Source organism: Cibotium barometz, chromosome 49 (assembly GCF_041138505.1).
Source record: "Cibotium barometz isolate CiBa-2024 chromosome 49, ASM4113850v1, whole genome shotgun sequence".
Classification (NCBI taxonomy): domain Eukaryota; kingdom Viridiplantae; phylum Streptophyta; class Polypodiopsida; order Cyatheales; family Cibotiaceae; genus Cibotium; species Cibotium barometz.
In genome coordinates this window covers 23,829,826-23,901,914 of record NC_141094.1, presented here as the reverse complement: position 1 = coordinate 23,901,914, position 72,089 = coordinate 23,829,826, and the positions used below count along the sequence as shown (strand labels likewise).

The 72,089-nt window shown below is 41.5% G+C and overlaps 1 protein-coding gene across 2 annotated transcripts; it reads left to right on the top strand.

The window, feature by feature from the left end:
• Positions 1-14,633: 14,633 nt before the first annotated feature.
• PKL (chromatin remodeling factor CHD3 (PICKLE)) lies at positions 14,634-66,134 on the top strand. 2 transcript variants are annotated; one of them, XR_015264086.1, is made up of 32 exons: positions 14,634-15,215; positions 16,178-16,300; positions 16,416-16,568; positions 16,655-16,792; positions 16,884-17,032; positions 17,178-17,348; positions 33,162-33,403; positions 33,551-33,646; positions 33,762-33,901; positions 33,989-34,210; positions 34,403-34,510; positions 34,606-34,656; positions 34,758-34,857; positions 35,042-35,184; positions 35,320-35,423; positions 35,559-35,697; positions 43,648-43,817; positions 44,032-44,098; positions 44,196-44,321; positions 44,416-44,525; positions 44,660-44,738; positions 53,657-53,845; positions 54,529-54,697; positions 54,821-54,935; positions 60,211-60,285; positions 60,376-60,437; positions 60,537-60,613; positions 60,723-60,853; positions 60,987-61,344; positions 61,647-63,177; positions 63,234-65,180; positions 65,313-66,134. XR_015264086.1 is itself a non-coding variant. In XM_086786523.1 (32 exons), exons 1-32 carry the CDS (start codon positions 15,180-15,182, stop codon positions 65,811-65,813), a joined length of 4,539 nt encoding a protein of 1,512 aa, XP_086642649.1. In that variant the 5' UTR covers positions 14,634-15,179; the 3' UTR covers positions 65,814-66,134. The 2 variants fall into 2 exon arrangements, 1 of the variants encoding a protein (XP_086642649.1); XM_086786523.1 differs by having other exon boundaries at positions 61,647-61,767; positions 65,107-65,180.
• The last annotated feature ends 5,955 nt before the right edge of the window (positions 66,135-72,089 follow it).

Below are 72,089 nucleotides of genomic sequence, written 5' to 3'. Positions count from 1 at the left end.
GTAGGGTATGATCATCTGACTTGGCTTTGGTAGCCAACTGTCTAAAATTTTGCACATAATTATCAAAAGATTGATTTCCCATTCTATTTTTAACAAGCTTGGCAATTATTTTGAATTCGTTCTCAGGTTTGACAAACTCTTTTTTAAAAGCTTCCTCGAAACTTTGCCAACTGGTAGGAATGGAATCTTCTTTAATATCCTTCCACCAAGTTAATGCCTTTCCTTTTAATAACCCTTGCGGCATTTGTAGCTTTTGTGCATCAGTGAATGGATGAAAGGCAAAATGTGTAGTCCACCTATTGAGCCAGGCATCTACACATTCCTGAGTATTCTACTTTTTCTCGCCATCGTACACTTTTGGTGCAAACAATGGAGCAAGTGCTTTGGTAGGAGCCGGAGGTACCGCCAAAAAAGAGCTTTTTGTAAAGTCAAAATATGCATCTTTAGTGCCTCCATCTTGTCATGGCATTTGGAAATATGCATCTTTAGTGCCTCCATCTCGTCTCATGGCATTTGGAAATATGCATCTTTAGTGCCTCCATCTCATCATGGCATTTGGAAATATGCATCTTTAGTGCCTCCATCTCGTCATGGCATTTGGAAATAGTTGCCTCTAGATGCTCTGTCACTTCTAAAAAATCACTCTTTCCAATAGCCTCCTCTTCTTCAACTTGGAATTTTAGATCTTCCCTACTGATCACTCATCTCATCAACATTCTCATTGATTGAGAAGTCAATATAAGCCACGGTAATAAAGCTCTTCCCAAAAATCACGATTCACTCGAATCCAACTTCACTTGCCCACTTTTGACCAAAATGATATAGCAAATCAATTCGCTAGAACTGACTGCACATAAGAAAAAATGCTTTAATTTGGTGGTTAAACAACGGTAAAAAAATCATGAAAACATCGTCTAGAATTAATCCAAATGGAAATAACTACAAATATGAGGCACAGCCGCATTAATTATATGCGAATAACCCGCATCTATCTAATGTCAGTACGTAAAAAATGTACTTCAACACTAAATAACTCTCGAAAATATTCAATTCTCAAGAAAAAAGAATTATCATGATTTTTCCTATTTTTTTAAGACCTCAAAATTTACTAATTTTAAAATCCACCAAATTATATCTTATGGCTCTCTAAATCTAAAATTTTCCAGAAAACTTTAGCAATAAAATTTGCCAAAATATAATTGATATTTCAAAAATACCAATTTTTAAGATTTTTAAAATAATTTCTAGAATTTTTCTAAGTTTGGTAATTATAAAAAAATTTACCCCGAGAATCCTATCGATCATGAAATTTTTCAATTCCATCCAACAATTCTCAAATCCAATCAAAATTTGTAATTTTAATGGATTTACTAGTTTTCTAGGCAAAAAATAGATTCTTAAAAGGAATTTGAATGGTCATGGGCGCCTGAACGGACACACCACATGCCGGTCACCAAACCTGGATATTCCCAAAATTTGAAATAACCTTTGTCTAGTTTTCCACGAATTTTTAAAAAATTTTAATGCACCCCGAACGCATTAGAATACGAATGGTCAAAAAAAATAGAAACCCGAAAGGTCATCCCCCGGAATACGAAAAGTCAAGGGTTGCGGGAAAATGAAGAGACAAAGAAAACTTGGAATTTAGAAGGTCCAAGAATTCCAGAATTTAGAAGGTCCAAGAATTCCAAAATTCAGAAAATGACAGGTCTTAATAGATTTTTTTAAATGTTTATTCTCTTTTTTTTTAACTTTAATCAGAAGGTTAAATTAACATTTTTTTGAAGAAAAAGTGGGTGGGGGGGCGCTGTGCGCCAACAGCTTGCAAAAAAATCCCCCCCCCCCTCCCCCCTTGTGCGCGATTTTGCAAGGGAGAGCAGGGGAGCATGGCTTCCCTTCCTCCTTCCCTTCTCCATCTCCACACCCTCTTTTCTTCCATCATCTTCTTCCAATCTAATCTTCTCTGTTAACAGAGAGATTAATGAATAATCTTGATTATGAGATAATCTTGATTATGTTTTAGCCATTAAATTTTAATTAATCCACCCAAATAAGAGGTGTTCCCACGCAAGAGAGAAAAAATGAAGGGAAATTCAGATTTGAGAGATGGAAAAAATGCCACGCACACGGGAGAGAACCCGAGGCATCAACATGCTATCCCCTACTGAATTTCAGCAGAAAATTGATAGCATCCCCGCGGCAAAAATGCATTAAATACCTTTTTTTACCATAAAATGCTCTTAAAATTTCTTAAACAATTAGAAAAATTTTCCTTAAATTTGTAGAAGTTTAGGGAATCCTTTCTACCAAAAAATACCCACAATAGCATGTGTAATATTTTGGTAAAAAATGTATTAAATGCTTATTTTAACTATAAAAATAGGAAAAAAATAGCATTTTCACTCACGAAATTTTCCCACAACGTTGACACGTCCATCCAAGTCGAGAAGCACTGTGTTCCGACTGCCATATTGACGTTCCCAATGTATAGACCACCAAAACAAACCAAAAATAATATTTTTTGCTTAGTAAATGTTAAATTTTACTTTAAAAATGCTAAAATTTAGAATAATGAGAGAAAAATAAGAGGAGAAAAACATCAAAAATTAACTATAGACCGCTCTAATACCACTGTTAAAACCCTAAAGATCTCTCTAGCTAATAACTATGTATAAACATGCATAAACCAAGCATATACTCATCCACCCAACCACCCCCGAGCCCAAGGGTGCACACATGAATACAATGAAGTACCACATATCTTACCTTAGTGTCCCATACCACCAAGAGATATGAATTCACTCCAGCACCACATAGCTCTAGCATGAAATGGCAAGAGAGTAGACACAATGCTCTACACAAGAGAACCTCCCTTGAGGCTACCCCATGGCCCTATTATATAGGAGGGCCCTCAAGTGACTCTTAACTCTCCATTTCCATGTGTAACCCTTAGTTGCCTGACCCTAACCTCAACCCAAGGTTAGACCTAACCCTTGCCCCATTAGAGCATGTTCCCATATTCACATGCCTAGGGTGGGTTAGCCTCCTAGTATATGCACATATTATGTGCACATAACACTTTCACTATTCCTCCACTCACATTTGTGCTTCACTGGATCATTTCTTCCCTAAGCTCCTTGTTAGCCTTCTTAACTAGGGAGCACTTTGTAAAGTGCTAGTTGTTTATTGGGATTGAAGGATTGGTGGGTTTAAGAAGGTTTAGTTTGATGCGCTACAATTAACTAGATTGTCATTTCTAATAATTAATCTAGATTAGGTTGGTATAAAGGTCCTTGGAGCTTCTAGATCAGCTATTATGAGAATGGTTTCAAGCTTTTTTTTTTGTCTATCTGTTTTTTTTTTTGCTAGGCTTATGTGTCTATGTTCACACTTCTAGACTTACGACTCCACGCTCGTGTCTACAGGCTTGTGTCTATAGGTTCAAGCTCATGTCCCACAGGTCCATGACAGCCTCACATATGCGGGTTCACATCTCTATATCACATCCCTGGGTTCACTTCTCTAGGTTCACATCTCTAGGTTCATGCCTTTAGACAGTTCACGTCTCCAATTCATACCTCTAGACTCACATCTCTAGGCTCACATATGTAGGTTCACATCCCTTAGCTCATGCGTTTGGCTCACAGAACTGGGCTCACTCATATCTCTTGGCTCACAGAACTTGGCTCACTCATATCTCTTGGCTCATGTTTGCATGTTGACTTGCCTAGGTTTACGCATGTTTACGCTCATGCCCATTTTGTATGAACTAGGCTCATATCCTTCTGTGGTGTGAAATTGACCTGTTTGGGGCACAAAAATCTAGGAACTTGGACTATGACAGGGTTGGTCTACTTAATTTCCTTGGAATTTATAGCTTTGGTTTAGATTGTAGATAAAAATATCTTCCAAGAACACGGGTAGGTGTGTCTGTATGGGTTTTTATGGGTGTAATGGGTTTGTACTATATTAGGTATACCTACCACTAGGTTCATGGCTCTCATGTCTACAAGCTCACATCTATAGGCTCATGTGTTTAGGCTCATGGGTCACATCTTTTTACACAGGACTGTGGGCTCATGTCCCTAGTTTGACTTGGTTTTGGGTGGTTTTTTTGTACATTTCTGGACTTGATGGGGTGTGTTTGGTGCTCCTAATCCTAATTAACAGTTACGATGCAACCAATTAAGGTTTTTTGATTGATTTTGGATGATTTTGCATGCGTATACTCTACTAATTCAACAATGTATAAACAATTTATGAAATGCATGAACTTAAATTTAATTGCCAAGATAATCCTTGGATCAAAGCAATAAAATCTAAGACTCTTGGGCTTCAATTTCATGTAAAATCACAAAGAAACTAGGGGTTTGTCTTACTAGAATGTCTAAATGCACAATAAACTTTTTAAAAAAAAATCAAAAGCAACAAAAACAAACATATCCAAGGCTCCAAAAGTGTATGTTTTTTGGAGTGTGACCTCCTAATTAACATTGAGAAATATTGGGTCATTCCAATATTTCGTCCATTCAAATAGCTTGGAATGAATGAAAAAATGAACTAAGCCCTAGGCTAGTCCATTCAAATAGCTTGGAATGAATGAAAAAATGGACTAAGCCCTAGGCTAGTCCTCGAGAATGGCACCAAATATGTTCAAGAGCTTACCATAGCCTCACCGAAGTATTTATCATTAGGTTTTATCTGTATGATTCCTCCCCAGCCTCTCAAGATGTCCAGCATCTTCCCCCCTCTTCAGAAATATAAAAGATCTTGTTTTTACCAGTTTTGGCCTAGAGAGAGAAAATGTTATAGAGAGAGAATATTCAGATTTTAAATATTTTTAGATGAAAAAATTTCTCATCTTAAATAAGTTCCCCTGAAACAGAAGTTCAAAAATATTTTCAGAAGGTGCATTAGAAATTAAGTATAATCTGTTCAAGAGGCATTATCCTGAGGGTCAAGATTTTTTCAAAATTTTAAATTAAGGTTCCTATGGACCAATAAGATTCATCCAAATGTAGGGAGGAGATAAATAGAAGAATAAAAGGAAAATCTCCCAAAAATGAGTAAATACTCACATAAGATGAAGAGTTGACTAAGGACAAGGTTAATAGTTAAAAAAGAGAGATATTTAGATGAAATGATGCATTTTTGACACCTCAGTATGGGGGAATTCCCCTCATGAAGGAGGCACCTATTTCACATGCTTGAATGAGTTTTAAACTCCCAAACAATGATATATTTTTATCTCTCCTCTCTCCTATTTCAACTAGATCCAAAAAGTGGACTAAACTGACCCAAAAAGTGGACTAAACTGACCCAAAAATGGTCAAACAGTGACCAAACTGATCTGAAAAATTCTAGAATCAGTTGGCTTGGTTAGAAGCTCACTTTTTCCTATAAATAGAAGCCTTCCCCTTTGTTGAAACTCAATAGTGTTTTGCACTGTTACCCTGCCTCTCCCAAGTGCCAAAAACTGTGAATTTTACTCTCATGATTCATTAGTTTTTGACCTTCCTTCTTCTAAAAGATTGGTGGCCACTCTTATTTCAAACAAGAGTAGAACCCTCAAACCATTAAGCCAAAGGAAAGCTCTCAAATTATCCATGTAAGTTGGTGATTCTTCTCTTTTCTATTTCTTTTATGGTTTTTTACGATTTTTGTCTTCTCTAAATTGAATGGATGTTATGCCTCATTGAAAAAAAGGCATTCCCCTCTCTTCTTTAGCAAATCCAACCATTCTTTATCCTATATGATTGATTATTGGATAAAATCAAGTTTTTCATAATGTTCTCTTAAATAAGTAGAAAATGTTTACACTAGAATGATTTAAATACTCTTGGTGAATTTCTAATTAATTTTAGTGAGTTAAAAATTGAAAAATGGTCAGCCATACAAAGGAGGTTATGGCGAAATTTTTTGAAAATTTGTGAAATAAATTTTATCTTTTATTAATAAAAAAGAGTAATCCCCATCGTTAGAGTATTCTAAAAGTTTCATTTTCATTCATGCATAGAAAGATGCATATTGATTAATTTTTATAAAACAATGATTTTCAATAGAATTAAATTCTATGAAAGATACTTATTGATATTTTTTATTATTATGAAAGTGTTACTTTCTTCATTATGGATTTTTATGCATAAAATAATGCATAAAAAGATATTTTTTTATTACAAAAGAGTTACTTTCATCATGTTGATTTTTATGCATAAAAGTATGCATAAAAGAATATTTTTTTATTATAAAAGTGTTATTTTTATCATTATTGATTTTTATGCATAAAAGTATGCATAAAAGAATATATTTTTATTATAAAAGTGTTACTTTTATCATTATTGATTTCTATGCATAAAAGTATGCATAAAAGAATATTTTTTAATTATAAAAGTGTTACTTTTATCATTATTGATTTCTATGCATAAAAGAATATTTTTTTAATTATAAAAGTGTTACTTTTATCATTATTGATTTCTATGCATAAAAGAATATTTTTTATTATAAAAGTGTTACTTTTATCATAAATGATTTTTATGCATAAAAGATATTTTTTTAATGTTAAAAGTGTGATTTTCATCATAAATGATTTTATGCATAAACATATGCATAAAAGATATTTTTTTATGTTAAAAGTGTGATTTTCATCATAAATGATTTTTATGCATAAACATATGCATAAAAGATATTTTTTTATGTTAAAAGTGTGATTTTCATCATAAATGATTTTTATACATAAACATATGCATAAAAGATATATTTTTTAATATTAAAAGTGTGATTTTCATCATAAATGATTTTATGCATAAACATATGCATAAAAGATATATTTTTTATATTAAAAGTGTGATTTTCATCATAAATGATTTTTATGCATAAACATATGCATAAAAGATATTTTTTTATATTAAAAGTTTGATTTTCATCATAAATAATTTTTATGCATAAACATATGCATAAAAGAAATTCTTTTATATTAAAAGAGTGATTTTCATCATAAATGATTTATATGCATAAACATATGCATAAAAGAAATTCTTTCATGATAAAAGAGTGATTTTCAACATAAATGATTTTTATGATGATAAAAGTGTGACTTTCATCAAAATTGGATTTTATGCATAATTAGATGCATATAGAATCTTTATAATTAAATAAGGGTTCTCCTTAATCCTCTGTTTAATTTTTGTAAAAATTAAAAAAAATGAATAAGTAGATAATCTGTGAGAAGAAATGCTATCGTTTCATATTTACTAAGATGGTAATGAGAAATTCAATTAAACTATCGAAGTCGGAGATCGAGATAAATGATTATTTTATTCCTCATAAGAAATTCATGTTTTAGAAATTCGTAAGCAAATATTCGTCGAACGAAATTTAGAAAAAGAGAAATTGAAATAGTACCTTTCGAGAAAGATAGTTTAGGAAGAACCTTTCCAGACCCAAACTCTGATTCAGATTATTGACTAAGACCTAATTCCTTCGTCAGTTTCAATCAAGGACGATGTGCCCAGTTCAGGAAAAATGTACTCAAAACACCCACCGAAATCTGAAACTAAGTTAAGACTTTTGATTTTGATCTGATGATCAAGTTAACAGAATTCGAGGAATTTTGTTTGGAATTGAGACCTGGATCTAGAAGTATTGGGATACGGATTTAGGATTTATTCATGGTATTCAAACAAAATCAAACCTGTAGACTTGCATAGAAACCCTGTTTTCTTAAAGGACTGTCTTACGCCAGAATGCTGGAGAGAGCATTTGGCATATATGTTTATTTAAGGGAAGTTCGGTTGCAACAGCTGGCGAGGAGTGTTCGAGGGACAGCTCACGCGGCAAAAAACCTGCCCATGTCTTGACCAGCCTGGGTATGGTGAAAAATGGTGTGCTTCCGGTACGATGGGCGAGGGCCAACGAAGCGGTCCTTGAGTAAAGTACCAGGACACCTAAGGAGGATCCTGGAGGGTTCTGACCAGGCAATGCACGGGCTCGCGGTGCTTAGGACACCCATACGTATGTCGAGGAAGATATATATATTTATGTTGACGAAATGATTAATGTAATCTGTTATTGGATCTCGTTGCTGACCAGCTGGTCCCAACGGAGAGTCCAGAGTGGTACTGGTTTTGTGAAACAGGGGATTGAAAGGAAATTTTGAGTTATGAAATCTGTGATCATATCTGTTTTGTCAATGGATTATTTTTATATTAAAGTTTTAAAGAGGAGTGTGTGCGTATCTGTTTTCTAAAGCTAAAGTTAAGAAAGGCATTTCAATTATGGGTGGGTGAGTACTTGTTTGGATCTACCGATTCCAGTGGCAAGGAACCCATGGGCCGGATGGGGTTAGGCTGGAATCAGTGGAGTTTTAATAATCAAACTAAAAAATCTTAGGATTACGCTAGGATTCGAGTAGCTAGTTAATTCCCTGATAAATTTTTCAAATGAGTGATCAACAGCTGTGCATGATCTTGATTAGGAAAAAAGCGTTGAATTTACTCAGATGATCAAATTATATCAGTGATAGTTTCCTTCTATATGGTTTATTCAGGTGAAGGATAGTTTAGAATTGATCTCGTTAGAAAAATTCGTTAAGAAAATTCAAAAAGGTGGAATCGTCCTCGCTTTCCGGGCATGGGAAATTTTCCCGGTTTCGGTTTTCGGAGTGACCACCAGCCTAGTCTCGTGCCTAGACATTCGTGGGCGAGGCCCCGAGTGAGAAACCCTGCCCGCGCGCATGAGGGAGCTGCTTCCGCTGTCAGCTACCCGGAGTCCACCAGTGCGCGGAGGGGGCAGAGGGATCTCACATTATCATATAGGTATGCTAGCTCATCACTGCACTGTCACATTGGAATCCTTGCCAAAGGAGTGAAGGGAGAGCTCTCAATCCCTAGATGGAGGCAAGAAGAGATGGTCCTTTTTGCGATGGTTCTCTCTCACAAAAATTAAGGGAAGAAGAAGCTAATCGAAGAGAGAAACCTACAATCAAACCTACTTAAGTATGTATCCATCGGGCAAGCATGAATTCAAAAGCTTATAAGCAAGAAAGAAGAGGAAAGAAGGAGAGCTCATAAGTTGCAAGGGAGTGATTGTGTATTGCGTATTGTAAAAAATGACTTATATACAAGTGATTGTGTATTGCTTATTGTAAGGGAAGAAGAAGCTAATCGAAGAGAGAAACCTACAATCAAACCTACTTAAGTATGTATCCATCGGGCAAGCATGAATTCAAAAGCTTATAAGCAAGAAAGAAGAGGAAAGAAGGAGAGCTCATAAGTTGCAAGGGAGTGATTGTGTATTGCTTATTGTAAAAAATGACTTATATACAAAACACTAGTTTTCACACTATGCCAACCAAACCTAAAAATGGTCCAATCTCTATTACTAGTCTTAAGCAACTATGTACACTAAGTCCATAGGCTTTCCCTATTTGACATTAAGTGCATAGTAAGGTCACTTTATATGTTCCAGCATCATCTTTCAAAAGATAAGTGCCCATTTGCGTGGGTAAGATGGCAAAGTGCTTACGCTAGGTTGGGTAGGCAAAACCTAGGTTGGGTAAGCAACTATGTACACTAAGTCCATAGGCTTTCCCTATTTGACATTAAGTGCATAGTAAGGTCACTTTATATGTTCCAGCATCATCTTTCAAAAGATAAGTGCCCGTTTGCGTGGGTAAGATCGCAAAGTGCTTACGCTAGGTTGGGTAGGCAAAACCATGTTAACCTATGGAGTGGTTAACATTTTACCAAGTTAGTAGCTTCTTCCAATAATTTACTCTCTATGTGAGTAGGGTACTCAATCACCTCTCATGGTGTTTTTGGTGGAACTTCTTTTGGCTTAGCCTTGATCATGGCTTGTTTCAACAATGGGTCTTTCTTAAAAGAGAGAGTATAAGTGGTGTTAGTTGCGTCATTATCTAAACTTCCCTCTAGAACAAAACATGGTTCTTGCCTTAACCCACATACTGCACTATTCATCTTATCATAGTGTGAGATGTCTATCCCTTTTGGGTAGCAATAGTTACTCTTAATTGGCTTGCTTACAATAGGGAAAGTGTGCATGCAATCGAGTGAGTTCATGCAAGGGTATGGCAATCATCTTTCCCTGTGTTTGCTGCACACCTAGTACATTGATTCTAATGGCACGATTGAGACTAACTACATTAACCATAGTTAATGTAGTTAGTCAAACTCATTATTACACCTAGTACATTGATTCTAATGGCATGATTGAGTTTTGCTACATTAACCATAGTTAACTATAGTTAGTCCAAACATTATTACAAGTCAAAGTCAAATGTCTCCTACCATACCCACACACAAAAAACACACCATACATGGGATTCAGAGCTTCATGTGTGTGTACACTAACTTGTAACACGTAATCCCTTTTTGAAACCTTGCTGTCTGTGAAGCCTCCTTTTATAGCTCCCAAGGTAATGTTTAGGCAAATCATGTAGTCCCTCTTAAAGACCCTTTGATGACAAGGTAATCATGTATAAGGTGAAAATGACCTCTCATAAGAAAAACTATCCCCTCAAAGCTAAACTTATAGTATACAAATTTATAACTAATTATAATGACTTCAAAAATCCAAAACATTGAAATTCTACCATTCTCCACTAGCAAAAAATCCAAAGCTGATGGATGCAAGTACATCATTTCCAACATCCTTTTGCTAATGAAACGGTGTTCGGAGTTGCTTTTGACCCTAAATCATGATGCTCATCACCATAATTCCATTAAAACTAGTACATCATCCTTTCACATAAGGTCTAGTAGGCATGTTTAAAGAGAATTGCTTTAATGCCCTTTTGAAGGCAAGAGAGTGGTGGGGGAAAGTCATGGTAAGCATCTTAATGGTTGTATTGATGGTGGGGAAAGTCATGGTAAAGCATCTTAATGGTTGTATTGATGATGGAAAAGTTGGACATGTATAATAGATTTTTCATGTAATGTTATTATCCCTATGCTAATAAAAAATTGTGACTCTAGCTTCTTTAGAAAAGTGCATTGTATACAATTATGAACTTTGAACTAAATATAGATCGAATTCTTCTAAACAATCATGAACTTTATCCTAAATATGTGTCAAATGTTTTTTTTAATGAGAAAATATGTTTGAGAATGGTGTTTTTTGATAATTTGTGTTACCAAAAATGTTAATAGTTTATCATTTCTTTGGGGAATGGTGGATTGAGAAATTTAAGAATGAGTACGCATGAAGAAAAAGTGGCCTGCATTTTTTACTTGAAAAATTTATGCATATTCGCTCACTTTTAGGTGTGCATTGCCTTAGTATCTAAGACGGGTATAATATGATGGTTAGTCTCGGGGGAGCTAATAAAGCAAGTGGAGATCTTTGTTGGTATAGTCATAGGACGTTCGTTACTTATGGATAATGACACTCGTTGTTATGGTTATCCTATCCCACACATAGTGTGCACAATACAATGTTGGCATCTACCTTAGCTGAGTACTCGTATAGTTTTGGTTATGGTTATCCTATCCCACACATAGTGTGCACAATACAATGTTGGCATCTACCTTAGCTGAGTACTCGTATAGTTTGGTGGCAAATAGCACAGTACACCAGATGCCTCCAAGGATACAAATGTGCATACCTCGAGCTTCTCCAAGCTTAAGTTCAGGTCCCAAACATTTCAATAATGTTATGCTAAGCTTATTGATGGTGGCTGATAAAAGAGTGATTGATGTTTGCTTGGAAATTGGACTAGGAGGTTTGGTTGCAGTTAGGAGGCATTCATGGCTAAGTCCTTCTCTGTCATGTTATGTTTTAGCTTGCAATTAACAACAAGCTTCCAAAGACTGTAACTTGCACAATCAATTGATCATGTACCTTGGTGCTATAGAATCCCAAAAGAACTTAGTCACTCCTCTTCTCCATTTCACTGCTCTCGTGTGTCACTTACTATGGTTGCTCCGCATCAGTAGACTCACCATGGTTGCTTCGCATCAATAGATGGTTCACTCCTTTAGTGTGTCACTAACTATGGTTGCTCCACATCCACCATAGACAACTCACTCTTTCACTCAAGCTCTTACCTCCATCTCTCACATGCATAAAGCAAGCAAACAAGAGGCATAATGCACAATCTAACTCTCTCTCTCTCTCTCTCTCTCTCTCTCTCTTATCGAATAGTTTTTTGATTATTCATAAGACTGTCCATACAATAGTCACAAATCAACTTATATACTAAGCCCCAAGTTCACACTATGGCCAGTCATAGCTCGAAAAGTTAAGAACAAGGACTAGAGCATTATAACATTAGCTTTACATGGACTTCAAGATTACAACTCTTAGCTATAGGCTTATTTGGCTTTATTGCAATATGTATGTATATACAAGTATGTACTTTAGCCCCAAAAGGGTGTTAATAGTAGTTATGTCATTATTGCAAAGCAAGTTAGCTAAGAGTTTTTTATTTATGCATAAGTGTGTCCAGACACAACAGTCACAAATCGACTTATGTCTCAAGTTAACACTATGGCCAGTCATAGCTTGAAAAGTTAAGGATAAACTCACATAGGCTTAAGATTACAACTATTGGCTCTAAGCTTATTTGGTTCTATTACAAAATGTATGTCTATACAACTATGTACTTTGACCCCAAAAGGGTGTTATAGTGTATTACATCATCTATTATAAATTGTATGTATATATAACTATGTACTTTAACCCCAAGAGGGTGTTGTAGTGTATTACATCATTTTAACCCCAAGAGGGTGTTAAATAGTGTACTATATTTGTTTTAAGAGCTCAGTGAGTTCATTTTTCTTGAGTAGCAGAGGCATCGAACACTCCTTTGGCCAAATTCTCAATCAGCGCTACACTTCATTTGGCTTTTCTCATCCTAGAATGAAACTCATAGCATTGAAATACATTTTTCTTGAGTAGAAAGAGGCATTTAACACTTCTTTGGCCAAATTCTCAAGCAAATAATCACACTTTCCTTCTTTTTCTCCATGCTCTAAATTGTATGTATATACAAGTATGCACTTTAACCCCAAGAGGCTACTATTATTTTTATGAGCTAAGTGAGTTCATTTTGCTCGAGTGTAGCAAGAGGCATTGAACACTCCTTAATTCTCAATGAAAGCTACAATTCACTTGGCTTTTCTCATCCTAGAATAAAACACATAGCATTAAAATACATTTTTCTTGAGTAGAAAGAGGCATTTAACACTCCTTTGGCCAAATTCTCAATTAAATAATCACACTTTCCTTCTTTTCCTCCATGCACTAAATTGTATGTATATATAAGTATGCATTTTAACCCCAAGAGGGTGTAATATAGTGTACTATATTTGTTTTTAAGAGCTAAGTGAGTTCATTTTGCTCGAATGTAGCAAGAGGCATTGAACACTCCTTTGGCCAAATTCTCAATCAAAGCTACACTTCACTTGGCTTTTCTCATCCTAGAATGAAACTCATAGCATTGAAATACATTTTTCTTGAGTAGAAAGAGGCATTTAACACTCCTTTGGACAAATTCTCAATCAAATAATCACACTATCCTTCTTTTCCTCCATGCACTACAGCAGCTCTTCTCATCCATAATGAAACTCACAATAACAAAATGCACCATGTGTGGGTTTGTTCATACCATATTACGCTCACCTCTAAAGCTTATTCACCTTGGTTGCCTTGTGAGACAATCTTCTTTCCCCTTTGTGTAGGTTGTACTCTAGTCTACGGGTCCCATTATCTTCCGTGTGCTATACTCATGATTACTGTGTATCGTCTCCCTAACTACCACAAAAATTCTTTGTGTATTGTATATAAGAGTCGAGTTGCTATTCATGAAGATTAGACCTCTCCTAACGTATGCTTCCCTCGTGAATGTGTTTGCACTTTAGAGTAGTGCATTGCTGAATTTGGTACACAAGCATTATAGAGTGAGATTATTTGCTTTAATCCCTCCCTTGCAAGCTAGCTCTCGTGTTTTAATTATGATAGGTCAGATGGAGTGCTAGGAAGAGTTTACCTTTTTAAATCAATACATACACATATATACATTAGAAATTTTTGGCTTTCTTATTATCAACTCATATCCAGTAGTACTTAACAGATACTACAATTTAATATTGCACATGGTGCTTATAATCATGCCCCAAGTATATGGTAGTAAATTCTCTTAAAAAAAATCTTATAAGTTAATGAAGAAGGGACATTCATTTCTATGAGTTAGCACATTGGTCCATAGCAAGATGTCTCACAGAAATTTTAAAAATATGAGACCTATACCATATGATAACATGAAATTATAGTCTTACTTAACCCAATGTATTACAATGGCTTTTCATATCCTTACTAGCATGGTAAAACACACATTACTAAAACACTCATAGTGTTTTGTATATCGAAATGTTCCAACCAATTTATCATGACAAAAAATGTGTATTTAGGTTACACAAATGTAGAGAGGGTGCTCTTTGTGCAAATACATACTGTGAAACTTTTTACATTAGGAGATTAGGGAGGTAACCCTACAGTTAAATAATTAGATTAACAAAAACTTATTTTTGCTAAGCTACCTAACCATTGCAATTGTAAAACCTAATTGAGGATGTGACACTAGTGGCCTTTATTGCTTTTATTTTCAATTGGGCAAAACCCTAAACTTAGAATTACAAGAGTTTGAAGGGGGGGGGGTAGGTTGTGCAAATAAAGTTAAAATAACAGCAAGTGGTTAAAACGCTTCTCAAGGAGGGAACTTTTATTGTTGTTTGGGTAGTAGTAGAGCAGCAAGCAGCAGAAGCAGAAGAGGCTTTTGATCTCACTGAGGACCCACGTCACAAACTCTCACAGGTGGGCGAATTCCGGCCAAGCACCGTGGTTTTTCAGAGGTTTTTGCCACACTTAAGAGAACCGAGAAGGGTCTCTTGTTTATTTGGATCGAGTCCGGAGCTGATGAAGCGAGCAGAGAGGGCAATTGGGTCCAGTTAGGAAACCCTATTTGAAGTTGGGTATGCCTGCACGTGTAGGAAACCCTTAATTGGAGTCAAAAAGTTTAGAACTTGCTGGGACGGGCGATTCATGTGCATTTGTGGTATGGAGTTAGCGGATCGGCTGTGAATTGGGCCAGGCTTTTCAAATTTTCTGGGCGCCCGCCCATATCCAGCATCTTCAGTTCTTCTGGGCGTAGCCAGCAGAGCTTCATGACAGAATCAAGCCAGTCAGCAGATGGCATGGAGGTAGGAGAAACAGCCCACTTCCTTTCATTCCTTGAAAAAAAAAACCCAGAAAAGGCTGCTGATTTTTTTCATCTCCGACGTGTGATTATTCTCACCTGAGCAGATTTACGCAGCACCATTTGCATTTGATTGTTTTCATGCTCGTCCACTTCTTCTCACTACATTTTTTGTAATTCTGTAATATAGGTGGTGGGGGCACAAAAGGGGGCATTTTTCCTTCTCTAGGGGCATGCCTTACCATGCTGCCACCTTAGCTTAGGCACGGCGAATTATGGCCTTACATGCTGTGCTGAAGGCCCTGGGGGCTTGAAGAAGATTCATGCCCCCCTATAGCCTTTGGATGAAGCTTGAAGAGTTCTAACCTTCAATGCTATCACCCTTGCTAGGGCATGAAGAATACACGAGCAGATAGTGCAATTGAAGGTTGTGAATTGATTGGGAGTGTTTTGAGCTTATAGGAGAGCTGATTGTGCTTGCTATGTAACTTCAAATCGCTTTGTTTTCCCTTAGAAAGGGTGGTTTTTACTTTTATGGAGAGAGAGAGAGAGAGAGGGGCAGGGGAAGGTGTGTGGAAGTCCTAACTGTGGAGGATGGACCGTTTGCGAATTTGATTTGATATTGACAGAATACAGTAATCAGAAATTCAATGCCATGGTCGATGGCATTGGTAACCATTCAAATTTAAGGGATTCAAAGCTTTCTAACCATTGTACTATCATGTTCTAATCAACAGGTCACCACAGCTACTACTGCACAACAATGCTTCTTGAAATTTCTATACGTGTTGAAGTTTGGATCTCAGTCTAAATACGATTTAAATGCTTTGCATCTTGTTTTCTCAATACAATTGGCTTATCTTGAACATTTTTACGCTTCATTACATATTCTCATTACTAATACACCTATCTATCCATGCACTCTGTGACTCTTCAATTCCTGATATGTTCATATTCTTTCCCCAGGTAGCGCCTGGCAATATGGGTGGTGATGCTCAAAGCCCCTTAGAAGGTGGAGTTTTAAGCAATGAAGACATGGACAAAGTTGATGCTGAGGTGGATGAGATAGAAGATGGTTCGCCAATGGAAGTGAGTAGCTTGTGGGCCTCTGGATGATGCAGACAATTGCCTGAAACACAACTGGTACTTGCTATGCAAGTGTGTGTTTACATGCTTTGGTTTTGTCTCTTGTCTTTTTGTACAGGAGCCTGCAGGAAAGCCGGAAAGACTTAGGCAACGGTCCGTGAGGAAACCCTCATATGCTGAAGATGCCGATGAAGATATGGATTGGGAGTCGGACGATGCAAGAGAGAAAGACATCGAACAATCTTCAAGCAAGAAGAAGAAGAAGAAGCAGGTGCTTTTGGGCTGTTCCAAGTAGCACGTATCTTTTTTTACTATATTGAATATTGAGTCTGATGAAGATGTTGTACTTGTCATCAGAAAGCGGATTCGTGCTCTGTCTGTGGTCTAGGGGACAAGCTTATGTCTTGTAGCACTTGTCCAGAAGCATACCATCTTGGGTGTTTAAATCCACCTTTCAAGGTTGCTCCGAGGGGAAAATGGAACTGTCCTCAATGTGTAAGACTTTTACGTCTCTGACAAGCACACCTTTTTATCCTTTGATGAGGCGGGAGCCCAATATTTAGCCTTTTCAGTCTGGTGCATGCAGGTTGACCCGTTATCAGAAATTGAAAAGTTCTTGGATTGTCAAATGAGAGCACCAGAAAGCAGTGATGACACAGTTGATCCATCATCAGAGTCGTTAACAAGACAATATCTGGTGAAATGGAAATCAAGATCACATTTGCATTGTTCATGGTATTGTGACTTCTTGTGCATCCTTTACACGAGGAAAACCTAACTTCTCCATATTTTCCTGCCATTAGACGTGTGCTTGTGTGGGCAGGCACGTGTGTGTGTGTGTAGCCAAAGTAAATTACAACTGGTGCTGAATTCTGTTCAGGGTTCCTGAGGTTGAACTGGAAAGGGCTGTAAAAGCATATTCAGGTTTGAAGATGAAGCTGAACAATTTTCGCCGTCAAATGGATTCGACAAGAAGTCTGAATGCATTGGAGGATGACTGGGCGCCTGTTAGGTCAGAGTGGACAACTGTAGAGAAAGTGCTTGATTCTAGGTAATGACATGTGCTAAGATTCATGTTGAAGATTCACCATAGTCGGTCCTTTTAAAATAAATGCTTATACACACACAGTAATCTATGAATGTCTAAAAACAGACCACAAGGGTCCATGAGCCCAACTTAAACATGTCAAACTAGCTTGTAAAATAAATATACACTGCAAACCAGAAAGGGAAAAAGGGCTAGCTGTAGTGTATGTGTGAGATAGAGATGGCAAAGCTAGTCTAGCCCTCATGGTACCATTGTAGATCCTTTGGTGTATGTTGAACAGAAGGGATACACCCTAAATGTAACCATGGGTGTATTTACAACACAAGTGCGTATTTATTTATACCTATCAACTTTGAGCATGGACACTCTATTTTTGATGGGACACTCTATTTTTAATTGGACATGCTTTTGTAAGGCTGGAAACTCATCAAAAGAGGACGTGAGCTTGCTTTTTGGCAGGTTTTTGTTGTTTTAAGCTGTTTTCAGCCTGTTTTTTAAATCTGTAGCAGCTCAACAACATCTCTGTGCGTGCCCGTACGTGCTATATTCATGTCTATTGTCATGTGCATAGAGTCTATCTAACGTGCAACACCCACACAAGACTAGCTTCGAGGCTTGGGGAAGCTTGGAGCTAGGCAGGCTGATTGGCGATTTGGGGTAGGGATAGACTGACAGGTGGGCGGGCGCCCAAGTGTGGATGCTCGGTGATCGGCGAAGAGCCTATAAAAGGGTGGCCAAGGTTAGTCAGTTGTTCATAGAGTCTCGCGAGTCTTTGTGAGAGCTCTATGGTCAGGAGCTTGGATCTTGTGCAGACGTGCACCTGCTTCATGCAGCCGAGGCTGGCAGCAGTCTTGAGGCCTGCGAGGGTAGCTCCATGGCGGTATGGGACGTCACGGGGTAGAGACTGGTCGGTACGTCTTGCTAGTTAGCTCAGCTTGTGGCTCGGTGGACAGCCAAGGCTTGTGGGTTTTGCCCACGGCTGTCGTGGTTGGGTGGTGAGTCAGGCTTGCACCCCCCACACGTTGTTTTGCTTTGTTTTGCAAGTTTTGAGTCATGTTTTAGGAGCGTTCTACGAGGAGACCCTTGGGGATTTGATAGTGGTATCATAGGATGCCTTGAAGAGCGTGCAAGTCGGTAGGTAGAGAAGAACGAGGTCAAAGGAAGAGGTATGAGTTCGAGATGATTGTTGTTTTTTCGTATATAGTGCTGTTTTTTCAGAATTCAGCATATAGTATTATGTTTGCATTGTTGGAATCCGGGTTGGGTTTTGGTCTTGCAAAGGGTCGATTAGATTGCTTGAGAAGAGCTTTTGTTTTGGCAAGGAGAGAAGCAAGAGTGTAGTCGGCTATGAATCAGCAAGTGAAAGAGAGAAGAAGAGGAGACCCTGCCGGCTGTATGAAACAACGAGAGAAAGAAAGGGAGCGAGTGTTGATGGCTGTGTAGGCACCTCGTATGTTGTCGGATCTTTTGCTACAGCAACAAAGATCCCAGCTATGGTCACGAACAGAGTCAACCTGTGCGAATGAAATTGGCAGGCAAAGACGGTTGGCAAGGAGTGGCGGGTTGGTTGGCGATCACTCGCGCGGCGCTGCTGCTGTTCGAAGCGGTCGGCGTACGATTTCCTGCAGCCTGCAGGTGGCGGGCAGCGGGTAGCCGCTTTTCAATGTTTTTTTTAGTCCTCGTTGCTTTTAGCCTTCGTTTTTTTAAAAAAAGCACACATTGCTTTTCGTTAAAAAAAAAAACCTTGCAGCGTGGGGTTTAACAAAACAAATCAAAGAGCGTTTTTAAAAAATAAAAACATGTGGCTTTTAATAGTTTATAAGTGGCTTTTATGTGTGGCCTATGTGTGTGTGTGTTTTTTAAAAGTGTGGCTTTTACAAGTCTTCTATGTGGCTTTTATAAAAGCCATCTAGCATGTTTTTTTTTAATTTATTAAAAAAAAACACAAAAGCCATACAAAAATCAAAGCGCTTTTAGGGGGACTTATAAAATACCCCTAGAGTGGGCTTCTTGCCACACATCTCCTCGAACTCTCTAGCACTATTCCTTGCTTCCAGCCAAGATTTTCTTTCACTTTCCCTCTTTGAGATGTCGATCCAAGAATCGGAGATGGAACCCGTTCCCGAATGTGAAGACCTGCCTACTACTGAGGCCGCTGATGGCAATCTTTTCGAAGATTTTGTAACTAAATTTGATTTTCAGGAGTTTAAAGTTATTTTCGAGGCTTCTTTCATGGAGCGTTAGGCACATGTTGCCGCGCAAATGCAGGCTTTGCAAAATTCCATCTCTTTATTGACCACTGCCTTGTCTACTCTCTCGGGCATGGATACCTTGGTGTCTGCTTTATGTCCCAACATTACTCCGAAACAGTTTGGGGGCGAGCAAAAGCAGTGTACCAAGGAGATTGTGGACACATGGCTACATAAGTGGCAGGTCCTCTTCCAATTTTATCCATATGGCGATGACAAAAAGATTTAGTTAGCAGCAGGTTTCCTCTCGGGCAAAGCTTTACTCTGGTGGAAAGAACTCAAACCTAAACCAAGAGAAAGTTTGAATCGGGGCTCCATCACATCATCCAACAAAGCTTGGGAGTGTACCCAAATAAGACCATACAAGAGCTTATACACTCAGCCATGATTGCGGAGAACTTGCACATAAAAGCACCCACAAATAAGCCATTTGCAGGTCAAAACAAGAGCAAATTCAGGACTGGTTATGACCAGAAAAAGGGTGGACAGCCACCTAAGAATGCTCCCAAAGATGGCCGAGATGCAAAGGATCACTCCGAAACGAAGCCGGGGGGTAAACGCCACAATTTTGGGCTCTCAAAACAGCAATTGGAAGAGTATAGGAAGGCTGGAAAATGCTTTAAGTGTGGCAGTAAAGATCATATATATCCTAAATGCCCACAGAATCCTAAGAATGCTGAGCCTAATGTGGAAAAGCCTCTTGTGAATGTTGTACCCGATGTGCAGGGTAATACAGGGCATGAGCCCAAGGGTAGAGTCATATGCAAGGCTTGGGGCAAATTGAAGGATCAGCCCGCTTTGTTTCTTTTTGATGATGCTTCCACAGATAACTTTATATCCGTACAGATGGCTGCTGCCATAGGTCTCAATGTGGAAGACATGGGAATACAAATGAATGCAGATGCGGCCTTTGAGGGCAAACAGGTTGATGTAACTCCGGTCATTGGTAAGCTCCGTGTACATATACAGGACTACCTCGACCATGAGAGCTTTTTAGTGGCTCCTCTTACAGGTTGTGATGTTTTGTTGGGGATGCCCTGGCATCACCGTTTAGAGCCTATTAAGGCTTACAAAGAGAAGAAAATTAGCTTTGTACATAGAGGCCGTGAGCACTCTATAGATGCTGGTACTACTGGAAGTACCATACCTCTTGTAAGCCATGTACAAATTAATAAGGCAATAAAGAAATCAGCTTGTTCTTACTTGGTTTTTGTACGTGATACCATTGAACATTCTAGTGTTGATGTTAGTACATTAGATCAAGACAAGCTTAACTTTTTGAATGAGTTCAAAGATTGTTTTGCGAATGCTTTGCCAGCAAGGTTGCCACTAGAGAGGCCGGAAGATCATTGCATAGATCTAATTCCCGGTAGCTCTCCACCTAATAGGCCACCATATAGGGTGAGTGCTAGTCAACAAGAAGAGATTATGGCACAGGTGAATGAACTTTTGGAAAAGGGTTTGATTCGACCTAGTTCCTCGCCATATTGCTCGCCGGTACTTCTTGTTCAAAAGAAGGATGGTACTTACAGGATGTGTGTTGATTACCGTGCCCTCAATAAGATAACCATCAAGAATCGGTTTCCCATTCCGCGCATTGATGACATCTTGGACAAGCTTGAAGGTTCGGCATGTTTCAGCTGAATAGACCTCAAGAGTGGGTATCATCAAGTGAGAGTGGCACCTCAAGATGTACACAAGATTGCATTTAGGACAGCCTTTGGTCTTTATGAGTTTTTGGTGGTGCCTTTTGGCCTTACAAATGCACCCGCTACCTTCAACATGATGATGGACAGGGTGTTCAGAAAGCATAGAAAGTTCACGGGTATATTCTTTGATGACATTATTGTATTCTCAAAGAATGAAGCCCAACATCGTGAGCACCTGGCTATTGTGTTTAAAGAGCTTAAGGAAAATCAGCTCTACATAAATGCAAAAAAGAGTGAATTCTTCCTCCCAGAGATTCACTATCTTGGTCACATTGTATCAAAGGATGGTGTACGCATGGATCCCGCAAAGATACAAGCCATGCAAGAATGGCCAGAGCTGAAATCAGTCCATGAAGTGAGGAGCTTCCTTGGTTCATGTGCTTACTACAGGAGGTTCGTTAAGCATTTTGCTTTCATTGCCGCTCCGTTACATGAGTTAACGAAGAAGAAAGCAATCTTTAAATGGACACAAGAAGAGAAAGATGCCTTTCAAAAGTTGAAGAGTGCAATCATCTCGGGACCGGTACTCATTATTCCGGATTTGCACAAACCTTTTGTGGTGGAATGTGATGCATGTGGGGACTGCATAGGGGCTGTTTTGAACCAAGAAGGACATGCCATTGCCTATGAGAGCAGACGCTTGCAACATGCAGAGCTTCACTTACAGGTTTATGAGAAGGAGTTCTTGGCTGTAATTCATGCCCTTACTATTTGGAAACACTATCTTTTAGGGGCTGATTTTATGGTCAAAACTGATCATCAAAGTTTGAGATACTTTTTGACTCAAAGTAAGCTCTTAGAGAAGCATATGAGATGGGCAAATTTCCTCTCAATGTTTCATTTTCAGATTTTACACACTCCAGGGAAAAAGAATGTGGTGGCAGATGCCTTATCTAGACGACCACAGGTTCATGCTATTACAGTTACATACCATGAGGACTTATCGGATATGCGTAATACTTATCATCTGGATGAGGATTTTGCACATGTATGGGCTGAATTACAAGAGGGTATTGCTGTCCCATCTTATATTATAAGAGATGGATATCTCATGATGCAAAATCGTATGTGTGTGGTAAAGAACCTTCGCCATAAGGTTATGGATGAGTGCCATGCTCCTCCATATGCAGGTCATAGAGGCATTTTGGCCACAGCACAAGCTTTGGAGAGGTATTTCTTTTGGCCAGATATTCGCAAGGATATTGAAGCATATGTACGTGAATGTATGGTATGTCAAAAGGTCAAGTTTGATCGACATAAAACACCTGGATTGCTTCAACCTTTGCCTATACCAAATGAACCATGGGAAAGCATTGCTATGGATTTCATTATGGATTTGCCAAGGACGCCACAGGGAAATGATGCTATTTGGACCATCATTGACAGGTTTAGCAAGCAGGCACATTTCATTCCCGTGCGCAAGACAATAAAGCCAGATCATATGGCTAGGATGTTTTTGGCACAGATATTCAAACACCATGGCATGCCTAAATCTATTGTGGGGGATAGAGATCCTAGAACCACAAGCTTATTTTGGCGCGCATTGTTTGACAATATGGGTACAAAGCTGAACTTCTCATCAGCTTACCATCCACAGACAGATGGGCAAAGTGAAATAGCAAATTCAGCCGTCCTCGACTTGCTGAAATCTTATGTATCCGACCACAAATCGGATTGGGAAAAGTATTTACCACTTGTGGAGTTTGCCTACAACAATACGGTACATACTTCTACGGGCAAGGCGCCCTTTGAGATTATCTATGGCAAGGTGGTACTACCACCCATCCTTCGTACAAAGGATGAGATTTTTGCAGCAGATGAGTATGTCAGAGACTTGGATACTGCATTTGCACAGGTACGGACAGCCATAGAGAGGTCTCAAACCAAGAATAAAAAGGCAGGTGATAAGCATAGAAGGGATGTACAATTCAAACAAGGTGATTGGGTCTTGCTGAAATTTGAAAAGGCACGCCTTCGGAAGAGGCCAGGGAAAGAGAGAAAGTACCCTAAACTTTCCAACAGGTACTATGGACCTTTTCAGATCTTGGAGAAGATCAATGATGTTGCATTTCGGCTTGTACTCCTAGATCATTGGAACATGCATAATGCTTTTCATGTGAGCCTATTGAGGCCTTATGTGGGACCGACACCGTTTGAGCCGGTTTTGGAAGACCCACCCGAGGTGGATGAGCTGGAAGAGATTCTTCAACCTGAACAGATTGTTTTTCACAAGGAACGAAAGCTTGCGGGAGGCAAACTTGTTCGTAGGTACCTTGTGAAGTTCAAGAATTATTCAGCTTTGGATGCGAAATGGATGGATGAGGCCTACTTCGAGGATTACCCAGATCTTTTGAAGGCCTATCTGGAGGCTTTTCAGTTGCGGTCAACTGAAAAGAAGCCGGGGGGATGTCACAAACCCCTATATTCTAGGGACATGCGGATGCGTGTCAGGCCTAGAAACATGCGGATGCATGTATGTATTATACCTGGGCATGTGTATGGATCATATGAGTGGATGCATATGAGTCCAAGGACATGACAGGACATTTGTGGACTTTCGGGCGGTGCCCGTGTGGATTCCGGCCATGCACACATGGTGTGTTATGATGGCAGGCGGAATATTTTCAAGTACAAGAATATTGATAGGTGGTTCTCCAAGTTTACATGTGCACAATGCATAAATGATGCATGCCATAACTTTATTTTACTTTGTGTGACATTGTCTTGTTGCCTGGACAATGCTTGTTATTTTGGCTTGTGAAGTCCGAGGGACCGGGGACGCCCGGGCACCTTGTGGACACGTGTGTGCACTCCTGTTTGGGCCTAAAACTGTGGGTTTATGGGTTTTGCAGGTGGTAAGTGCGTCCACACTCAATTTACAGCTTACTTCATTTACTACTAAGGTTTATTGGTTTGCAGGTCCACACTCATTAATAAGTGGCCGGACAACTTATAATAGTTCGCATTTGGTTGGACCAAAATTAATGAAGTCCGGACAGCTTATGGCCATTTCCCATTTGGTTGGACCTAAACTTATACAAACAGGACAAATGGAGCACTATGGGCTGGACACCTACCTGGACACCTTATGGGGACACATGTCAGCCAGTATGTGTACCCACGAGGCCCCTTAGGTGGCACTGGAAAAAGGCGCCTCCCTCAAGAGGCCCTTTTGGGCTGCTTTATTCATTATTTCAACACATTGGAGAGCTGGTTGGAGCTTTGGGAGTTGCTACAGGGCTGGTTGCTTGCTTCCCGGACTCACACAAGCTTGGACAACGATCCCCACACTCTTCTAAAGGGCTGGTTGGTAAATTTCAGACCTGCAATTTCTGGTTATTGTGAGTTTTGGGCTGGTTACAGGTGTCCAAAGTCAACTTGGACAGTACAGGACAGCTCTAGGGACCTCCACAGGGCTGTAGGACCCTTTACAGGTGGATTTCTCGCGATAGAAAGTTGCTGTTTTGGACTGGTTATTGCACAAAACAGGCCGGACAGCAATGGAATATGTGAGCATGGATGTGTCTCAAGGATTCCTGGTATAGCAGGTGCTTAGGGCAAGCATTGGGGACACTTGCTTGCAGAGAACACAGGTTTCTGGATCAGTTTCTCGCGTGGAAACAGGGCCTAAAGATCCATTTACATCTTGTGCAGGGCGGAGTACCTGTGAGGATTGTGATACTCTTGTGCAGGGCGGATGTACCTGTGAAGAGGCTTGTGCAGGGCGGATGTACCTGTGTGTAGGGCGGATGTACCTACAGATTCTCTTGTTTGAAATGTATTCATTCATGATGTATTTGGAAGAATCAGGTGCAGGCTGGTGGTGAATCCCAAGGCACTCGTAATCTTGTACTTTGCAGACTCTTTTGGTAATATAACCTAAAGGGGGAGGGGGGGTCAGCCTATCATCGGCCCCTTTATGTGGTGTACTATCATTTTCAGCTTTGTGGTTGTAATGCTCAAGTGTTAAGTGCTCACAATCTTGTTCACATTTATACGATTCCAATACACGCGTGCGCCTCCCGTTACAGAAGTCCTGAGAATCCTACTGTAACAGGTGATCTAGGTTGGAAACCATACATAAGCATGAAAGGACTAAAATCTGTACTCGTATGCTTAGTACTGTTATATGCAAATTCTAACATAGGAAGATAATCCTCCCATGAACTCTGTCTTTTGGATACATATGCTCGAAGCATATCCTCCAAAATTTGATTCACTCTTTCTGTCTGGCCACCATCAGCTTGAGGATGATCTGAGGAACTCAAATTCAAAGTTGTTTCCAACTTCTCAAAAACAAGTTTCCAAAAATCACTCGTAAACTGAGTCCCTATCACTGACTATGTCCTGTGGTAACCCGTATAGTCTAAACAATTGCTCGATAAACTGCCGTGCTAATTGCGTGGCTGTAAGTCTTCCGGGTCGGTAAAAATCTAGCCATTTTTGTCAAGCGATCTATCACAACCCAAATAGAATCGTGGCCTTGATGTGTTCTTGGCAATCCAGTAATAAAATCCATGGAAATACTTTCCCATTTATTACCTGGGATTTGCAAAGGATGCAACAACCCAGCCTATCTAAAGTGTTCAGCTTTATTTGCTTGACAAACTTGACACTTTAGAACATAATCTTCTACATACCCTTTCATCTTTGGCCAATAAAAAGTGTGTTTCACTAACGATAGTGTCCTGTGTATCCTAGGGTGTCCAGCAGAAGAGGCGTCGTGACACTCCTTAAGAATCTTGGACCTAATGTTCGGGATCTGTGGTACACAAATTTTGTCATTACGGAATAGTAAACCATTCCGAATTATCCACTGGCCTCCTGCAGCCTGAATGGTAGGCTGTTCAGTCATCGAGTCTTGGTCAATCAATGAGCTCCCGTCCTGGATCTTCTGCCAAAATGAACCAAAATAACTATCAGTCCTGCAAAGCCCTCTCAATGATTGAAATAAGTCAGTAGAAATCTCGGTGAACGACAAAGTATTCACCTCTCTAATTCGAATAAGCGCATCTGCAACACTATTCATGGATCCTTTTCGATAACGAATCTCAAAATCAAAATCTTGCATTAACTTAGCCCAACGAGCTTTCCTTCCTCTCAAATCATCCGCATCACATACATACTTGATTGACTGATGATCAATCAAGACCACAAACTTGGAGCCATATAAATAATGTCTCCAAACCTTGAGAGCATGAATCACAGCATAAAGCTCCTTCTCAAGGGTTGGCCAAGGAGATTGAGTGTCGTCTAGCTTTTTACTTTCAAAAGCAATAGGTCTACCATCTTGAAATAGAGCAGCCCCAATGGCATAGTCACTTGCATAAGTTTCAAGAACATAAGGCCAACTAGGATCGGGTAATGCTAAGATAGGTGCTTCCTTGACTTTATCTTTCAAAAGTCTGAAGGCCATATCCAAATCGTTATTCCAAGTGATAGCTGATTTGACTTACGTCCACGACCTTTCGACAAGTCGGTCATCGGTAGTGTGAGCTGAGAGTACTCCCGCACAGATTTCCGAAGAAAAACAACAAAACCGAGAAAAGAACGAAGTTGTCTCAATCCATCTCTAGTGATCTTGTGTCCCAAGTAAATGATGTCTGTCATAAAAAACTCACATGTACTTAATTTAGCATATAGTCGATTCTGTCTTAAAATAGACAAGACAATCGTGAGTTGTCTAACATGATCCTCAAGAGTACGACTATATATCAAAATATCATCCAGGAACACAACCACAAATTTTCCCAAATGTTTACGAAAAAGATCGTTCATCATTTGCTGGAAAGTGGCTAGAGCATTGGTTAACCCAAAAGGTAATACGAGAAACTCGTAATGGCCATACCTAGTCCGAAAGGTAGTTCGTTCGACATGCCTTTCATGAATACGTATCTGGTGATAGCCAGTACGTAAATCTATCTTTGTGAAATATTTTACTCTTGCTAACCGGTCAATCAGGTCATCTGATCTAGGGAGAGGATAACGGTTCTTAATTGTCAGCGTGTTCAATCTCTTGTAATCTATACACATTCTCTAGGTGTTGTAAGCAACACAGGTGCACCCCAAGGTGATTTACTTGGACGGATCTGGCCCATCCTCAAATAATCTTCGAGTTGTTTAGCCAACTCATCTTCCTCAGGTTGGCTCATCCTGTAAGGTGGAATACTAACAGGATGAGCACCAGGGATCAGGTCAATACGATGATCTACTGCCCTTTCAGGTGGTAAACCCGATGGCAGTTCCTTAGGAAATACATCTTGAAACGAATCAAGTATCTTCTGTAATTCTTTGCTTTCAAATGCACTTAATTCATTGACATCCATAGAAGGTATGAGAAATGAAGAAAGTGGAATCAATACACAATGGAAAGTAGTATACAAAGAAGAATCCATTATATTTCCAAAATCAATTGTATTTACAAGAGGTCCCTGAGAGGGATGTATACAATCACCTAAAATACTATACTGGGTGTTCCTATGCTGAAAAGAAAAAATATGACTAGACCAATCTATCTGGACTTGAAGAGTCTTAAACGACTCAATCCCTAATAACAAGTCTACATGTTCTAGGTGCATAATATAGCATTCCAGAGTATCTTTGTAATCCTGAATCCGGATTGGTAGCATCTCCACCTTTCGATCCCATACTTGCCGACCCGCAGGTAGGCGTACCTCATAGGTATGATCGCTTGGTGACGTATCAAGACTCAATTTCTGCACAAGTTTGTAGTTAACAAAATTGTGTGAGCTGCCAGGGTCTAGAAGAATGTGGATTCTATGGCCATTCACTTCTCCATAAACTGGAGAAGATCATTCAAGCAAAAAACTTTAGAGTTGAACAGACAATCAGAACATGTACTAGGGCGAAAAAGTACAGTAACTGACATAGCTGTCAAAGACAACTGGTTAGCTGCCTTTGGCTTGGGTCCTACGTTAGTCTTTGCACCCTTTTGCTTCGGGCACTCATTACGCATGTGTCCTTTTTCTTCGCAAATGAAACAAATGTTAGAAGTCATCTCCTGTCTATTTTTATACACCAGGGCCTCTGTTGTGGGTGTGCCCGTCCTGTATAGGTGTTTTATCATTTTTCCTCACTCCCCGTATTTTTTTCCTATTTTTTTCCATTTTTCGGTGGTGTGGATGGATGCCAGATGTTGGCAGGAGCATGTGGTGGTTGGCCGACTGTCCATTCAACAGTCGTGTGGCTGGCCGACTGCCTATTCAGCAAGCGTGGAGTTTCTCTACTGGCCGACTGCTTTATGTAGTCGTGGAGAGCCTCTAGCGCAGGCCGACTGCATCCATGGGGCATATAAATATGCCCCATGCTCCCCACCACTTTCTCATTCAGTTTTCTGCGGGATCTTGTATATAGAGAAGAGTTTACACGCCTATTTCTATGTGTCTCTTGTGCTGTCTATTTTCTGCACTCTACTTGCTCTTGTCAACCCAAGTTTTGTTATCATTTCCGTTGCATATTCTGACAACAACTTCCCTCCTTCTTGAGCTTCAAAGCCTTAAGGAGTCGTTTCTTCTTCGTTGGTGTCGTACTTGAATTCTTCGAAGGTTGGTCCGAAGACTTTCCTTCAGTTGTGTTAGCCATTGGTGCGGAGAACTTCCTTTTGTGCTTGTTCCCCTGCTCGATAACGGGTTTAGACTTGGAAGAGACCATTGTATCATCATAGATACGAGCTGAATGAATGGCCTCGTCCAAAGTTTTGCATTTGTTATTTTTAACCTGTAAACGGTATGAGTTGGGTAAACCGGCTACGAAGAATCCCAAAAGAGTTGCGGGATCCATCTTTGTAGCTTTCATCTGCAAGTCTCTAAACTTCTGGAGGTAGACCTCATAAGTGAGGTGCTACGAGGTCATGGTCAAAGCTGTAAACTGGGCAACATCATCATAATCATCCTCTTTCTTGAGGAATTCCTTCTTGAAGACGTCTTCGAATTGTGCCCAAGTCGTTGGCTTAGGGTTGAGTTCCTTCCACCAAAGCAAAGCTTTGCCTGAGAGGAAACCTGTTGCTAACTGGATCTTTTTTCCATCATCATATGGATGAAACTGAAAATGGACTTGCCACTTATGTAGCCAAGTGTCCACGATTTCCTTGGTACGCTGCTTTTGCTCGTCCTTGAACTGTTCTGGAGTAATGTTGGGGCCTAAAGCAGAGGCCAAGGTATCCATAACCGAGAGAGTAGTAGATAGAGTAGTGGTCAAAAGAGAGATGGAGTTTTGCAAAGCTTGCATCTACGTGGCGATTTGTGCCTGACGTTCCGAAGAAGAAGCTTCGAGAGCAACTTTGCACTCTTGGAAATCTGATTTGGACACAATCATCAAAAAGATCGACATCGGTATCTTCTGTATAGCCGGCAAGCCTTCACGTTCGATAAGGGGCTCCAACTCGGATTCTTGGGTCGACATCGTGAAGAGGGCAAGTGGAGAGAAAATTCGATCTTGCACAAGAAAGTGCTAGAGAACTTGAGAGCTTGAGAGCTTGAAAACTTGAGAGATGTGTGGCAAGAAGCCCGCTTAAGGGGAATATATAGGCTTCCCCAAAAGCAATCTTGAGCTTTTGCTTTTGTGTTATTCTGTTTTCTAAAAAAAAACACCTTTAAACCTTAGGGGGGTCTTTAAACTCTCAAAAAAAAAAAGTAAAAAAAAAAAACAAAAAACGAAAGCAACCCAAATCAGCGTGAATGCTTTTACTGTTTTTTTCCCCCTCCTAGAATTAGTGCCGCTGGCCTGCCCTGTTGCCGTCACCTGCCTGGCTGCCGTCGCATGCTCTGCTGCCGGGTGTCCATGGCCACCTGCGCCAGCTAGCCTGCGTAGGCTTGGCCACATGCCGGCGTAGGCCTGGGCGCCTGCCTGCGTAGGCCTGGGTACCTATACGCCTGGTCGCCTGCACGCTTGTTCCTCCCACAGCCGGTAGCCCACGACCAGAACGCGACCACGCATAGCCAATCGATCACTTCTCTCGCTCTCTCTCTCTCTCTCTCTCTCTCTCTCTCGTAAAAAAGCGAACATGCTTTTTTTTCTCACACAACTGTTCATGCGACTGCACAAACACAACCAACCTTCTTCTTGCAAAGCAAAACAACCCTACTAAACCACCTACTCCCTCATCACGGGTTTCTTTGATGAAAAAAAACAACATTCTATCTGAAAAAATAGCAGCATGCATAAACAAAACAGCAAGCTTCTTGAACACATACCTATCTTCGACCTCATCTTCTCTACCTACCGACTTGCTCGTTCACGAGGCACGCTCTGATACCACTGTCAAATCCCCACGAGATCTCCTCGTGGAATGTTCCTGGTACGAGACTCGAAACCTGCAAACAAAACAAACAAACAAGAAGGGGGTGCAGGACTGACTCACCTCCCAACCACGATAGCCGTGGGCAAGCCCACAGACTTGGCTGTCCCCACCGAGCCATGAGCTGAGCTAACTAGATGGACGTACTGACCAATCTCTTGCTCGCGACGTCCCATACCGCCACAAAGCTACCCTCGCGAGCCTCGAGTTTGCTATCGGCCTCGGCTGCATAAAGTAGGTGCACTTCTGCACTAGATCTAGGCTCTAGACCATAGAGCTCTCACAAATCACGCGAGACTCTATATGACTAATGACTAACCTTGGCCACCCTTTTATAGGCTCTTGGCCGGTCATCGGGCGTCCACACTTGGGCGCCCGCCCATCCATACTTGGGTGCCCGCCCGTTAGTCTATCCCTAACTCAGCTCGCCAATCAGCCTGCCTAGCTCCAAGCTTCCCCAAACCTCGAAGCTAGTCTTGTGTGCGTGTAGCACACGGTAGATACACACTGTGCACATGACATACTGTATGACCTATGTGAGTATGAAATTATTGTATGTCTAGCGAGAGCTAGTGCATGGATTGTCCTGCCAGCCGTGCTGCATGAAAACCTTGCAGACAGGCCATACGCTGTTCATAGTGTTGTATATTTGTATGAAGTGTGTCTACAGTAGCACAGTCACTACTGGCAAGGCGTGTATTGTTGCCACGCCGCTGTCGTAAAGTGGGCCAAGCACATTTGTGCTCAACCATCCAATTGGGGGCCATGTGTATGTTGTTAGGATGGGGCAACATCGGAAAAGCAGTTAGGAATTTATTTCTAGCATTGTTGGCTTGCCATGATGAAAAGCTGAAAGGCAAAAGGTACCCAAAATGAAAACTTTTCCCAAACCTGACTGCTTCGGTGACTCCATGAGCTGACCCTTGATTAGGCAACGGTCACAAATGGGATAAAACTTTGCAAGAACCTTAGTTTAAAAAGGACAAATTGGTAGTGTTTCCAATTTGTAGACCGTCCACGACTCCACATATCTTGTCAATAGAGCTTTGCGGTTAGCTTGGCATTTTAGAGTGTAACATTTCTGCACTCTAGAACTACTTGCACGGGATTCTATCGAAAGAAAGGCTCTAGGTGACATAAGCTTGGTGTTTAGATTGTAACCTTTTTTGCACTCTAGAACCACTTGCACGGGATCGGTAGTTGGTAGTGTTTCCGATTTGTAGACCATTCACATATCTCGCTAGTAGAGCTTCATGGTAAGCTCGACACTTATAAGAGTGTAACCTTGTTGTATTCTAGAACCACTTGCACCGGGGCTCTAGGTGACAAGCGTTGATACCAAATGCAAGGCTATTGTCTAAGAGACACAATGACAACCAAAGACTGAAATTACATAGAAATGATAGCACATCCAGATAACCTACAACTAATCTCTATATTATTGTGTGAGCAAACGCTCCAAAGTACAAAAGATTGTTGAGTGCTAAAATTGTAAATTTAAGAAAAGGTGACCAGTTGGTCAAATGCAGATGCTTCCCTCAAATACTAGGTGACTTTGCTCACTATTGGCATTCAAACGCACGCTTGAGAGCTCATGTTATACTACTTGACTGGTGCGGAGGAGGAGGTAGATTGATTGATGACTGAAGTGGGGAGGGGAATTCCCCCTTAGCCCTCTTTTATTCTATGGGTCAAATAAGCCTGGCTTGAGGGAATGTGAAAATGATGTCCAATGTAGAGTGGTCTTACGGAAAACCTACTTGACTAGTTTTGTAGATTTTTTTGGTCCCTTGCCATATGAATAGGAATAGGTCTATCTACTGAAGAAGATTAGGGAAGCCTTGGCACACCGCCTCATTAAAGAGGCTAGGCGTAATTGCGGTACAGCCATGAGTAACTCTGATTGAAGTCCTTCATGGTCTTTGTCTGTTATCATTCTCGAACCTTTTTATGGATTTGGTTATTGATAGGGTTTTGCATTTATCGTCATACCAACCATTTTGCCATGTATGCCTTCTAGAGACTTGACTTCGTAAATTAAAGAACTGTTGAGCTGCTGTATGAATGGCACAGCTGACTAAGGAGGGATTTTTTTTGTGGGTGGGGGAAAAGTGTCAACGTGGGTGAGGAAGGCAGACAGGTTTTAATTGCATAGAGGATCTGGGTACTGATGACTGGTTGGGCAGGAACAACTAAGAAGGAAGACAGGTATGAATGGTCCGTTACTGGGCATGGGTGGAGAAAATGTGTAAGCATTTAGTCTGTTAAATCAAGGGCATGGGCAGAGAAATGTGGAACTTTTAATGGGACCCCATAAAATAATCAATCATGCTCTTTCCACCTCCATGTCGATGGCATGTGGGCCCTGATAATAAAGGCGATCTGGCTATCTCATTGTATTGCTCAACTGTGATAACTGTAGTGGTTGACACGTTAATTGTGCAAAACACCTTAAAGACTTTGCTATTTGAAAATGGTCTATGCATGTTACTTAAAAAGTCTGCATGAACTAGATAAAGGTTTGTAATCATCTTCAATGCAGGCAGACTGGCAATATAAAGGAATACCTTGTCAAGTGGAAAGAGCTTGGCTATGAGGACATATCCTGGGAGGTAGAGGAAGACGTTGCTACGTTTCAAGCTCAAATTGACAGATTCAACAAGCTCAAATCGAGACGTGCAATCACTCCAAAAAAGAGGAAGGGCCCTGCAAATGATAGGGAAGTCTTCAAAAAACGTAAAGACTTCAAGGCGTTTGAGGAAACTCCAAAGTGTTTGACTGGAGGTTTGAGATACACACGAAAATGCCCCTTTTCCATCTTCGGTTTTGAATCATAGCTTTCTCTGATCAACTATACATAGACGAATAGCAGATTGCCATATTATATGTGTTCTGTCTCGGTGTTTCACCTCATTCAAGTGTTTTTCTCAGGTGTCTTGCATCCTTACCAGCTAGAAGGTTTGAACTTTTTGCGCTTCGCATGGCAACAAGGTCAGCATGTGATTCTTGCAGATGAGATGGGTCTTGGTAAGTGTAGAAATAATGCTCAATCTGGTCTTTCTTTTAACTTTATGCATGACGTTTAGGTTTTATTCAATCCCTAACAGCAAGATTTTGGATTTAATACTTCATTAAAAAACAGGGAAGACCATTCAGAGCATATCCTTTTTAGCTTCTCTCATGGATGAAGGTGTTACTTTTCCCCATTTGGTGGTGGCACCGCTCTCTACTCTGCGTAATTGGGAACGCGAGTTCTCAACTTGGGCGCCTCAAATAAATGTGGTAGGCCTCATGTCATGCATTTAGTGATGCCCTTGTTGTTGTGGAAGTCGTGGAGCTTGTTTTGATGCTGCCGTGCTTCTGTTCCAGGTTATGTATGTTGGATCAGCTCAATCTCGGGCTGTCATAAGGGAGCTTGAGTTTTATCTCCCGAAGGATAAAGCTCCTCAAAAGAAGAAAAAACAGAAGAAGAAGCCAGTTCCAGTCAAACAAAGCAAGCAGGACAGGATTAAGTTTGATGTTCTTCTAACATCTTATGAGATGATAAATTTAGACAGCACTGTTTTGAAGTCAATCAAGTGGGAGTGTCTGGTAATTTTCTTTTTACATTGATGCATGCTTTCTTTCTTCCTCATACATGTAGATGGGATTTAGCTTGGCAATCCCTATGAGCATCAACTCAAATGCTTGTGGGATTTTATGTTCTTGCTAGCAGTTGTGCACGCCCACATACGTATGTACATTGGCTAAAACAATCATGCCTCTTTGGTATTTTTTGAGCAGATTGTTGATGAGGGTCATCGTTTGAAGAACAAAGACTCAAAGCTTTTTCAGACTTTGCATCAGTATACCACTCGGCATCGAGTACTACTTACTGGCACTCCATTGCAGGTTTGCCAATTGTGAAACTTGATTTGGATTTCTGAAATGTAATATTCTTCTTTGTTCATTAGAATTTTGAACCTCATTCTCTTTTGAATCTGCAGAATAACTTAGATGAGCTTTTCATGCTGATGCATTTCCTTGATGCTGGCAAGGTTGGTAAACCAGTTTTATATCTCAAATTGGGCACCATTTTTCTACTGTATCAGTAAGTACCAAAGTATGGGAGTAGATCATTAATGAGAAGATTTGACAGTTTGCAAGGTTGGAAGATTTTCAAGAACAGTTCAAAGACCTTAGCCAAGAGGAGCAAGTTGGGCGACTGCATAAGTTGCTGGCACCTCACCTTCTGAGAAGTGAGTGCACTTTTCAAACATTGTTCGATAAGCAATGCGTGTTTTGACATTTGTCCCATGCCAAGCCTCTCTTCACCAAAGGATCATCCTCATGCATGTTCTCCTCTTTTTCTTGTTCTTAGGTGAGTCAAAGCTTAGAAATGCGTCTTCTTAGGGTGAAGGGATATGTTTTTTGTGGATGCAGGAGTTAAGAAGGATGTAATGAAGGATTTACCACCAAAGAAAGAGCTAATTTTACGAGTGGAACTCAGCCCTCTGCAGAAAGATTACTATAAGGCTATACTCACACGAAACTATCAGCTGTTGTCTCGAAGGGGTGGTCCGCAGGTATTTCGTAAGGATGGAGTGATTGTGCTGCTTATACTTTCCCTGATGGCATGTTCATGGCAGGTGATCGAGATACGTGTATTTGATGTAACTATTTGTTACTCAAAATCTTCATGTATTTCTTTGATTTCTCAGATATCTCTCAATAATGTGGTAATGGAACTGCGTAAGCTTTGCGGACATCCTTACTTGCTTCCAGGAGTGGAAGAAGAGGCAAAGAAAGCTAAAGATACTTTTAGGTCAGTTGAAGCAGCAGGCGGTCATCTGAGCTCATGCTTAATGTTACAGTTTACTTGATTAGTGTGACAGTTTGTTTGATTAGTGTGACACTGTATGTTATAATAACGCAGTATTTGAATGATGCTTTGACACAGGCAGCTGTTAGAAGCCTCTGGAAAGCTTTTACTCATGGATAAGATGATGGTGAAGCTAAAAGCTGAAGGGCATAGAGTCCTTATATATTCTCAGTTCAAGATTATGCTGGATATATTAGAGGATTGGTTGAGTTTGAAGGTAACATATTTTACCATAAACTAATTTATTAAGCAAAGAGAGAATAGATAAATATTTTTCTTATATTTTTGCTTTTGATGTGTGGCAACTTTTTGAAAGGTTGGTTTCTAGGTGGGCGTGCACGTTGTGTGTGTGAGAGAGAGAGAGAGAGAGAGAGAAAGAGAGAGAGAGAAAGAAAGAAAGAAAGATATATTAACGTCTACAAGAGGCCAAAGTCGGCCTATGAGACAAAAAATAATACAACTGTGTTCTTCCGGTCATTGGAAGAAAAGAAAGAAAAGAAAAAGTGTGCCTGTGTCTGGATAGAACTGTGAATCATCATGGATCGGTGGAGCCCATATACAAACAATATAAAGGGGGGTGGGGATGTGGATGGAGTGCTAAGGCAAGATGCATCTCTATATGCTGAAGGGGTAGTACAAGCATGCTATGCACATCTATGTCTAACTCCATCCAGTGCCATAAGAGGGATATAAGATATCATACATCGCTTATGCTGAGGCTGTGAATGGCGTGAACATGTACCCTGAGTCTGAATGAAAGCGAGCTAGCCTCTCCTGTGTCTCCATCTGGTGTCTCATTCGGATAGCTGCTATCTCTTGTTGACGGAGTCGGGGTGCTCTATGTCCAGTCTGTCTAGGTCTCCTCCTGGCTCTCAATTCCTCTGCTCTCTGTCCGATCACCCCACGTGGTACATCAGCTGGCGCTGGCATAGCTCTCTGGAAGAAATCTGTGAGCTGGGACTGTCTCCCACCCCTAGTGGGAGTGGGTGTTTGGAGGAGTCTCTCTCGAGAACTATGAAGCTCTAGTAGTAGTCTGCCAAGCTGTCGCTGGTCCGAGGCCTCCATCAACTGATGTGGTGAAGAGTGCTCCTCAAACAATCCTCCATATCTATCTCTGACCCCCTGGTGGGCTCTACATCTACATACAAAGTGATCCTCAGTCTCCACCTCCTCGCGGCACAATTTGCATATCCGCTCAGCTCTGGGAACCCGTGCCGCTCTCCCAGCCTCTACCAAAGACCCACTGGGCCTATGAGACCAAAGTGATACAATAATGTCCATGGCATATCTCATTATGGAACAGAAAATAAAATAGAACAAATCAAAACTATCTCACTGGACTGATAAAAAAATGTATATGGAAATCTCATCATGGAATACCAGGAACATGAAACATATGAGGAGCATTAGCCCCTAATAGTTACCACTCTCTAACATATCAAGCATGGGTCTAATGAGTATGACTGAGAGGTCTTGCTCAGCTCTGTCATGTGGAAAGTAGCTCGATGGCAATGGAGCATGTTCTTGATTTGGAGCTGATGAGTGGATTGTTGCTGTTGTCTAGGGGGCTGTGGGCATCTGGTAGGCTGGAGTGCGCATGCCTGGTCTGAGGTAACTGCAATAGGCCGAGGTGGGTCCACGAGATCCACCATGTGGGTGTCCTTCTCTTGGGTTCGGAAGAAGTTGGTGATGGTTGGTTGGCGAGGGAGGGCGCGGGGTGGCTGTGGCTGTGGCTGAAGAATGCGTCCTTGTGTCTGCGGAGCGCGAGCAGGAAGAGCCCTAGGCAGCACTGGTGTGGGAAGTCAATGATCCTGGAAAGTGGGCCAAAATCCTCATGAAACAGCCAATGAAACCTCATGGAACAGTTAGTGAAACCTCCTGCAGATCTCATAGTATACTGGGCAGGGCATATGTAATGCTTAACCTCGGTGTGGCATAATCGACAGATCCTCTCCTCCCTAGGTCTCTGTATACGCTGCTCGGCTCTGTAGACGTGCTCAGCTTCCCGGCCTCCACTTTGAGGCAAACCCATATCTGGCCAGTTGCAATCTGCATGGCATGAGGTATGTGAACACTCAGGTAGGCTGTTGGATGAATCCATCTTTAGTGAGCCTGAGGAAGTGATTTTTGTAGAAGTGCTTCTTCGGTGGGAGCTCTGAAGTTGTGATCCATGTGCAGTTGGTGCAAAGGTTGAGAAGATCTCACCGGATAATTCGGTTGGTGTCCTAATGAGAGGGCTGGAGAAAAGGGGAGTCCAAACTGTACTGAAGGGGTGGGAGGCGATCCATGTGGAGCCCATATCCTGAGAACTAGGTGGAAACTCAGGCATACCATACTCTAGGGTGGCCCTTGAGTGCTAGCTGTCTCGAGGACCCCAGGGCAAGCTTTGGGTACCTCTGGGGATCCATCTCAGTGATGCGGTGGAGGTATGTCTGGAAGAGTGCATCCACTACCAGTGGGGCTGCAGCAAACTCTGCCTGCATAATCTCATGTGAGAGTGATGGTTTGTTGCGGATTGTACAGGAGAACATCATGAATTGGGGCCTCTCAACTTGTTGCCACCAATCCCTATTACATAAATCCGGTCCCTAGAAAGCTGCTCCATACATCAAGGCTAGTGTAATGAGGGTGTCAAAAAGCCAACCCTTCTTCTCGTGGGATCTTGGGAAATGTGCTCGAAAGCATTGCCGCTTAAGTAAGCTCAACGCTGCATATCCTTGTGTCACTCTAGCATGTGCTACGGGAACCATGGTGAAGTGTGGGCCATTGAAAGTGACACCAAGGTGGACATAGGATGAGACAATCTCCACAGGATCCCCTCTATATGTGAGGCTCAATCTGGTGGCGGGAGGTATTGAAGACTATTACCTTGGTTTTCCTAGGGTTAATAGTGAGATCCTGTTGAGTGCAAAAATCCTATAAGGCATCCAGATGTCTATGAAGCCCCTCGGATGCATCTCAAAGGTGTTTGGCATATGCACATGTGCCAGAACAACTCCGAACAAAGCTAGATGACAAAGCAATGAAATGCATTTTTGTGGACTACAGCAATGAGAGCAAAGGATACACGAAGGATTTTTGTTAGTAGAGATGTGGTATTTGTTGAAAATTCAGAACAGCCCATGTACAGCTTGTATAAACATGTAGAACATGTGGAACAGCCAGCCATTCAGTCCCCTTCTATGGAAGAAGGGAAGATCTTGTCAGGGAAGAGCAAACAACCATAGACACAGCCAAGTCAGTGCCAAGATGGTTGCTGAAAACTTTGCAAGAAAGCAAACTTGTAGCTCCACTCACAGGTAGAACAAGGGCTAGTTCCAGCCATGCATTGAATATACATCGTGGGGAGTCTGCATTAGCCATGGGTGGTCTCTTTGATTCAGAAGAGCCTTCTTCTTATGAAGAAGCACATGAGAATGAGCATTGGGTGCAAGCTAAAATCTCTTCTATCATGAAGAACAATACTTGGGATCTTGTGGAATCGCCTAAAGGCAAGCATGTCATTGGGTGTACAAAGTCAAAAGGAAGTTTGATGGTACTATTGACAGGTACAAAGCAAGAATTGTGGCTAAAGGCTACTCCCAGAAAAAGGGAATAGATTATGAGGAGACTTTTGCTCCTACTTCGAGAATGACCACAATAAGATCAATGATTGCATTGGCTGCACATAAAGGATGGAAAGTGCATCAATTGGACATCAAAACTGCGTTCTTAAATGGGGATTACAGGAGGAAGTATATGTAAATCAGCCCATTGGTTTTGTAGTTCCTGGTGAGGAACATAAAGTATGCAGATTACACAAAGCATTGTATGGGTTAAAGCAAGCTCCAAGAGCTTGGTATGATAAAATACATGCTCATCTAACCAGCCAAGGTTATGTGAATAATCGAGCTGAAAGCACATTGTATGTGAAGAAAACCGGTGCCGATATTCTCATAGTCATCTTGTATGTAGATGACATGCTCATTACAGGTACTAGCAAAGCATAGATTTCAGATTTCAAAGCTGATTTGAAAGCTAAATTTGATATGTTAGATTTGGGGCCTTTACACTACTATCTTGGCATACAGTTTATGCATACAGATGATGGCATTGTTATGCAGCAAAATAAGTACATAAAAAGTTTGCTAAAAAGGTTTCACATGGATGAATGTAAGCCCATTTCTACTCCAGTAGAACCAGGTGTACGGCTTACTATGCATGATATTGGAGAGCCTTTTGAGGCCGGCATTTACAGCTAAGCAGTGGGATGTCTCATCTACTTGTGTAACACGAGGCCAGACATATCTTTTGGGGTGTCTTTGTTGAGCAAATTCATGCACAGCCCAGGCACAAAGCATTGGCAAGCAGTCAAACGCATTTTTCGTTATATATAGGGTACCCTGGATCTTGGTTTGTTCTATCCCAGGGGGGGCAGCTTGCAGCTTTATGCATACAGTGATTCAGATTGGGTGGTGAAGTTCCTACGGGGAGCCGGCCGTTCCGGCTCAATGTGGTGTATTTGTATTTTATATGGTTCTTCCACTGTGTCTTCATGTATTGCATCTGGTATTTGAAGTGTTGGTCAACTATTGTTGTTCTGGGTCCGCGTTCGGTTTCATTGGTATTAGAGCTTAGGCTTTCTCGGAAGCAGAGGCTTCCTTCCAACAATGAGAAAGAAAAAAGATTAGAATTGGGGACTACATTGATCAACGGTTTGGCTATTGGGCTTATGGAAGCAGTCATGTGTCCAAAGCATGAGCAGTAGACAGCTTGGCATAAGGATTTATGGACTCAAAGAAAGTATTCTCGAAGTATGAAGTTGGTTTTATGTGCCCATGGTCAGCACTTGTTTCATATAGACTATTTTGTATTTTAAATCAAATTTTGTTCAAGCGAGTTATATGGAGCTATTTCTCAAGGTATCTTATCTGTATGCTGAGGAGATATTTATTTTACGAACCTGGCAAAGAAAAGCTAAGTTCATGCTTTTTGCCAATATTTGGAATTTTGTACATGTTGAACTTCCTTGCTGATGCAAGTGGAGAGTGTTTCTCATGTCTATCTTGAGATGTGTTTCATCTTTTCTAAAAGGCATTTTCGTTGGAAAACATTCTGATTCTGGAAAAGACTTTTATATGATTTTGATAAATAGTTTATGGTTTTGATCTTGTGTATTGGAGGCTTCTAGCAGTATGGGATGCTAGAATTGTCGCCTACACAAGGATCTCATATGGGGAATATTCTAGTTGTATGAATAATGAGATGCTAGAATATGTCGCATATGCGGTTACAAGACTCTGAATTATTTATCAGTATCATGGGTTGGCTGATTCTAGTCTATGAGCTATTTTGAAACCAACATGGCAAGCATTCTGCGCTCGTATGGTTGGTCGAAGATATGCAGGGCTATCCTGGACAACAACGTGCCAGTTGAGCTTCCGTGGCTTATGTGAACATGTGCTTATTTTGGCGGCTTTGCGGAGAAGGATTTTCTCACATCGATCATGCCATGGCACATCCCTTTTGCATGTATGTGGATGGATCCCCGGAAGGGCTTTGGTGTGAGCCCACTGACATGTCAACAGGAGTTTACGTCTTTTGCATGTATGTGGATGGATCTCCAAGGACTCTGGTATGAGCCCATTGACATGGCAAGAGAACATGTGTGGCTTCTGAGGTTGACATGGTAACATGTATGGCTTGTGAGACTTGACATGACAAAACATTTATGGCTTTTGAGGCTTGACATGGTAACATGTATGGCTTGTGAGGTTTGACATGACAGAACATGTGTGGCTTCTAAGGCTTTGACATGACAGAACATGTGTGGCTTGTGAGGCTCGACATGACTGAACTTGTGTGGTTTGACATAACAGGACATGTGTGGCTTTTGAGGCTTGACATGACAGGACATGTGTGACTTCTGAGGCTTGACATGACGGAAACATGAATGGCTTATGAAGGCTGACATGACAGAACATGTGTGGCTTATGGAGCCTGACATGACAATACATGTATGACAGATATAGTCTGACATGATGTGCTTTTCTTACAGTACATGTATGGCAGATGCAGCTTGATATGATGTGCTTTTCTTACAGTACATGAATGGCATATGCAGCCTGACATGGTGTGATCTTTCGCAAGACTAGTAACCCTGGTGCTCACTTCGTACTTATGTTTTGGGAAGGATTCAACATACCTAAACATTCAGAAAAGTGGCTTATGGATTTATAGATATTTGGGACACATTTGGCTCTTGTGCTTGTGTCTAGTTATTATTTGGCTTATCGATTTATGGATATTTGAGAGTCGAGACACAGTTGGCTATTATGCCTGTGTCTACTTGTTATCAGAGTTGTTGACTCAGGATATGGATACAATTTGTTTCTTCATACGGTTGGCTCTTGTGCTCGTATCTGACTTCGGATCGTGGATTTGGAATTATGTAATACTATTGATGGACAGTGGATCTGCTATATTTGAAGGATATTTCAGTGGTATCAGGCTTATAAGTTGCGGACAACTGTCGTATAAGACGGAGGGGATGTCACCAATTTGGTCCACTCACGAGTCTTGAAGAGTGTTTCACACACTCTTTGGAACCAAGGTGTGAACGGGGATTTTCCACAAAAGAAAGCTACAACATTTTATTGGCATGGTTTGGCCTAAAAAGATGGCCATACAACATGTGCAGCATGGGATTTTATCCAATAAAGTGACTTCTAATATTTGTAAGTTGGTGTGTTCACATATCATTAATGATGGGTTGGACATATTATTGTTTTTGGGCTTGGATAGGTGGACAAAAGGAGGCGCCTAGATGAAACTTGGGCATCAAGCCAGGAAAAGCATAAAAGCTGATATATTTGGACATATTATTGTTTTTGGGCTTGGATAGGTGGACAAAAGGAGGCGCCTAGATGAAACTTGGGCATCAAGCCAGGAAAAGCATAAAAGCTGATATATTTGGACAAGCTCATATATTTTTGGGCTAAAACTTTGAGTAAAAGCCAAGGAAAGCTAAAAAGTTGATATTTTTGGGCAAGCTCAGCTATTTTGGGCAAAAAGGGAAAAGTGCTGCAAATATAGCAACCTGACTCTATTAAAGTAGGGCTTGGGGGCTGATTTGAAGGGGGGGCATCACTCTTTCGCTCTCTCTCGCTCTCTCTCTCTCTCTCTTTTGCTGGCCGACTGCAGTTTGCTCTCTCTTCTCTGTCTTGCGTTGGCGGTACAGTAGTTTCTAGGCTGTTTACAGCAAGTCGACTCCTACCAGGCAGCCATAGAGCTGGTTGACTGGTTTTTGGAGCTGTTTATGGACTGATTGAGGGCTGATCTGAGAGCTCCTCTGGGACTGATTTATGGCTCTGTTTTGGGGCTGAATTGGCATGGAATTCGGGGCTGTTTTGGGCTCCATACCGGGCTGTTTTATGGGCAGTTTAAGAGCTGTTTATGGATAGCTTATGGGCTGATTATGAGCTGATTTTTGGGACTGTTTTGAGACAGTTTATGGGATGGCTTTTGGAGCTATGATTGTATCTTGGCACTGGATGGATATCAGCCTTCAGGGCAAGATTTGTGCTGATTCTGTGGAAAATCCGGTGCTGTATGCACCCGCACCTTGGTATCTTGTAAAAGCTTCTGTGTGAATAAAGAAGTTCCTACGGGGGGCCGGCCGTTCCGGCTCAATGTGGTGTATTTGTATTTTATATGGTTCTTCCGCTATGTCTTCATGTTCTGTATCTGGTATTTGAAGTGTTGGTCAACTATTGTTGTTCCGAGTCCCCGTTCGGTTTCAGCTGTGCATAGGCTTCCCAAAGGACAATGGGTGTTGGGGTTTTCTTTTCTTACAGAATGTGCAATGTGCGCCATGCGTCTGAGTAATCCTCACTCAAAAATAGTTGGTACAACTCCTGTTTGCTGCTGGCTACATATGTATGCCTCATCCTGCGGGTCAAACGACGGAAGATTCTCTGCATTTGAGGTGCTGAGATCAACCCTTTCTCTTTCGCATGGGGGCTGAAGTCGTGTGTTCCTGGGTTCGTTGTCATACCGCCCATTTCGTGGCTGCGATCCTGTGGGGGATTTGGTGGTGGAGCAGGTGGTATATGAGAGAGAGAGAGAGAGAGAGAGAGAGAGAGAGAGAGAGAGAGAGAGAGATTAGTTGTTGTATGATCCCATGCAGAAATGGAGCTATGAGCGTATAGATGGTAATATCAGTGGAGCTGAAAGGCAGATTCGGATAGATCGTTTCAATGCTCCAAACTCCAAAAGGTTCTGTTTTCTACTCTCGACACGTGCTGGAGGCTTGGGGATAAATCTGGCAACTGCAGACACGGTCATCATTTATGATAGGTGTTTACATCCTTTTGAATATGCTGGGATTTGGATTTTAAGCTCTCTCTCTCTCTCTCTCTCTCTCTCTCTCCACCTGCACACCCCCCTCTCCCCTCTCCCCTCCCCCCTCCCCCTCCCTCCCTCCGTCTTTCCCCCTCTGTCCCTTCCCCTTTATGCACCCACTGCCAACAAGACTGCAAATGCTTACTTTTGCATGTACTAATTCTTGCAGTGACTGGAATCCACATGCTGATCTGCAGGCAATGGCTCGTGCACATCGCCTTGGACAAACAAATAAGGTTTGCCATGTTTGTAAACTGTTGGGTCAGTTGTTTAGTTTCATGGAGCCTGCATTTGGAGAGCAAAAATTATTTGATTCTTCACTGTCCTGCTCAGGTAATGATCTACAGATTGGTGACAAGAGGGACTATTGAGGAGAGAATGATGCAGATGACAAAGAAGAAAATGGTGCTCGAACATTTGGTGGTGGGCCGTTTAAAGAATCAGCAGGTCTTGAACCAGGTAAATCTTAAAGTTACAGAGAAGAAACAGGACATAAATCTGCTGTTTTGGGTTGTTTACTTACATAAGCAGGGACCTTAATGTGGTTTGCTAGGAAGAGCTTGATGACATCTTGAGGTATGGAGCAAAGGAGCTCTTTGAAGATGAGAACGATGAGAATAAGAAATCACAGCAAATTCATTATGATGATGCCGCCATAGACAGGTTGTGAATAGCATTGGATATAGACTCAAGAAGAGTACCTTTGTAGCTAACATCCAAAGCTTCGAATTCTATGATTTCTTGCTTCTCTGTAAAGAATTTTGTTGTTGGTAAACTCTATATTCCATCTGTTTCAGGCTTCTTGATAGGTCTCAAATTGAAGACGATGAAGTGGCTCCTGATGAAGAAGACACTGACTTGCTAAAGGCTTTTAAGGTATTTTCACTTCTTCAAGCTGTTCTACAATCAAGAATCAATTGTTGGCCTAATGCTCAGGCCCATCACACATTGTTCCCTGCACTTCCCATGGATAGCCTGCTGATGCCTTTTCCACTGTGGAGATGGGTTCATTGGGATGGGTGCTGTTTAGTGCATAAAGTGTTAGAATGCCGGGCTGTTAATTTTCAGAGTCACGGCATGTAGGGGGGGTGGTGGTGTGCACATATTTGCCTATCCTTTAGGAATGAAGATGATTTGAGATTGTTTTTATTTGACGGTGAATTTTCTGGTAAGAGACAAGTACTGCTTGATGACACGGGCAGCTGGATGTGGTGGTATAAGAAAGAAAGAAAGAAAGAAAGTTATATTAACGTCCACGGGAGGCCGAATCCGACTTATGGGACAGATCATTAAGAGTTTAAATTACAATGGGTTCTATTGCATCTAGTTCGAAATTGAGGTTCAAAATAAAAATAGCTATATTTCGTCCATGTATGGATTTGCTCGAGGGGGGTGGGGTACGGAATTCTTTAATGATTGCTTGTCCTCCTCTGTATATTGCCCATTTGCCATTCTTTCTTGCTTCTTTAACTTTATTCAGCTCTACCGATCTGTTCTTGAGTTGTAGCGGGGTGAGTTCATCAGCTATCCATACCTTTGTCCCTTGGAGAGACCTTGTTTGCTTCATCACTGCTATTTTCTCATTGTTGTCTTGAGCTATGTCTGCCCTATCCCAGCCTTGAGGAAGACCACCGACTCTGATTACCTTTTTGTTACTTTCCATTCGTTCCTTTTCTTTGACTGCTGATATGACTTCTTTAACAAAATCTTGTGAGTTAACTGAATTTACCTTCGAAACATGGTTTGTCGTTTCTGTTTGTAGTGTTGTAGGTATGGGTCCTTCTCGTGCTTCCTCTTGCTTCGTCTTCATGGCTTGCACTTGCACTTCAGTTCGTTGATTCGTTCATCTTTCTTGATAGTCTCGTGTTTCAGTGCTGCTAATTCTCCCTGAAGTTTCTTCAGTTCTTGCATGAGGTAGGCTTCCCATGGTGTCGGCTTGCTCACGGGTGGAGGAATGGGCGGTAATCGTGAAGCGGTGACTGAGGCAAAAGACTTCTTACTTTCCATGTGTTGCTGCTGATAAAGGAGAGGGCTGTTGGTGGAACGAGTCTCCCCTCGAGGGTACCCTCTCCCCTTTGGGGGAGACTCAGAAAATGCGACCTACAAGATGCTCAGCTATAGGTTCAGGGAGAGTTATGTTGCTGCCTTGGGGGCCTGAGCAAGGGTGGGTGGGGAAACTGGAGACGAACAGGCGGGCAGGGGCGAAAGGGGCGCAGAGACTAAGGGCGGCGAGCAGAGACGAACAGGCGGGCAGGGGCGAAAGGGGCGCAGAGACTGAAACGGGGGGGCGACTGGGTGAACGGGCCGAGAGAGAGTGGCGGGGAGAGAGAGAGTCAGAGAGTGGTGGGGAGAGAGAGAGTGGCGGGGAGAGAGAGAGAGAGAGAGAGAGAGAGAGTTGAGGGAGTGCAGGAGAGAGAAGCGACCAGAGACGAACAGGCGGGCAGGGGCGAAAGGGGCGTAGAGACTGAAACGGGGGGGGGGGGGGGGGGGGGGGGGGGGGGGGGGCGACTGGGTGAACGGGCCGAGAGAGAGTGGCGGGGGGAGAGAGAGAGAGAGTGAGAGAGAGTTGAGGCGCACAACTGTGTATTGAAGGTAGTGTAGAAACTTGAAACACTTGCCTTTAGACTATAAACGTGAGACTTGCTGATGTGGCAAGGCAGCGACAGGATGTTTCCCTTATGGGGTTCATTAAGCCAAGTAAATCTCTTTTGAGGACACCACTTATTGTAATAAGCAAAAAAATCAACTCTGTAGCCTATAATTGTCTTAAAAAACATTAGGAAGAAGCATATCCTTTGCCAAGGATAGACGACCTCATCGATTGTTTGCATGGTGCCCGTCAAGATTTTAGACTTGAATTTGGAAAGATGAAGTTCTCAAAACAGCATTTCGGACAAAATATGGGCATGTTGAGCTTGTGGTGTTCTTATTTGGATTCACCAGCACCCTAGCCTACTTTATAGCATATGATGGACGGTTGGTATCGTGAGTATTTGAGAAAGGTCATTGTTGTTGTTCCAAACAATATCCTCGTCTACACAACATGCATGCTGGATTCTCTTCGCCTAGTGGTGGTCTATGCGAAGCTGAGGAAGTGTGAGTTCTTCAAGTGATAGTGGCCGGGGGAGTTTCATGTGGCTGTAGTTTGCAAATTCTTAGAAAGTGAAGTTTTTTTAAGGCTTGGTTTGTTTCCTTCTCTTGCCTTAATTTTAGTACGTTGTCCTTGTTCAATTTTTTGAACATGGAGGGAAGGGTGTTACCTACATAATGATAGGTACAGGCTTATTACATGGACAAAGGAATTGGAGGTATGATATGCTGCACATTGTGGAACGGATGCATAGAAACTATGCTATAGGTAGTGTCTTGTTCTAAAATGAACAACATACAGCTTTAAGCTAATTGTTGCATAATTTGTTAACTGAGGCATGAGAAAGTCTTGTATGATGTAGCTGTGTGGAAGAGGTGGCGACACTATCTTTATAGAGAAACATTTATGGGTTTTATGCTGTAATACACCTGGCTAGGTGTGAACATTCCTGGATACTGTCTTTTGAAATAGATAGCAGTCAACACTTAAGCAATGGACACTGCAGCAAAGTAAATAACAAAGCTGAAAGTAGAATTGCACAATGACATCACTACTGGGGCCGCAAATGGGCCGACCCCTCCCCCCTCCCCCCTCCCTCAATACTCCTCTTGACATGTGTCCATAGCATGTACTCAAGTCCGCTGGCATATACCTTTGCCAAAGCAAGACTTCAGCTACAAAAAGATCCACCTTGCTTACTGACAGTCATACTCCATAAGGAACATTTAATCACAAGCACGATAGTTTCACCAAAACAACCTGAGCACAAACCCATAGCACATATGAAATGGTATCTTGCAATGGTTATCAATAAACGCTAATCTGCTTAACCAAGTTCCACATTTATTTTGAGTACTCACACAGTAATGTGCTACAACTTGATCTTCCTCTTTTCCAATCCATGACTAGGACTCACGTGAAATCCCACTCGTTCGAAAGGCTATGGCTATGGACATTTTAGGAGTGGATTATGTTATACTTGTTTGCTTTTGGAAGTAGGGCCTCTACATGAGGACATGTTCATTCCCAATTTAGGGAAGTGAGAGAAGGGGGTGGCATAAGCTTACTCAAGTATAACATGCTCCTAACCAACTTGCAATTGTGCAATTGGTGGTGGATAAAATCCAAGCCATCGTGGGAGTTTCACGTGCTCAAAATCAGCATCGTCAACCAACTCCACATCGTTACTATCGATGGACTTCATTGGGTTATCCCATTGAGCCATAGTCTCTTGACACCTTTGGACAATCTCATGGTCATTTGTTGGTGAAGGAATGGAGCACCCATCAACTTGGGCTTTGAGTTCATCCTCCCTTGCGGGATTTTCGATAACATGCTCCTGGCTAGCTTGTAACTATCCAACTGGTGGTGGATAAAATCCAAGCCATCTTGGTGGTTCCATGTGCTCAAAGTTCGCATTGTCAACCGACTCCACGTCGTTACTATATACGAACTTCACTGAGTTATAGCCTAGTGATTCCACATAAATACTCTCTGAATCCATGAAGTTCCGCCAAGCTTGCATACTTTTCTCAGAAGAAGGAGTAGTAAAGGTGAGGATTTCATGGGTTGGAAAGAAGTGAAAGGTTAGAGATGAGCTTGTAAATTCCGCGTGGACAAGAGCTTTATAAAGACCGGCACCAAAACTGTGCTCCATGCACTTGCAGAGCTTCTTGAGAGATTCTTGAGAGAGCCTTGAGAGACTTCAATGTATATAAAACAATGAGAGGGTATATCGTTTGTAGAGGTTAAAAAAGCTTTGTGCTTTTCTCAAAAGCTAGCTTTCTAATTTTTATAAAAAGCTTCTCTAGCTTTCTAAAAAAAAGCTTAACCCCTTGCTTTTTGAGAATACCTTGCTTTTCTAAAAAACAACACCGAATACCTTGCTTTTTCTCTTTTGTTAAAAAAAACTCTCTCTCTCTCTCTCTCTCTCTCTCTCTTCTCATGTGCCTAAATCAGATTTTATAGTTCTAGATTTTTGTTATCTTTCTTTCATGGATATGATGTAACATTTTGGTCTCATAGGTCATTTTGGCCTTTTGAAGACATTAATACAACTTTCTTTCGTTCTTTCTTTCTCTCCCCACCTTATGTATACCTTGGGATCACTTTCATTGGACCACATTTCTCTGTGTGGAAGGTAGCCGAAACAAGATTGATGCGCGGCTATGTAGCTTTGGGCTCACTTGCGAGGCAATGCTCACATATATAGTTTTAGAAGCCGAGGACGAAGCTCTGGCTATTCGACACACTAGTTTCTCCTGCACTACTATATGGAGCTCCCATCTGTGGTCCTAGTTTATACCATAGGAGGAGATGGAGGGAGTAGCTAGCTGAGACAGACATAGAGGATGCATATGATGGGTGGAAGCCGATGGAGAGGCCACTAGTGATGATGATCTCACGCATGATTAGAAGTAAGCCATCAGTGCGACACGAGATTGTGTGGGTGGAGATAGGGCTGCACTGATCGTGACAGAGGCTATTTTCCAGACAGTGACGTATTGGCACAGATTATGGGAGCTCCCACCAGACAGATACCCTAGGCTTGCCCTAGAGTCCTCGAGACAGCTGGCACTAGATGGAGACACGCAGTGTTGGTATGCCTAGGTGAGCAGTTGGTTCAGTATGCATGGCATGTAGATGGAGGCGCTCCCTCCGTTCCAGTACAGCATAGAGGCACCCTAGTGCCCACCCGTCCAGCCCCTTAGGACAAAGATGGCCTTTTATAGGGGGACCATTTTCTTTGCCTGATAGAGGACGGCTTCATCACATGCCCGCGCTACATGGACACACATCTATCATTTGGGGTGCGATGTGCGATTGGACACCCGAAGGTCAGCCCTTTAGGTGCCTTCCACTTCTCTTGGCCATAACGGGCTATCCTATATGCCGCTCATGGGCTGATTGCACTGTAGGACACACAACCTATGCTTTCCTCTGCTCCCCCACTTGTAGTTGCCAGTCAACATGCACATAGGCTCGCCCTCTTAAAGGCCAACCTCTGCTGAGAGGATTCCGGCTATGAGGGTCTTGCCCATGGCTGGTTTAATGATGTCAAACCACTACATACATCTCTTACAGGTTTATGGGACTAAACCAAAGTAAAAGTAGTGCTTTTTGTGAGCCACAAGTGAGGAGAGATGAATCAAAAAGGTTCTTGGTTGAGCCTTTATATAGGCCCATGAGGAATTCCCAACTGGCTGATCTGCCGTCAGCGAGTAGAAAAAACACCAAAAATGCCCGGATCCAGCCGATGACTCCCGTAGCTCCTTGAGTACCTTGCCAACTTATACTTGCATCCATAGGGATCTTGTTTGGTCTCTTCCAGTGCCCTGCTTATGCCCTAAATGGTCTTTTTATCTGCTGCCTTTCAGTGATTAGCCCTGGGATGAGTATGTCCATGTGCATGCACATGACATTCCCTTCTGCTAAACTTGATGACGGGATTCCAACTTCTGACCTTGGATGACCGTCATCATCCCCTGTCTCCACATATGGTCTCCCATACTTGTCATCCTTTCCTTCTTGGCAACCTTTTCACTGAAAACCTTGCCTTAAGTCTTGAATCTACTCCAAATCAGATGAAGATCTGTGCATCTGCTCCACTTTGTCCCATTGCCTTCTTGTCCTGTCCCTGAACACTTTCTTGGTCTTCTTTTCCCGAGTATTGAGTATGGCATCCATCATCCCTTGGAACTGTTTTCCTAAAAGCCTTTCCAAGTATGCCCCATGTGGCATCCGACTCACAGGGTTGCCATTCCCCTTGGGTCTTGTGGAACACCACCAACCAACCTCTTGGGAACTTCTTCCATGTCTTGTGTTACTCTCCTTGGACTGTGCAGCTTCATCTGGGACACCATCAATGTTTAGCATTGCTGAACCTAAAGCTCTGATACCAATGTTACATGCCGGAAGCTCTCTGTCTTCTTTCAGCCCTAAACACCTTTCATAGGAACATCTTGATGCAAAATGCAAATAAGAGATGGAGAGAAGAGAGAGAGAGAGCTGTATTTTTAGTTATTCATATAGTACAAAAGGTACATATTCTTGGCAACCCTAGGTATGCCCAAAAAGTAGCAACGAAACCCTATTCTAGACCTCAAGGGTCCTCAAGAAGGGACCGTGATGCCAGATCCTCAGGAAGGCCGACTAGCACTTTCGCATGCAGTTTGAACCACCCTGAAGCTTCCCCCGTTGACCGTGGAGAGTATGAATGATATCGAGGGAGATGCTCCTGATGGACTCCGTTGGCAGAGTGAGGGTGCCTTAGATGGTTTAGCTGCATCGAGCTCTCCAAATTTGCCATGCAGCTACATTGCTGCAAATCTCCCATCTTTGGCAACAACCTGGAGTCTAGTGATTAGTGGATGGGGCTGGGACTGGCTACTTCAGAAATGCAAAGGTGAGAGACTTGCAGGGCTTGTCTCCCACTCTCCTCCTCATATGCCATGACGGCCTCAGCCTCAGTGGCCCAAGCAACAATGCCCCATGTGATAGTGCGAGAAGGGGCCTTGTAGATGGGGAGTATCTGTTGCCAAACCTGTTGAGCCTTTGGGCAATCCCAAAGATAATGACGTTGGGACTCCTGAAGATGGCCACGCCTCGGACATAATGTTGGCCTACCTCCAATGGCCAACCAAGTGTCAACTGTGAGACTCCTATGTGCCAACTATGTGATCTTCTGCGGCCGAAAATTATCTCACAGCCCCTTCCAGAAATTTGAGAGAAAATGCGGCAAGAGGCCTTTGGACTACAAGTGTCCTGCTGCTAGTGGAGTGCCCTCAACCTTTGGCGTCTGAATCCTACGGCCAAGCCGTACAGTGTATGCTAAAAAGGGGGTACTAGGAGTCTTCGCCCTGTCCTTTGGATCGTGCCATGTTCGCTCCATTGGGTCCCATTGGAGGCGTATGAGAGGCTGACCCTCCCAAATCCATAAACGCTAGAGTCTCTCTGTCTAGCACCTTGGTCGGTGGAGGGTCAATGTGCAACTCATGTGCATGGAAACGAATCACCCTCACCCTCTGCAAGGTGCATCCCTTGAAATTCTTCAAGGAGGGCTTTGCCCGCTCCAGTTTGCCATGAGATGCAATAGAGATGGTGAATAAGGTGGAGCTCTCATCGAGAGATGGAAGAGTCGATGTCGAGGGTGAGTCTGTCTCATTGCCCGGATCCCGGTAAGGCTCTTCTCCTAGGCCTTGGGGGGCAGTTGTCTGAATGTCAACTAATCTCCTATAGTGACCTAGCGGAACCCGTGCTCAAAGCTCCCCATGATATGTGTAGGCGAGCCCCTAGCATGTGACCACGTTCCACTAGGCAGACGGACCAGGGGGTTCCAAATCAAAGGCTTGGCTTGCTTTTATTTATAAAGCTTTCTTGCTTTATTTATAAGCTCTTAACCATAATAGCTCCTAGTTATTGTTATTAGCATGTGGCTATTATTTACAAACCCACAACCAATCAAGACCTCTTCTTGCTAGCACCCTTAGCCCACGTCTGAACCCTCCAAGTCTCCACCCCCCTCAAGAGCAAATCCATCCATGGATGAAATATAGCTATTTTTATTTTGAGCCTCAATTTCGAACTAGATGCAATAGAACCCATTGTAATTTAAACTCTCAAGAGTTCATTTTGAGTTATTTTTTTTTCAGTTTTATGCCTCTTTGGCATCGATACCCAGAGTGGAATGTAAATGGATGTACCTGATCTGTCCCATAGGTCGGATTCGGCCTCCCGTGGACGTTAATATAACTTTCTCTCTCTCTCTCTCTCTCTCACACACACACACACACACACACACACACACACACACACACACGTGAACACTCAAAACAAGTTGGACTAGAGGTTTTACTCATGCTTCATATATAGCCAGCATGGTTTGAGCACTTTTGTCTGGGGAAAACCTTGATAGTCCTGGTCCAACTCTCCTTCTCGCTCACTAGAGTAAGTCAAATACTCAACACTTGAGCATTGCGAAAAATTGTACACTCATGGTTGAGTCTTCAATCATGCGATAATGTTTGTAAACTCCCGAACCACTATTCAAATCCAAGGCAAGAGCCGAAAATGCCTTGAGGTGTGTATTTGATTGCGACTTCAAGCAATATCATATGGTACATGCGTAGGTCCATCCTAATGGCACCTTTTCATCACGATCAAGTCATGATGTTTAAAGGCCAAAGCATGTAAACTGTAACTGTTACAAAATTCATTTAGAGAACACAATTTGACACTTGAAACTTCAAATATACGAGGACTATGACCTCGGTAATGCTTACGTCCTTATCTGCTTGAGACATACAAGATCTTACAAGCGGAGAACAACTGCCTCAATTGGCACGATGACAAATTACTCGTGAAACATGACAAGTCAATCCTTGGCTTGATGGCCAATCAGTACAGGTTTACCTTGGTTCAAATTGTATTGCCAAAAGCTTTGGCAAAGTTTAGGGGACCCTCCAAGGTCTTTGCTTTTGTTTTTTCCAAAATTTGTTCAGTATGCACAAATGCTATGTAGTACATCTTTGAAATCCATATCCATATTCTAGAATGAATTCAAGACAAGTTTAAAGAAAATATTGCACATGCCACCCAAAATCAGTGTGTGAATCCTACAAGATAGCTAAACATATTTCCTCTCCCTAATCTCATCTTATGCTGTTTTCATGTGACTCGAGTTATCTTTTGTCTACATCTGCAGGTAGCAAATTTTGAGTATGTAGGTGAGGAGGAGACATCCAAAGAAGCAGAAGGGAACAAAGATTCCAAAGAGTTGGACCCTGAAGCTAAAGCCAAATACTGGGATGATCTTTTGAAGCAAAGATACGAAGAACAGCAGCAACGTGATGCAGCTGCAGAGCTCGGTAAAGGGAAGCGAGCACGTAAACAGGTTTGTCTTTTTTTCCCCCCCTTCACATTCTGCTCCTCTTTGTGGGAGTGTGCTTTCAATGTGTATCTACGGTTTGCCTGAATTGACAGTTTGAGTGACATCTTCTTTCTTTTCATCTGCTTATTTATGGTTTTAGCAGATTTTCCCTTTCTTGATCCTTTTTTATTCGTGACTGGCTGAGCATGAGGAGTTGTGTGTGTGTGTGTGTGTGTGAGAGAGAGAGAGAGAGAGAGAGAGAAGAAATGAAATGAAATGTTATATTAATGTCTTCAAAAGGCCAAAGTGACCTATGAGACCAAAGTTACAACCATGTGACATCTGATACACTGTCTGGAAAAGAAAAGAAAGAACTGAAGGTAAGTATCTAGCCCTACAATACATCAGTAGGGAGCATCCGGAAGCAGCAACTAGGGAGAGTGGGAAGCTAATGCTACTAGTCAAAATGGGGTACATGAGTACATGGATACATGAATACATGAATACGAGAGAGAGAGAGAGAGAGAGAGAGAGAGAGAGAGACAGAGAGAGAGAGAGAGAGAGTGGCCGCGGTTTATGTGATCAAATGACCTTGATATCGGTAGTGATAAACTGTCTTGGCCTCAATCACTTTAGGGAATGTGCGACAATGCACTTGTAGAGTTTCTGCCATCAGCACTCTCAGTATACTAGTTTGTGATACTCAGGTTGTCCCGTTGATAGAAGATGATCTTGCTGGTATGGCAAGTGTTAGCTCAGATGATGAAGATGAAGAGCCTGCAACTGACACTACTGGATTGGAAACGGGCATTTCTTTTAAAGAAACCACTGATGGATCAGAAAAGAGGCTCCCAATTCCTAAAAAGAAGCCTAAAGGTACACTGCTTGCTTTGAATATTTAAATGTATGTGAAGGAGGAGCTTTCATTTCTGTTCTAGTCTTGTGTGCATGACAGATTTTGTAATTCACAAACTCTGATACTTCATACTTGTGTGTCAGTGGAGTCCTCTGAAACACCTGGGCCTCCCCCTTTGATACAGGGTGAGGGTAAATCACTGAAAATCCTAGGTTTCAATCGGAAGCAGAGGGCAGCGTTTGTGCAAATTCTGATGAGGTAATGTTATTGAATGCAGCAGTGCTTCTGAGGTATCATCACTTGTACCCACATGCATGTACACACACATCCATGCCTAGGGGGTTTCTGATGGTATGATTGCAAATGCTCTTGCACAGATTGGTATATAAATTTTAAAAAATAAAATCTCTCTCTCTCTCTCTCTCTCTCTCTCTCACTCACTCACACACACACACACACACACACACACACACGAGAGAGAGAGAGAGAGAGAGAGAGAGAGAGAGAGAGAGAGATTAAGCGTCTACTAAAGACCCAATGGGCCTATGAGACCAAAGTGATACAATAATGTCCATGGCATATCTCATCATGGAATGGAAAATAAAACAGAAAGAAAACGAGAGAGAGAGAGAGAGAGAGAGAGAGAGAGAGAGAGATGTATGCAGGATTTGTAGTATGGGGAGATCGAGTCCGAGGAGCATTACATTTTTAGATGAGATACTCGTCCCTTTAGGGAGGGCTTCGGGCTCTTGCCACAGGTGATGCATTACAGAGATCAGAGGACTATACCTATTGGAGTTGAGGCACCACAGACATACTATTGAGGCAGCAGCCCGAGAGACCCACCTAACACTCAGCCTGCACAAGATTCACCAGGACACATGTACCAAGACAGAGCTAGACATGCCCATCGAGTGAGCACCCTCCAGACCCGTGGCAGGTTGGCATCACGTAGCCGGGGAGTCTTCTGAGAGAGAGCGAGACGCCCATGCTCCTGGCGACCCAGGCCCTCCACTTGCCAGCTCGAGATCTGGGACTTGCTTCAGCTATATAGAGAGGAAGCCTCAATGGTGGTGAATATTGAGGCCAGGTACATGGTCCACGAAGAGGATGACACATTATCAGCCCAGATACATGATGTTCTTCTGCTGCCTACTTTGTTGTACACACATGGTCTATGTAGTATATTGACCCTGTCTATCCATTTGGTAGCTAGTCTTTTACTTTTTTCATATTGTCTTGAAATCCAATCTACTCATGGATCACATTAACAGATTTTTAGTCTCATAGACCCTTCGGGTCTCTTGTGGATGTTAATAATATCTTTCTTTCTCTGAGAGGACCTGTTATTCACCCGTTCAGCCAGTGGGGACGATCTACAGAGATCATCTTCTTCGTTTGACAGAGGACGGTTTCATCATACGCCTGCACTACATGGACACACATCTGTCATTTGGGGTGCGATGTGCGATTGGACAGATCCGCACCTCATCCCATCAGTTGAGAGTGGAGACAGCCAGATCCACACTTCATCCCATCAGATATGGGCCATGGGGCAGCTACACCAGAAGACAGGATATGCCAGCTTTGTCATTCAGAGGTTGAGACAGAGGCCCACTATATATGCTGATGCCTGGTATCTCCCACTGACTTCTTTCAGACTAGAGCTCTGAGAGCAGATCCACCCACTACACTCAACCTCTAGGTTGGGTAAAAGCCCAGCTGAGAGGAGTGACACTAGACAGAGCCATCGAGCTATGGAGAGCCCGACGCCCCCGACCCTGTGGCCACCGCCCACACTTGCATCACCACAGGAGGATCAGTGCCTCATTTCCCATCACCACAAGACTTTCTCCCGCCGGCCCAGCTTTACTACATTGGGTACCATGATGCAGCGCCCTATGCGGGATATTTTAGGGTGATGTGAGAGCTTGATGCTCTTTGTATTTGGGTCAGCTTTGGCTTTTCAGCTCTTGTTCCTTTCTTTTATTTTAGTACCCATGATTATGTATTCCATGGACATGATGCAATCTTTTGGTCTCATAGGTCATTTTGGCCTTTTGTAGATATTAATATAACTCTCTCTCTCTCTCTCTCTCTCTTTATCCGGGATCAGGCACAGTTCCTTCGGAGAGCTAGCCATCCTCGTCCCGTCAGCTCCAGATGGGGATATCCTCCAGCATGATAGAGTGGCTTTGCCTTCCATGTATATTGTCATAGGGTATGACGGGAGGATGACATAGGATGAGCACCACTGTGGCACTAACCTCACCATTCATCGTACGCATAGGACCCTCGTATTATGCAGGACTATTTTTTCTTTCGCACTCTGGACTCACCTTGGACCGGGCCCACCAGCTACTTTACACTCGATGTCCACGGGCCTTAGGTCCACGGCAGCTCTTGACACAATAGCTCTAGAATGGGAAGATTCTCAGCGATATAGAGATACTCCCCCACTGAGGGTGGGCTTGGCGAGCCTTTCGGTAATCATAGACTTACCTATCCTAGATATTTTGGATGGATGCGGATAATGTACACCCACATGAGCCCTCCTTTTCTTGTACCGACTTGGAGATGTATCCTCCCCATGTACTCACATGCTCACCATAGTGCACACCATGCTCATGCTGAGGATGATGATGATGATCTTTTTGTATGAGTTTTTGTAGTCTTTTCCATGGCCGAGTACCACATGTCCACCTTTGGTCTCATAGACCCGTTGGTTCTTTTCAAGACGTTTAATTTAACTCTCTTCCTTCCTCCGTGTGTGTGTGTGTGTGTGTGTGTGTGTGTGTCTGTCTTGCACACACCTTTTAAGGGCTCCATAGACCAAGGCCAAGGATCATTTGACCTAGAACTGAAGCCCTAATAAGGTTTCATAGATCCCATGTCATATGCATCACATGACCACGATAGATTGTGGCTCAACTAACCACCCAACTGAAGAGTTCTCTAGACTCACCCTCACCCGTGAGCTTGAGGTTTGATTGCCGCGAGCCTGATTTGTACCGATGGCCCCAACCTTGCATCCCATACCCAAGGTCACTTATATAGCAATAGCAATAACCTGGCTATAATTGGCCCTTGCTTTATTTATAATCTTTCTTGCATTATTTATAAGCTTTTAGCCATGATTAGCTCGTAGCCAATCTAGACCTACTCCCATGCCCTAGCTAAGCCCTAACCCTAATTTGGGTTAGTCCACGTCCCTAGCCCTAACACTAGGCTTGTCGGGACGTAACATACTTTCCTCCTCCTCTTCAATTCACGTCCTCTTTAATGCATAAGGAGACAAGTTGAACCCTTGGATCCGAACATCTGTTCGTAGCATCTACGCAAGTCTATTGCCTCTTACCTGGGCCAGTGTAAGACTACACTAGCGCCCTTGGCCCATGTGTAAACCCTCTTGGTCCCCTTGCCCTAACTAAGTCCTAACCCTAACCTGGGTTAGTCAGCATCGCTAGCCCTAACCCTAGGCTTGTTGGGACGTAACACACTTGGCCTGAAGCGTGCCTCTGCTCCAGCCTTTGGTGTGGGAATCAAGATGCTTGCCTCTCTAGCCCATGGAGGGGATTGGTGTTTGTAGTTCTCCTGTTAAGTTGCCCAATACTTCGGTTTGGTGTTGCAGTTGTCTTTGAGTTTCGACCATATTGGAGCCTCTTTCCTTTCTTGATGCAAGATATCATGCAGGTATAGTCCTATAACTTGGAACTTCATATATTCTGGAGGAATGTCCAGAAGGCGTTTTTCATCCTATCTTTTCAATATCATGAGCCTATCCTGATGTTAGCAGATGGTCGTTTGCAGTTTGGAGCCTGATTCCCATGCAAACAATAGAAGCAAAATACTTCTTTTTAAAATTAGAAACCTGTGAAATGATTCTATCTAGAAACGTTTTGAAACACTAAAAAATCTTATGGCAAAAAAAAATTTACCCAATTTCAAGGTTGAAAATTTTTCATGCATTTCAATTTTTTTTTGGGGTTCATGACTTTCTTGCCCTCTTCATTCCACTTTGGTCACTTTTTTGCCTTGTGATTGCAGCCCATTTGCACACCACTTCAGGCTGCAACCTCCTCCTCCCCTCTGCAACCCACTTTTCCTCCCTTCTTCTTCCTCTGCACTCTTCTTTTTCATCTTTTCTTCTTTGTCCTCTTCTCCCTTTCTTGTTTCTCTTCTCCCTTCTTTTTCTTCTTCTTCTCTCTTCCTTTCTCTTTTGAAAAAAGCTTCATACATTTTTTATAGCTTTTTAATAGATCGTTTTTTTTTGAAATGTGGTGGGTTTTGTTTTTGGCTGTGGTCTGTGAAGTTTTGAGATGAAACCTTGAAAAAGAGAATCTTGAAAGATTCCTTGTGACTACGATGCAAACCTTGAAAATCTGTGAGGAGGCATGAGCCTCACTTCATGGTGCTCTACACCTGTGCAGCACCCCAATTTTCTCGTAGGCTCTTCAGGGGCATATTATTGAAGCCCTTTTTGAAGCCGGTTAAGGTGTTTCCTCCATAAGTACTTGCGTACAAGATGATCCATCATGCTTTGCAAGATCTGAATGCTACTTGTCCATGTGCTTTCTTTCCCATATTTTTAGTCCATTCTTCGAGTTTCAGTCTCACAATAATACTAAAGTGTTTTTCCATAGCATAACCCACCATTATGGTTATGTAGTTTGTGAGCTGATTACAATCGCTCCCTTTAAAAATGCAGTTCACCCAGTTGTCTTGCCAGTGAGGGGTAAAGCCGCACCTCTTTTGGAAGCAAGCCTGTCCATGTGGAGTTATATCTGCATTGCTATCGGCTGATGTCCCCATCTGTCTAATGCTCGATGCATCACATTTTTCTCAACAGTGCACTTTTGTCAAGCGGTCCCATAGATCACACTTCCCTTTTTTGTAGTTGTGGAAGCTTCAGATCTCTATGGTTACCATCAATGCAAGAGGGAAACACAAATCATAGTATAGTTCATAATACATATAGAATACTGTTTTAGCCTAGAGTATCCCTGTTAGAGATATTGTCACACGTAAGTGAGATCAAAGTGAAGGCATGGCTGAGAAGAAATGTGAAGCGCTCGCTGCTAATGAGCCTTTTCTAGATGCTCTGTATTTTATGCGAGCACACACACGTGTATGGTTCACACACCTTGGTATTTTTCCACAGGTTTTTATTGGAGAAACTTTTGAAACTTAGGCTGGAAAAACCTTTAGAAACATTTCTTGCCATCTCTTCCAAAACATTTCTTGCAACTCTGATTCATAGAAGTTCATGAGATGTCCTCAAATATGGCGAGAGTTTTTTTGGCCAGCGTTTTTAGATGGTTTAAGCATCAAGGCGCGTAGAATATGGTGCAGTCTATTCACAGTTTCTGTGTAGTTTTTATAGAACTGTTAATCAGATGGCATCAAGTTCGATCTTAGAATTTGTAAAGTGTTCACACACACATTCCCATGCACATGCACGTAGGCACCTTTGGCCCTAGACAATGGGCCAACATGGTTCTCCGTAGGTACTTAGGTTGAATTCCATGTTCAGGTTTGGGCTCGGTGATTTCAGCTGGAGTGAGTTCCTTCCACGGATGAAGCCTAAAACAGCAGAAGAAATAAAAGAGTATGTAGCATAGTTTCAAGATTGTTTTTATGCTCAACTTTCCCTTCACGAAAAGGGATTTGTTTGATTGCTCTTGGTGTGAATGGTTAGGTACGGTACTCTTTTTTTAACACACATTGCTGAGGATATATCGGAGTCACCAACATTTTCAGGTGGGTGAACCGTTTTGGATTGCTGCTGCATACGTGACTGTTAAACAAGTTCTTTTACTAGAGACTAATGTATTTATATATGTTTTGGTCAATGACTAGATGGTGTCCCAAAGGAAGGTCTTCGTATTCAGGATGTCCTGGTACGCCTGGCGATATTGCATCTCATACAAGACAAGGTAATCTGCTCTGCTCAAGGCTTCTGATTAGTATGCTTCTAAATGTGCTAAAGTAATGCCAGCAAACATCACTTTTTTGGGGGATAATTGATAAACATTTTCTGGTTAGGTGAAAGATTTTAGGGAAGGATCCACAAGTCCTCTTTTCTCAGATGATGTTTACAAGAGGCTTCCTGGCTTGGTTAATGCAAGATTTTGGAAGGAATCACAAGATTGGAAGCTTCTGCAAGCCATCCTCAAGTAGGATGTTCTCTAGAGTCATGGTTCCAGACATCTTTTGGATTCTACTTTGTAGTGCATGGTTCAGCTCTTATATACCTTCATACTTTTTCTTAACCTTGACCAAGTACTAGTTTATATGTACTTGTTTCAGGCATGGTTATGGACGCTGGCAAGAGATTATAGATGATGTTCAATTAGATCTAAAGAGTTTCATCTGCAAGGAGTTGCAGTTGCCATCTTCTGGAAGTAGTTTGGTGTTGGATGGCTCCCGATCACCAACCAAGATGCTCTTGCAAGAGATTACTCGCATACCAAAAGAAGAAGATTCTGGGCAAGCTGTGGGCATGAACTGTATTCAAGCAGCTGGCCAAGAAGATGCAGGAGCAGGATCTTCTAATGCAGATAGACAAGAGGACCAACGCATTCATAAGAGGATGGTTGAGTTTTTGAAGAAACGTGTAGTGCTACTGGAAAAAGCCTTAAATGCTGAGTATCACCAGGAGTCAATGGTAATGTATACATCTTCTGATAGTATATATGTGTGTGTATGTGCACGTGTGCGTGGGTGCGTGTACGTACATATGCTTACATATACATACATACAGACATGCATGCATGTACATATGTATGCATGTATGTATGTGTGTTTGCATCCACTTGTGTGGGCATCTACATGTGTGTGTGTGTGTGAATGCATGAATGCGTGTATGTATGTATGTATGGTTGCATGTATGCATATATGTATGTATACATGTAAGTGTTTTATTTGGGTGACTATGTCATAATATAGTTTACCTTAATAACTTTTCAGGAAGAACAAAAAGGAGATGATGAAAATGGTGAAGATGTAAGTCTGATTGACACTCAAGATGCAGGAAATGATGCTCAGATGGACCTTCCTCGCCATCAATCCCCTGTTCTTATCCTGTTAGGTATTTTTAAAACTTGGGCATATACTTACTCAAAAGCACTTGGTCCCAGTAAACCAAGTGTATGAGGGAGCTGGACAATGCTTTAAATTGTGTTCTCAGCAGATTATGTACTGTTCGGATGGTCATTTGCCATTTTATTTTCATAAACTTGATTGTCACAGTCGACCCTGGACCTGAAAGAAGAAAAGCTGGGCTGAGGTTTGTCTCATTCTACGTGCCTTGTTGCCAAGTTGTTATCCTGTTCCTAGGACCGGTCCTGTCCAACTCTGCCCATGCCTACTGGGTCTGCCATGACAGGTGCCACGTTACTTTGGGTGCATGCCTGTATATAGCTTATATCTGGCACATGTCACAACTGCCAGTCTTTCCTGTGCCATCTGCAAATTGAAATAAGAGATTATAATTTGACTTGGATGGTGTTTTCCTTGTCCACATGGAGAACACAAAACCAGGCACATACAGGCTTGGAGGGAGATCCATGGATTTAGATGTGCCAGATCCCCCTTTATTGGTCCTTGCGAACACTTGGTTTGATTCGCAGGTTTGGGCTAAGGGATTTGTTTCAGGTCTCACTCAAGTATGGAATTAGCTGCCCCTTCCTTGAGTGCAAGTTTTAGTATCAGAGCCATTATGTAGCTCGATTGTGGAAAATCTTTTTTTTCCCCATGAAAAGATCCTTCACATGAGTTGAAATAAAGACGTCTGCACCAACCCTTGGAGAATGTTGAGTACAATTCCACAGGGGGAGGTGGGGGGAGCCTCTCTAGGGGCTGAAAACAAAAGACACCTCTGCGCCCGCCTAGCAAGTGGGAAAGGCCCCCAGGAGACCAATGGTGGATCCACATGCATAGGGGAAGAGGTTGTGGGCTCTGCTAGAATCCCCTGCTCGCAAGGTTTGCGGAGCTGGTTTGGACGGAGAGTAGTGACAGTTTGTCCAGTCATGGAGGTGCTCCTGGTGGGAACTGATGGGCATCCTGAGGGAAGTATTTGCCAGGCTTGGTTAATGGCATCCATGAGGAGGGACTGGGAGAATCCAATGACACACCGTCGGACTCTATTGGGGGTCCCTCTTAGAGGGAAGGAGAAGACTGCGGCCCCAACTGTAACTATTTGGTCCTCCTAACTCTATTTCACATGATGAAATCCATGCCTGGACACCAGACAGGTGGAAGAAGACATGGGGATAGGGTCCATAAGGTTTGATTAAGAAAAAGCACCATTCTTGGTCAAAAAGCAGGAAAAAGCAAAAAGTCAAATAGGAATGACCGCGAGCCAAGGGCACCATTAGAAAGAGGAGACTGAGCTGGACCAAAAAGCTAAAAGGCGATTTCTCAAAAAGCAGCTAAAAGAGCAAAAGTTAAGGCAAAAAGAGAAAAGCAAAGCATAAAAAGGCAAAGCAAAAGCATGAAGGCTTTTTGGCAAAAAGAGAAAAGCAAAGCATAAAAAGGCAAAGCAAAAGCATGAAGGCTTTTTGGCAAAAAGTAGAGTCTCTTACAAGTATAAAAAGGATTGGACTTCCCTTGTAGTACCATGAACAAGATCATTGAATATTCAAGGAGATTGAGGAGTGTGTATGGGCATCATTATGATCATGGAGAGCTTCTTCTTCGCCATCAACACCTCCTCCAACTTGCTTTTTAGATGTACGGTCAGTCCTAGACTTGAATGGGCATATATGCATGGACGATATGGACGTGTGTACGGAGCTGTACGGATCTGTACCGACAAATTTCAAAAACCCTGAAAATTTCAGAAACCCTAAAACTGCTTCAAAAATCCTAAAAACTGCTTTTTGGATGTTTTAATCGCCCAAAAACCATTAAAACAGGTTTTATATCAGTTTTCTTGCCAAAAAGAGCTTTTCCATGGTTTTCTTCATTGACAAGGTTGTAGGAGTTGTGGAGATTACTCATGGGAACTTGGACTAAACTTGGATTTGAACTTGGAGATAGAGCTTGGATATGGAACATAGAGCTTGGACATGGATAACTTGGACATAGAGCTTGGGCATGGAACTTGGATATGAACATGGAACTTAGACATATAGCTTGGACATAGATCTGGACTTGGTTTTGGATTTGAATTGGGACTTGGAACTTGGACTTGGATTCATTGGATTTGGGTTTGGATATTGGATCTGATACTAGCCCGGTGAGAGATTCTGGTGGGTCGTCCCTGTGGTGTGCTCGGCATCAGAGATCTTGTGCCTAGACATCGACATCGACTTGGATATCCTACATCGGCATATCTGTTTGTTTTGTATTCATTGATTGTATTGATCCTGGCCAGCGTGCCGTGGATTGTTCTTGAATAAATTCCTGAAAGGGGGTGAGGCCTGTTTCTTGCTCAATGTGGTGTACTGTGCAAGATCCCTATTTCCTTCTCTCCCTCCCCTCTCTCTATATATCTTTATCTCTTGGACACATTGTTGAGTCTGCCACTGCACGCCCCACTGGGCTTACACCACCATCATTCTTGGTTGGGCAAGAGTGATGCATGACCACACATACACAAAGGTGGGCTCCCACCTTGACATAGGATCTTGTTGGGAGACACTTGAAGAACATGAAGTCCAGTGGGTGCCTCATAATCTGAGGGTGGCCACCACGCAAGAGCCGATGACGGGGAGGAGGTGATAATTGTCTCCATGGGGTCGAGCAAGCGCTGAATTGATTGGCACCTTGCAGGGTTTGGTGGGTCTCAAGCTGCCGGCAGCTGAGGGGTGTGAAGAGCCGAGATAGCTGGCAATAAATCCACGGGAGAGTGCGTTTTTAATGCAATTTTCCTCTCAAATTGTTGGTTGGACACTTGCTTCTTGCTGGTTGTGGGCTGGTCGGTTAGCTAAAGCACCCAAATAGCTTATAAACTCACTTTTTCACACATGGGTGCCCAGCTGCTGACCTGTCCACATCTGGCTGTTCAACATCTATTTTGTCTGGCCATCCAACTGCTGAGCCTGTCCACACGCCTGTCCGCCCATTTGGGCTCCCTGCTGATCTGTCCGGTGTCCCTGGGCAAGCCTGTCCCTTATGGAGGTTGCTCAGCCCGGACTTTGCTACTTTGCGATGTGTGACAATCCCCATTCTCGATATCCCTTCTTTACCCACTTGGCCGGCGAAGCGTTGGATTGAGCTTCTTCAGGCGACAACAGCCTTCATTCCCAGCAGCATCGTTAACACAAGATACCCCATCGAACTGCCAGCCACCTGAGGGGGTTGCATCACTGCTGAGAAGCTCTATCCACACCCCCCCCCCAATAATTGTCTTTCATTTACTCTCTTATATAGGCATGTACTTGTACATTTTCTTACATTAAAATGATTATTTCCCAATTGGCAGCTCCGGAAGAAATCTCAGCTCATGCTTATGATAATGAGCCAAGGCGTCTAGAGGTAGCACGAATCTTCAACGAGGTATGTGCTTTTTGACCTTCCTGGCATTTACCATGGCAATTCACAGCATGGTGCTTTCAGTGAGAATGGCTTAATCGATGCAATTAAGCTTCTTTGGGTTTTCTAAATGCTGAACCTGCAACTTGTTCTCAGATTTGCAAAATGGTCAATGAGTGTGAAGGAGATGCTGCGGAGACATATACAGGGAACAAAGCAGCTGGTGTCCGACTGAGAAAGAGCTCTCGGCAAATTGATGGGCTTTGCATAGACATGCGGAAAGCATTCGTAGCTTTGCAACCGTTAGGAGCACCAACAGAGAGGTGTATTGGTGACCAGAGTGTATTTGGTACAAGTATTCTCGGGGAGGATGCAGATGCCCTGTCTGAGGAGAATGATGAGGACATGGATGCAGAGCTGGATTCGGATGGTGATGTGCCACCAACTGCATTTAGGGGTTTGCAAAAACAAGAGGTTTGTCAATCATCGGATCGGCAGCAGACAGTCTTCGAAAATATGAATTCACTGTACTCTCCTAATACTGGCTTAAGAGGGGGGGCAGATCTCACAGCCATGGGTGGCGTTCCTGCTCTTTCTGCCCCTCAAAACAGTAACATACCAAGGTGGTCTTCTTCAGTAGTAGTCTTGGACGACTGAGATCCTCTTCCAAAACCCATACAGTACCATTCTCTCTCCATGATACGGATTATGTCACCCTTGATTCTCCAGCTCAGCTATTTTATGATCTGCTCTGCTCTCTATTTGATGATCCAGGTGTCGAAGTGGATCTACTGAGCTCTACACCAAACCAGAATGTATAGGTACTTCCTTATTGGGCAATGGAGATGCAAAGATCTCCATTGTATACATCTCCATCTTCGCAACAATTCTCATCCGGGAAGATTGTTGCATTGCTGTAACTAGCTAATATACAAAGACAATCTAGAAACAATTTGAGAGTATCACTTCCATTGAGAACCTGCAGTCTCGTTTTATGCTTGACACATGGTTAATCTATCAGTAGTGTCATATGTAGTCAACAACAAAATGTGGTGTATACGAGTTGTGATGCTTGCAACCAACATGAGGAGGTTAGCAGACCTGCTTCCTGCCCCCTTGTGGCGCACGCGACTGTGGAGTCTGGTTCACATTAGCCGTTAGTAATGATATATGTTCTTCCTTTGGGTTGCACCGTCTTTCCCAGGCCAAGGGTGTTACCATTCTTCATATTTAATCAGGCTTCATAGTTTTAGCAAATAGCCTGGGCCATTTGGCAATCACATCATCTTTTTCCAGGCTGCTTGCCCACCCATAGTGAGTGAGCACATTACTTTCTGCCAGTGTGCATGCCATTGGAATCTTCGGTTTGAGTTATACCACCTATCATGCTCATTAGATATAACATCGAGAAATCAAAATCTGCCGTAAATCCGGGTTGTACAATCTATAACCTTTGGATTGAGCCATAACCGATAAATATGAATCCTATTATTTGTCGTTTAATTTCCTTCTCTTTTCATCTTGGACATGTAATGCAACCAAAAACTTTGAAGTTTGAAGTTTGTTTTTGAATTGTGCACGCTACTTTGGGCGTAAGGACTACTTTTTTAGAACTCCTTTCTATTCATGCAAATTTAACTCACTCCAAAATTGGCTTGGAAGATTGTTTTGACTTAGAATTGCCCTAGCCAACTTTGCAATAGCCTTCTGTCACATGTTATGGAGTGTAAGAGCTTATATGTTTTGTAATACCTTGCTACGAATAAGAGTAGCCCGATTCTCGACATGTGTATTGTCCCCTCCACATTCCTTTATTTATATCTTACACCTTTCTCTCTACCCTAGCCCTTGAATTGACGAAAGTAGAAATATGCATACAATTGTTCTCTTAAGAAATTGAACCCATATCTTAAAAAATCCTATGATACATAAGTGTCGTGTAGTGATAGAAGTTACTTGACATGGGCTCCATACGTCTCTATGTGAAACTCCAATACCCTCGTTATAACATATGTGATTGCCTATACATGTATGCATAGTTAAACGTTCTTCTTCTAGGTAGTATGATCAACTCATGGCCATATTAGGGGCAAGGGAGCTTACAACACTTTGAAATCTTCAAGCTTATTGATTTGAATACTTGTTACAATACTTAATGTAATTATAAAAGTTATTATAGACCTACACCAAGTTTAACATAAGTGGATTAAACCAAAGGAAAAAACACATGACCGAAGGTAAAGTGACTAATAAGTGGAGGCCTATGCGTGAAGGGCTGTGTGTGAACTGTCCTTGTCTCTTTTTATACAAGTCACCTTCTCTACATTCCAATGTAGATATGTGGTTGAAATTGCTTCAAGCTTGCCTTCTCTTCACACACTTCACACTCAATTCTTGAGATTTTGTCAATCAATTCTTTCATTGCCATGATTCACTTAGTTCAATAAGATTTTTTTAGTCTTCTTTTTGCATATGTTTCTTAAATTGTGGGGAAATTGGCATGAAATTTCCATGACTATGGTTTTATGGTAATCTTTCTTGATTTTGGTGGGTTTCTACATGGAGCTAATTTACAAAAAGGACATTGAGGCTTATTAGGATTTAATAAGTGAACTACTACTCATATTATGCCTTTAATTCTTAAGGCAAGATTTTGAGTTTTGAGGATTTTTTACAAGAGGGAAGCTATGGTTGTGTGAAGTAGGAGTTGCAAAGGAGCAATTGTTTCTACATTTCAGAGACTAAAAATGGGTGAGAGGAGAGGAGAAGCTATGGGATGCAAATAAGGGAAAAGAAGGGGAGAAGTAGAGGAAGAAGGATTTGAAAAGCTAAGAGACCTTTGCCTTGTGACAAGAAGGCTTCTTACTCTAATCCTTCTCTACCTTTTATATAACTCTAGTGTAACTTCTTACTCTAGTCCCTTCCCTACCTTTCCCTTGTGAAAGGAAGGCTTCTTACTCAAATCCTTCTCTACCTTTTAACTCTCTAACTTCTTACTCTAATCCTTGTCTACCTTGTTCATCTCTATAAATTCTCTAGATATGTTCTCCTCTTTTCTACTCAAATTTTCATTTCTAAATTTGCTTTGATTTTATTCAATAAAGATTCAAGAACCCTTTTATTTAGTGTAACTCTTACATTCATCTTTCCTTTCCTTTTGGATTTTGTTGAAACCTTGTTTGTCCTTGGAAGGTTCATAATTTCTAGAGTCCTATTCATCCCTTTATCAAATCCCCTTTTTTTTTCCCAAAAAATTAATTGTTTGCACGAACCCTCCTAAGTCACCCAAGCTCCACTTGCGAGAAGCTATCTTTCAAGATAAGACTTATTCTCAAAGGACACATGTCTCCTAGCCTCTTAAAGACCCCTTTCTTTATTCTTGTCTGTATCCTTCTTTTGTGTTAGTTTTATATTAAACACTATCCTCTCCTCTATCACTAGATATTGGTTGCTAAAAAATAGAAAAAAAGTAGATCCTTTGTTCACAACCATAAACATGCTTTTGTAAGAAATCCCTAAAACTTTTGCATAGAGTTCTCGGTTTAATGTTTCAGGCCTCAATATGAGAGTAATTAACTCAATATGGGAGTAATTAGCTCAGTAAATTCCAATAAGCTCCTAAATTCCATTCTTTTTGTGCGAATGACCTCTATGTAGAAACTATGTATAAGATGGAAATTTCATTGAGAAGTGGTAGCCATGATGGAAGTTTAATGATAATATTTCCATAATGTTGTGAACACATGTAAGAAGAAGAATATTGTTATAGTAATGCATAAAATAAGGCATAGAAAGTAGTAGCATTAGTGGTAAGATGCTCAAGAATGAGTGTGAACGTGTGATGCATAGAGGTCTTCTTTGAATCTTTTAGGGATTAACATGAATAATAATTAATTCACTAAAATCATGCTAAGCTCCCAAATTCCATTCTTTGTGCAAGTGAGCCCTATGCAGAATCTATATATAAGATGGTAATCTCATGAGAAATCTATAGACATGGAAGTTGGATGATAACCTTTCCTATAATGCCTTGAACAAAATGCATAAACATATGATAGAAACAAGTACAATTTATGGCTAGAAGCTTATGATACGTGTGAAGTGTGTGAAGCAATCTCAATCAAGTGCCCATTGAAATGTAGAAATAGCTAATTTATAGAAAGGGAGAGGATGTATGTAGGACCCTTCCTTCATAGACTTGATTTATTAGTCCATCTACCTTAGGCGATCTACCTTGATTTATTAGTCCATCTACCTTAGGCGATCTAAGTCAAAATTCTAGTTTATTAAACTAAAGCATCAAATTGATGGTGTGGACATTTTCTTAAGTGTATCCTAGTATGATCATGGGTGCTTATTGCTATAAATATTAATTTGAAATACTTTATAGGCATTTGGAGCGTGGCACATTTCATTGCATTGCCCAATCATTAAATAATTATAACCCATGAAATTAAAATATAACTTAGCCACATTAATTGTTGGTTTTTGACTAATTCTTGACCAATTACACTGAGACAGACCTTTTTTATTTTAAGACTTTACATAATCAATTCTGAAATTTGTTATTAACATTTCTCTCAAAACCATGTTGACTTCTAACTACCATTGATTGGGTTAGTGTCACCTCCTTCTTATCATGGATCTAGTCCCTTAGAGGATATGTGGGGCTTTGACCCACCATGAAGCAAAGTTTTGTGAAGCTTTGAAGTCTAGAGTTGAATGCACAAAAACACAATTGAAATTGACTTCTTTTCAACATGGATGCTAGCTCTTATATAGGACCCATAAAGTAATAATTATGACGAAAATTTTAGAAGGTAAACTTGATGTTAGGCAACCCTACAAGCATCTAGGCACGATAATGTGTCATCCATGGAATATTTATGCAAAATTGTGTGTTTAAAAGTTTAACAAAACACACAAAATAGCCAAAGATTAAACAAACACTCAAAAAATTGACAAGAGATCACACATAAAACAATAAAAACTCCAACATAACAAAAAGGTGATAAAAACCTTAACTAGAATGCAAAATGTATCCATAAATACAAAAAGGCATGTACAAGAATGAAAGGGCTAAAAAATCAAATACTATCGCAGGTAAGAAAACAAAACTATCTCCAAATTCACAAAATACATCACTAGCACATTATTGTGTAGACAAACAAACATCAAGAGCATAGGATGTGGATCTACATTGTTAATTTACAATTTACAAAATGAAAAAAATATAGTAATATAACATAAACACAAGAAATATGTTAAAAATAAAAAACTATTGGTAAACCTTGAAATAGCAACAAATGTTCAAATGTGCACATATGATGTAGAGCCTACTATCAATGATGTATGTGATAGTATGCTACAAGCAAGACAAGCACCAAAAAAAAACTCACCCACATGGTCCATGTAATTAATATCATTCAAGAGGTATCAATCGATATATGACATTGCATGTATTGATCATTTTTGCTACTACTTCATATCAAATGTACCCTTGGATCGATATCATAAGGCGCATTGAATAATAGGCGCATTGAATAATAACAAATGCTATTAGTTGTTCAATATGAGTCTTCATATTGAATGACAAAATGTCTACATAATAGACACCTATGAAACCTTTTTTTAATCAATTAACAAGGTAACCCTCTGAGCTCTCATTGTATGGCATTCCAACTCACTGAATGTTGTTATGACATGAAAACTTGTCAACCTATCATAAGTCAAATTTAGGCAATCCAATAATTTGAGGGCTAAAAATACTTGCACATTGTATCATCATCACGTCCACATCAAGAAATAGAATTTGATGCTTTCCTTTGTACCAAGAAAAAGGGTGAGAGGGAAGGGGGGTTTAGTGCTTAAAAACAAGGCCCATCCATTAGGGGTATTAGACCATATATTTTCTTTCCTCTCATAAGCTAATGAGAAGGGCATATTTGAACACTTAGGAACTCTACCTATCACAACATCATTCTAGTTGTGCTTTCTAGCATTAATATTGTAGTTCCTAAAGCTTGTTTTCTCAATTTTGATTGTGTGGGTAACATTTTTAGGATTTGATATCAAAAAATATCCCTGAGAACACATGACCTTATTGCTTTCTTGTTTGTAATGTGTCATTTTCAATCACTCCTTCCTTCTCTTGCTTTTTTGATATCAAAAAATATCCCTGAGAACACATGACCTTATTGCTTTCAATCACTCCTTCTATCTCATTTTCAATCACTCCTTCTATCTCATTCCTTCTCTTTATTTCTTGTTTACACTTTTTTTTTCTTGTTATTGGATTTTCAATCTTTGTATCCTCCACATTTTAGAACCTTTACCATGAATCCATGTTAGCAATTTTAGAGCCTTCCATTTTCATCTTCCATGTTTTAGACTCTTTACCATAACTCCACGTTAGCAATTTTAGAGACTTCCCCAGATCATGCTTAGAGGTTTCGATAATAGTCGATCATCTTGGTAGACCCCTCTTCATTTTGTGTCCTTTTAGTTGTTTCAACTCTTGAAATAATAATGGAGAATCAAATCCCATTTAGGTGAGGTGAGCCTCTTTTTGTGGTGTTACTACAATTTTTTCCTATTGAATGTAAACTCATCAAGTGAATAATGATTTAGAAATGAAAACGAACAAACATTATAATATTGGGTTTACAAATTCAAATATGTACAGGCTCCATGCAATTGTTGTAGAACCTACACAATTCAAAGTTCATATTATAATATGGTTTAAAACATGACCATAAAGCCATTGCCAAACATGAAAATATGTGCAATAATGTATAAAAACCACAAAGATCACCTTTTTGTAGACTTAATTTTTGGATTTCTTTCATGAATATTTTATCACATGCGTGGATGTTGTAAATACAACTTTAAGAGCCCTCCTTATGGTCAATTACTATCAAAATACTTTTGTGT

Excerpts from the sequence above, each read along its gene's own strand:
- PKL (XM_086786523.1), top strand. The coding sequence starts at position 15,180 with ATGACAGAATCAAGCCAGTCAGCAGATGGCATGGAG. Across the intron at positions 53,846-54,528 it reads GGAAGCGAGCACGTAAACAG|GTTGTCCCGTTGATAGAAGA; the intron begins GTTTGTCTTTTT and ends TGTGATACTCAG. Across the intron at positions 60,614-60,722 it reads TGCATCTCATACAAGACAAG|GTGAAAGATTTTAGGGAAGG; the intron begins GTAATCTGCTCT and ends TTTTCTGGTTAG.